Below are 72,089 nucleotides of genomic sequence, written 5' to 3'. Positions count from 1 at the left end.
GAACCTTCCACTGTATCTCTCTTTACCCAGGGACAGCGAAAACCTTACTCAATATCTCTCTTTACCCAGGGACAGAGAGAACCTTCCACTGTATCTCTCTTTACCCAGGGACAGCGAAAACCTTACTCAATATCTCTCTTTACCAAGGGACAGAACAAACATCCCTCTTCCCTGTGCCCTCTTCCTTTCCTCCCTCTCCTCCTGTCCCTCTTCCTTTCCTCCCTCTCCACCCCCTCTTCCTCTCCCTCTCCTCCTGTCCCTCCTCTCCCTCTCCTCCCTCTCCAACCCCTCTTCCTCTCCTCCTGTCCCTCTTCTTCCTCTCCTCCCTCTACACCCCCTCTTCCTCTCCTTCCTATTCTCCTGTCCCTCCTCTCCCTCCTACTCTCCCTCTTCTCGCTTACTCATTACCACAATAGTTAGTCTCTCTCTTTCTCTCTCTCTCTCTCTCTCAATCTCTTAATTGGCAATGAGATGGATTCATTGTACGATTTCAGGTGATCGTCATGGTTGATCAGTCTCCATTCCTCACCCGTCTTACCCTGTCATATCTTCCCCTTTCCATATCCCCCTTCTCAGTTCCCCCACCCCCTCTCCCCCTCTCTTCTCCCCCATCTCCCTCTCTTCCTCCCCTCCTAACTCCAGAGTGATTAAGAGAGACAATGCCCCGAGTGGCACATCATCTATCCGTCTGGGACATTAGTCTAGCAGGGAGAGAGGTCAGGGGAGTGTGTGTGTGTGCCTGCATTTACTTGTGTGTGGTGGTGGAGGAGAGAGAGAGAGACAGACAGACAGGGATATTAGTCCTCATAAAGAAGGACCACAAACGCTGATCTCTGGTCAGTTGTATATTTCTCTCCCTGATTGATTTAGGTTACTACTGGCGAATGTCAGCTGATCCTAGTTTTGTGCTTAAAGTTCCAATGATTTGATTTGACAATATAAAATACATCATGAATTTAGGCTTATCTGGTAAGTATTGGTGTACATATCTAACATCGCAGCCTTTTATATCTCAATATCACTTTCTGGGTAACAATACCTTTTCAATTAAAACGGTCAAAATGAAACAAAAATAGCTTCTTAGCAACGAGACATTTCTCAAGTAATAATTTCGCTAGGACTGTCTTGGAGTGGTCTGAGTGGGGAGGGGAAAACTGAAAACTAGCTCTTATTGGCAGAGAGGTTTGGAACTCTTTCTTATTGGTCTATTAACTGTCCCTTGGTAAAGAGAATTTAGCACCTGGTGATGTCACCAGGCAGGTCAAAACTCCATCCCATCAAAACAGGCTGAAATTTCAGGCTTTTCAAACAGCTCTTACACTAAAAGGGCATTAATCATAATTTTCACAATGTCACAGTATTATTCCAAGCTCATAGTGTGGAAATATATATATATATAATATTTTTTTCGGACTGCACTGGACGTTTTAAGGGTAACTTCCACCCATAGTTTGACTCATCTCTCTGATCAGACGAGAAAATGCCAACCCGTGACCCTTCAAGGAGCGGTCAGGGAGAGACATTTACCGTAATACCACTAATAACATTAAACAAGTGCAGCGATAACAGGTGGTAAAGGTGGACTCAGAAAGATGACATCATTATGAACAACAAGGGCAACCTCCTACTCTGACATAAACATGAACTAAATGCACCAAAACTTCCAATTATTGGTTCATTCCGATGTGTTCCATTCTTCGTTGGGGTGTGCACACATTGGGATCGACCAATAATGGTCGCCTCTATAAAGTGTTGGTTACGGCTGACATTGATGATGTTGGGGACCGTATAAAGTGTGTGGACCTTCCTATAAATAGGTAGTCACCCTGTTTTTTTGGTTTTGTTCTGAGGATGTCTCTAAGACTGCTAACATACCTCCTTCTGTCATTACCCTAAGGGTACATCTCAATAGTCACAAGTGGTTTCCTTCCCTGGTCTATTCTTATCCCACTGCATCTCTCTCTCTCTCTCCAAATCAGATCGGATGATGATGAAGACAAGACAAGAGAAGTGAAGAGAAGGTAGATGGATGGATGATTTTATTAGTCACATGCACAGGGGTGACAGATGTAATTGCAGGGTACAGTGACATTCTTGAGCTTTAAGCTCAAACAGCTCAGGTCAAAAATAGAAAAGAAAAATGATAATTCAATAAATAGAGAATATACGGTACCTAGTTTACACCGCTGCCGATAGCATCCAAACACAACATATTTCAGCACAAACCCTGAGATATGTGTTAGCCAACTGAGAACCGATCTACTCATTGACACAACTCTGCTTAGATCGCCAGGTAGTAACTTAACTTTGGTTGTTTTGTCTACTAGTTTAGCGAGCCGGCTAACGCTGCTGCTGCTGCTGGCAACTACTGAGCTAGCCTAGCTAGTTGGCTGTTAATATTAAGTATACATACCTTCTTAATCGGTTAAATAGAATGGCTCGTAGAATTGACAGCCCTTCTCCAATTTGCTTTTCAGCACTGATGTTGTGGTAATTCTGTGGACATGGTTTACGGGGAACTTTGGCATCTAGCTACACTACATGACCATAATTATGTGGATAACTGCTCATCAAACATAATTCCAAAATCATGAGCATTAATATGGAGTTGGTTCCCCCCTTTGCTATAACAGCCTCTACTCTTCTGGGAAGGCTTTCCACTAGATGTTGGAACATTGCTGTGGGGATTTGCATCCATTCAGCCAGAAGAGCATTAGTGAGGTCGGGCACTGAAGTTGGATTAGGCCGGGCTCGCAGTCGGCGTTCCAATTCATCCCAAAGGTGTTCTATGGGGTTGAGGTCAGGTCTCTGTGCATGCCAGTCAAGTTCTTCCACATCGATTTCTCTATGGATCTTGCTTTGTGTATGAGGGCATTGTTATGCTGAAACAGGAAAGGGCCTTTCCCAAACTGTTTTCACAAAGTTAGAAGCACAGAATAATCTAGAATGTCATTGTATGCTGTAGCATTAAGATTTCCCTTCACTGGAACTAAGGGGCCTAGCCCGAACCATGAAAAACAGCCCCAGACCATTATACCTCCTCCACCAAACTTTACAGTTGGAACTATGCATTGGGGCAGGTATCGTTCTCCTGGCATCCACCAAACCCAGATTCGTCCATCGGACTTCCAGATGGTGAAGTGTGATTCATCACTCCAGAGAACGTGTTTCCACTGCTCCAGAGTCCAGTGGCAGCGACCTTTACACCACTCCAGCCGACGCTTGGCATTGCGCATGGTGATCTTAGGCTTGTGTGCGACTGCTCGGCCATGGAAACCCATATCATGTAGCTCTCGCCTAACAGTTATTGTGCTAACGTGGCTTCCAGAGGCTGTTTGGAACTCGGTAGTGAGTGTTGCAACCGAGGACATTTTTACGAGCTTCAGCACTCGGCAGTCCCATTCTGTGAGCTTGTGTGGCCTACCACTTCACAGCTGAGCCATTGTTGCGCCTAGATGTTTCTATTTCAAAATAACAGCACTTACAATTGACTCTAGCAGGGCAGAAACGGGGCAGAAATTTGATAAACTGACTTGTTAGAAAGGTGGCATCCTATGACGGTGCAACATTGAAAATTGCCGAGCTCTTCAGTACCGGCCATTCTACTGCCAATGTGTGTCTATGAAGATTGCATGGCTGTGTGCTAGAATTTGTACACTTGTCAGCAACAGGTGTGTCTGAAATAGCCGGATTCACTATTTTGAAGGTGTAGTGTAAATTGGCAATGATAACTGGCTAGACTAAATCCTAGCTGACGTGGCTAATTGAGTGACTGCTGAATTTAGTAATCGCACCTTGGGTATTCTACTATTATAACTCTCAACAGTGAGTTGAGACCTCGACTGAGTTGCCCCAGAAATTTAAATAATAATTTGGTCGGGGGTCTGTCATGCGAAATAATGTCCCCGTCCAAAAAGTGTCCCCCTCTGCGTCCAAATGGGATTCGATAAACTATTATAGCTTCCAGCTGCTATATCAACAATGTCATAACCCAAGGATTAGAATTTTTGGAGATCATTACAGCCTAAATCACATTCTTTTCATCATCGCTATGCGAACAAGGTTGGCAATTTTACTGTTTAAGATCCCTGTGTGTAATGGTGTCTGGTTCTTCTCCAGTCCGTTAAGATCCCTGGTTCTTCTCCAGTCCATTAAGATCCCTGTGTGTAATGGTGTCTGGTTCTTCTCCAGTCCTAGCATTAAGATCATCACAGATCAGAACATTCTCCTCTTCTGGGATGGAGAAGCTCTTCTCCTTGTAATAAGGGAGATTCTGATTGGTGGATATACACTGAGAATACAAAACATTAAGGACACATGCTCTTTCTATGACATTGACTGACAGGGTGAATCCAGATGAAAGCTCTGATCTCTTATTGATGTCACTTGTTAAATCCACGGATTCGGTGTAGATGAAGGGGAGGAGACAGGTTAAAGAAGGACTTTTAAGCCTTGAGACAATGGAGACATGGATTGTGTATGTGAGCCATTCAGAGGGTGAATGGACAAGACAAAAGATTTAAGTGCCTTTGAATAGAGTGTGGTGGTAGTAGCCAGGCGCACCGGTTTGTGCCAAGAACTGCAACGCTGCTGGGTTTTTTCACGCTCAACAGTTTCCCGTGTTTATCAAGAATGGTCCACCACCCAAAGGACATCCAGCCAACTTGACACAACAGTGGGAAGCATCGGAAGTCAACATGGTCCAGCATCCCTGTGGAAAGATTTCAACACCTTGTGGAGTCCACGCCCTGAGGAACGGAGGCTGTTCTGATGAATCAACCCTGTTTTGATTTGTTCTATTGAATGTATTAGCTGTGTTTTTTTGTATTTTTTTAAACCAAATCAGCATTTCTCCTAAATCCCTCCCGCTGGGTGACTCCTCCTCTCAGTGTGATGGATGGGACCATCATCTTCCTGTGTAGAAAGGATGTTGAATAATAAGAAACATGAATTAATCTAACTCCATTATTATTATGTAAATAAAGGCCCTGTGTGTCTCTGGAGGATCGGGCAAAAACAGCGACTCATAATGAACATGTGTCTGACTTGTACTGTTATGAGACTAGATGCATCCTGGCGACCAATGTTCTAGCATTCATTCATTGTAAGTAAGCAGATCAGGGATGTAAAGTTAAGCATGCGCTATAGTGGATAGTTGTCATTAACTACTATAAACAGACCGACTACATTATAGGCATATAGTCAATCAAAGAGTTACTCTGTAAAACGAGGAATACATTTACTCAATTAAACTAAACATAATATATTAGTCACTAAACAATGGACACTCAAACAATTTCACTGTACATGAAATACATGATACTTTACAGTATAACACAGTAAATTACTATTCACCAACAGGGTTGATTTATTAACGTGGTTACACGTGTTTTAAGAATCACCTCTATGAGAAATAACTTGGTGTGGCCGATACAGGAGCTTGGTAGCAAGTTCTCAAAGTATGAATTCACTGTCCTTTTTTTTTGCCTTTACCTCCCTTTACCTCCCTTATCTCACCTCATTTGCTCACATTGTACATAGACTTATTTTTTCTACTGTATTATTGACTGTATATTTGTTTTACTCCATATGTAACTCTGTGTTGTTGTATGATGTCGAACTGCTTTTGTCACGTCCTGACCATATACTTAGGTATTTTTGTATTATATTTGGTCAGGACGTGGCAGAGTTATGTTTGGTTATGGTATAGTGGGGTTGTGAGTGTTGGTTTAGGTTCTAGGTTAGGTTTTCTATGTGTAGGTTGGGTGCTGGACTCTCAATTGAAGGCAGGTGTGTTGAGTTGCCTTTGATTGGGAGTCCTATATTAGTAGGGTGTGTTTGTGGGTAATTGTATTTTGCACTGTGTTTTGTTTCACCTGTGAAACTGTCACCTATCTCCTTTACGTGTTTATTTTGTTTTGTCGTTTCCATCTATAATAAATATGATGTGGAACAGTCAACCCGCTGCGTATTGGTCATCGAGTGATTTCGACATATCTTCCGATGAGGGTGAATACGAGGAACGTCACAGCTTTGCTTTATCTTGGCCAGGTCGCAATTGTAAATGAGAACTTGTTCTCAACCTGGTGAAATAAAGGTGAAATAAAATAAACATTCAACCAGGAACTCAGCCCCAAGCTGAATGAACATTCACTAGCACTTTGCTAGTGACGACAAAAGGCAGGAACAACACACCCAGATTCTAATCCAATCAAATCAATTTAAATGTTATGAGCAGACAACAGGAATGTGCCTGATAACCAATCAACTCAACATACAATTTCAATCCCAGTCACTTGAAAAAAAATACATCAAACCAGAAAACATACAATAGAATAAGACATTTCAGCTCTTTATCAGCTCTTGAAGCAAACTAAACACAATCATTTTATTCATACAGTCACATTAATTTAGTCAATTCAAGTTTTCATCAATCACACCTCTCCTGGCATCGGTGACCGCAGGACTTCTGTGGGAATGTCTTGTCCTCGATATTACCACAGATAGTCTCAACCCCTATGATAGCCCCCAGGTGGTCTGCCATTCAAACAGTGCCATAAATTGTAATTGAATCCTATTTTATTTATTCAACCTTTTATTTTAACTAGGCAAGTGAGTTAAGAATGACATTGGGACAATTGTGCGCCACCCTATGGGACTCCCAATCACAGGCCGGTTGTGATACAGCCTAGAATTGAACCAGGATCTGTAGTGACGCCTCTAGCACTGAGATGCAGTGCCTCAGACCGCTGCGCCACTCGGGAGCCCGTGGTTCCAAACAAAATAATGGCGATTCTGACACAACCATTAATGAATACATTGTTGTGCCCCTTAGCCTGTAGGAATGGAAAGTTCAATATGTAGCTAGATGTAGTAGGATAATGTTAACTAGCTAACGTTGTCCATGAATTGAAGTTAGGTCAGCGACCATACATTTTAGCCAGGTAGCCAAGAACAACAAAAACTTAAAGCGTGTACTGTGATAGACCGTTTCGTCTACATGAAAGAGAGGAGGATGGCAATGGCATTTCTCTACCAGTGGCATTTCTCTACCAGTGGCATTTCTCTACCAGTGGCATTTCTCTACCAGTGGCATGTCTCTACCAGTGTCATGTCTCTACCAGTGGCATTTCTCTACCAGTGGCATTTCTCTACCAGTATGGTGAGTCAACTTGAGTTTACTTGCACGAATGTGCACAAGCACGCACACACATGCACAGAAATCAGAACCATGGACAGCCACATCCTATTTAGCTTACGGACTAAATCGTTTAAAAAATATATATTTTAGTTGTCACTGTATTGGACTAAAGCATAGGTGATTTGACGATGTTGACATGTTGAAATGGTGCTGGAATAATGGAGGCATTTCCTGTTTTTTTTTTTTTTTTTTTTGCTATTTTCCAGTAACTCTCTGTAGTTTTAAATCAATAGTTGTTTAGTGGTCCAGAAACATTAACTTGATTGACCACGCTGTAGGTCATGTAACTGTTTGTTATATGTAATATGCTTTGTGGACTAAACCTGACAGAGATTGATATCCGGTCTTATTGCCTCGTTGTAACGCTTGTCGTTTGTAGTTGAAGGAGAAGTGGACCAAAACGCAGCGTGGTAAGACTTCATGATATTTATTTTCAAGAAACACTCAAACAAAATAACAAAAGGGAAAAACGAAAATGCACAGTTCCGTCAGGCACATAAGCTAAACAGAAAATAACCTCCCACAAAACACAGGTGGGAAAAGGCTGCCTAAGTATGATTCCCAATCAGAGACAACAATAGACAGCTGCCTCTGATTGGGAACCATACTCGGTCAAAACAAAGAAATATATAACACAGAATGCCCACCCCACATCACACCCTGACCTAACAAATAGAGGAATAAAACGTCTCTTAGGTCAGGGCGTGACACTCGTCCTTTAGGCCTTTAAATCACGGTGTCAAGGCATATGAACTAACAGGTTATAGAGCAAACAACGCAATTGCATTACCCTCACCCCCCTCTGGAACGCTGCTGCTACTCTCTGTTATTGTCTATGCATAGTCACTTTAATAACTCTACCTACATGTACATATTACCTCAATTACCTCGACACCGGTGGCCCCGCACATTGACTCTGTACCGGTATCTACTGTATATAGCCTCCACATTGACTCTGTACCGGTACCCCCTGTATATAGCCTCCACATTGACTCTGTACCGGTACCACCTGTATATAGCCTCCACATTGACTCTGTACCGGTACCACCTGTATATAGCCTCCACATTGACTCTGTACCGGTACCACCAGTATATAGCCTCCACATTGACTCTGTACCGGTACCACCTGTATATAGCCTCCACATTGACTCTGTACCGGTACCACCTGTATATAGCCTCCACATTGACTCTGTACCGGTACCACCTGTATATAGCCTCCACATTGACTCTGTACCGGTACCACCTGTATATAGCCCCGCTATTATTTACTGCTGCTCTTTAATTATTTGTTATTCTTATCTCTTACTTTTTTTTTGTATTTTCTTAAAACTGCATTGTTGGTTAGGGGCTTGTAAGTAAGCATTTCACTGTAAGGTCTTCACCTGTTGTATTCGGCGCATGTGACAAATAACATTTGATTTTTAATTATCCCAAAACACAGGTTGTAATATGGCTTCCCAGTGATTTTACACACTCACCGCTACTGAGAGAGAGAGAGAGAAAGAGAGAGAGACCTGGGGTCTTCCCGCCAGGAAATAATTCACTGTTTCTTTTAGAATAAATTAAAATTGAAAATAACTTTTGGTCTCCACGTTAAATAATTTTCATCATGGCAATACACGTTTTGTTTTTTCTAACATAAGTTTGCAATTTTAATTTAGAAAATAAAGACAAATGGCATTGAAAAAATGACTGGCATGCTGAAGCTCGTACCGCCTTTGGCCAAGCTAACTGCAAATAAATGCTTCTTGTAGCCATCAATGAGCTTGCTGCACTTTTCTACTGGCAATTTGGCCCACTCTTCAGCAGCGAACTGCTCTAATTATTAAATGTTTGAGGGTTGCCCTCGACCAACTGCTCTTTTCCACTCTCGCCATAGGTTATGGATGTGATTCACATCTGGACATTTCACTGGTCACTCAAGGTGAGTACAGCATCTCTTCTTTAACCATTCTAAGGTTCTTTTGATATGTGTTTGGTGTTGTTGTCCTTTCAACAGAGATAGAGACACAGATTTTGGACACTGGGTTCAACATTGTGGATCTATTTTTATTTTTTTTTCTCTCCCGCGGCCCGGTGTAGCGCTTAGCGTTCAGTCTTTTGGCAGATGTCTTCAATACTATTGTGGATAATCATGCACCCTTCATAAAATAGTTTGATTGAAAACCTTGGACACTCCAGAATTATCAGAAGCCATTCATAAAAGAGATGATGCTTGGATCAGGAACACAGGCTCAGGCCCCGGACTGGCAAGCTTTTAAGCAACTGAGGAAGCATTGTGTAAGACAAATGAGAAAAAAGCTCAATCTGATTATTATGTAACATCTCTTTTGGATTGTAAAATGGAAACCCGACTAAATTCTGGGAAACTGTCAAATCCCTGAAGGGTTCTACTTCCTTGTCTCTGCCACAACAAATTGATTCAGACACTGGCCTCATTACGGGGAAGAAAATGCCACCATTGATGCATTTAATCATCATCTCTTTTTAAATAACTTCTAAGCCTATTCACAATGATGTTGGGGCTGGATGCTGATAGGGGGAAACTTGCTGAATGATCAGAGAAATTATAGTCAACACTTTTCTTTTAGTATATTGACAGAAAAAGTCCTGGATGCTTTGCTAGCCACATGAAATCCACAGGGGCCGACCAATTTGGATCCTGGTCTGCTTAAGTGTGCAGCGCCCATCATTGTTGGCTCAATGACACACATTCTTTTACTTTAAAATTGTTATCAGGGAATATTCCAAAAAGTCTGGAAATCAGCTCCTATGCTGCCACTCCATAAGGGACGGGGATGGTGATGATCATAATTATTATAGCTCCAGTTCAAGGCTTCCTGGTCTAGCTCCATTTCAAGGCTTCCTGGTCTAGCTCCATTTCAAGGCTTCCTGGTCTAGCTCCATTTCAAGTTGATACATCCTGTATCACAAGGTTGACTGGACTTCGATAAAGACTTGTAGATCTCTACATTACTCCCTTTTTGTTTACAAGGCCATACTTCATAAAACTGCCGTCTTATCTAACTTTGCTGTTGAAGTATAGACAGCTGAGTTTTCTAACCCGTTAACAGGATTGGTTAACTCTTGAGGTTCCTAGGGTCTACACCGAGCTAGATAAATCTGCTTTTAGATTGGTGGGATAGAGCAGTATTTTATTTATTTTTATTTATTTCATCTTTATTTAACCAGGTAGGCAAGTTGAGAACAAGTTCTCATTTACAATTGCGACCTGGCCAAGATAAAGCAAAGCAGTTTGACACATACAACAACACAGAGTTACACATGGAGTAAAACAAACATACAGTCAATAAAACAGTAGAAAAATAAGTCTTTATACAATGTGAGCAAATGAGGTGAGATAAGGGAGGTAAAGGCAAAAAAAGGCCATGGTTGCGAAGTAAATACAATATAGCAAGTAAAACACTGGAATGGTAGATTTGTAGTGGAAGAAAGTGCAAAGTAGAAATAGAAATAATGGGGTGCAAAGGAGCTAAATAAATAAATAAATACAGTAGGGGAAGGGGTAGTTGTTTGGGCTAAATTATAGATGGGCTATGTACAGGTGCAGTGATCTGTGAGCTGCTCTGACAGCTGGTACTTAAAGCTAGTGAGGGAGATAAGTGTATCCAGTTTCAGTGATTTTTGCAGTTCATTACAGTCATTGACAGCAGAGAACTGGAAGGAGAGGCGACCGAAAGAGGAATTCGCTTTGGGGGTGACCAGAGAGATATACCTGCTGGAGCGCGTGCTACAGGTGGGTGCTGCTATGGTGACCCGAGAGCTGAGATAAGGGGGGACTTTACCTAGCAGGGTCTTGTAGATGACCTGGAGCCAGTGGGTTTGGCGACGAGTATGAAGCGAGGGCCAGCCAACGAGAGCGTACAGGTCGCAGTGGTGGGTAGTATATGGGGCTTTGGTGACAAAACGGATGGCACTGTGATAGACTGAATCCAATTTATTGAGTAGGGTATTGGAGGCTATTTTGTAAATGACATCGTCGAGGATCGATAGGATGGTCAGTTTTACGAGGGTATGTTTGGCAGCATGAGTAAAGGATGCTTTGTTGTATGAAGGTGGGATAGAGCAGTATGAAGGCAGGCTAGAGCAGTATGAAGGTGGGATAGAGCAGTATGAAGTGCAATTGAGATTGCGTTGTCCATGGATCTATTGGGGCGTTATGCAAGTTGGAGAGGATCCAGGATATCTGGGATGATGACGATGTGGGCCATGACCAGTCTTTCCAGACACTTCAGGATGACAGATGTGTGTGCTGTCGTGACGTGACTACCATTAATGTGATGACTGTTATTTTCTCAAATCAATTAACTATGTTTAGTTATTTTGTGATTAAATTAATCACGTAACAATTAACTCATTAGCAATCTTGGGGCACCACGGGTAAAGTTATTTAACGAGTTACTATCTCCCGACTGAATATATTAATATCTCTTAAATCAATAACAGTAAATGTGTCACGTCATACTTGGACTGGCTAATAGGTGGAATCAAGTGCAGGAGACAGAGGTGCTGGAGGTGAGTGTCTTTTAATAATTCTTACTCACACACGCCGAAAAGCACAGGGCGCTATACACAGTTCCAGTATTTGATAACTGCGCCCGTACAGCACAAAATATAATTCCTAAGGCAAGGAGCGCAGCCCAGTAAATCCTTCCACAAAAAAACCTGTCGATCACACAACGTGGACAATAAACAATCCCGTACAAAATCCCAACTGAAAACACACATTAAATAAGTCCCCACTAATGACATACACAAAACAGGTGCGGAACAGACAGACAAAACTAAACGACACAGAAACAACGATCGGTGGCAGCTAATAGGCCAGCAACGACGACCGCCGAGCGCCGCCCGACCAAGGAGGGGCGCCACTTTCGTTGTATCCTGTGACAGTACCCCTCCCCTGACGGCCTCGGGGCCTCGGGGACGGCCCGGAGGGCAAGGCGCCGGCCGATCCGGTCGGCGACGGTGGAAGTCCAGCAGCATAGAGGGGTCCAGAACGTCCACCGCCGGAACCCAGCACCTCTCCTCCGGACCATACCCCTCCCAGTCCACGAGGTACTGCAGGCCCCCTACCCGACGTCGGGAGTCCAGGATGGCTCGGACTGTGTACGCCGGGCTCCCCCCGATGTCCAGGGAGGGCGGGGGGGCCTCCAGCACCTCACTGTCCTGCAGCGGACCAGCTACCACCGGCCTGAGGAGAGACACATGAAACGAGGGGTTAATACGGTAATACGAAGGAAGTTGTAACCTGTAACACACCTCGTCTATCCTCCTCAGGACTTTAAACGGCCCCACAAACCGCGGACCCAGCTTCCGGCAGGGCAGGCGGAGAGGCAGGTTCCGGGTCGAGAGCCAGACTCTATCCCCCGGGTTAAACACGGGGGCGTCACTGCGGTGGCGGTCAGCGCTCTCCTTGTGCCGTTCGCTCGCCCTCCTTAAACATTCCTGGACCGCGTTCCAGGTCTCCTGAGAGCGCTTGACCCATGCCTCCACCGCAGGAGCCTCTGTCTGGCTCTGTTGCCATGGCACCAGGACCGGCTGATACCACAGCACCACCTGGAAGGGTGACAGATTAGTGGAGGAGTGGCGCTGAGAGTTCTGGGCCATCTCGGCCCATGGCAAGAACTGCGCCCACTCCCCTGGCCGGTCCTGGCAATACGACCGCAGGAACCTGCCCACATCCTGGTTGATGCGCTCTACCTGCCCATTACTCTCGGGGTGGAACCGAGGTCAGGCTGACCGAGACCCCCAGCCTCTCCATAAACGATTTCCATACCCTGGACGTAAACTGGGGACCCCGATCAGATACGATGTTCTCGGGCACCCCATAGTGCCGGAAGACGTGAGTGAACAGGGCCTCCGCGGTCTACAGGGCCGTAGGAAGACCGGGCAAAGGGAGCAGACGGCAGGACTTAGAGAACCTGTCCACAACGACCAGGATCGCCGTGTTCCCCTGAGACGGCGGGAGATCCGTAAGGAAATCCACCAAAAGGTGAGTCCAGGGCCGCTGTGAAACAGGGAGGGGCTGTAATTTCCCTCGAGGTAGGTGCCTAGGAGCCTTACACTGAGCGCATACTGAACAGGACGAGACATAACGCCGGACATCCTCAGCCAAGGTGGGCCACCAGTACCTCCCCTTCAGGCCCCGCAATGTCCGTTCCACCCCAGGATGACCAGAGGGGGGTAGAGTATGGGACCATCGGATCAGGCAATCGCGAACACCAAGCAGAACGTATTTCAGGCCCACGGGGCACTGCGGTGGAGTGGGTTCTGACCGACCCGCCCGCTCGATGTCCGCATCCACCTCCCATACCACCGGTGCCACCAGACAGGAGGCGGGGAGTATGGGAGTGGGATCGATGGTCCGCTCCTCGGTGTCGTAGAGACGCGACAGTGCGTCAGCCTTCCAGTTCCGGGAACCTGGAATGTACGAGAGAGTGAAGTTAAACCTCGTAAAAAACATGGCCCACCTCGCCTGACGGGGATTAAGCCTCCTCGCTGCCCGAATATACTCCAGGTTCCGGTGGTCGGTCCAGATGAGAAAAGGGTGACGTGCCCCCTCAAGCCAACGTCTCCACACCATCAAAGCCCTGACCACGGCTAACAGCTCCCGGTCCCCCACATCATAATTGCGCTCCGCCGGGCTCAGCTTCTTAGAAAAGAACGCGCATGGGCGGAGCTTCGGAGGAACGCCCGAACGCTGCGACAGCACAGCTCCTACCCCAGCCTCGGACGCTTCCACCTCCACTATGAATGGCAAAGAGGGGTCTGGATGTGCCAGGACAGGTGCATTGGTAAACAGAACCTTCAGACGATGGAAGGCTCTGTCCGCCTCTGCTGACCATCGTAGCCGCACCGGCCCCCCCTTCATCAGTGAGGTAATGGGAGCTGCTACCTGGCCAAAACCCCGGATAAACCTCCGATAATAATTAGCGAACCCCAAGAACCGCTGCACCTCCTTCACAATGGCTGGGGTTGGCCAATTACGCACAGCCGTCACGCGGTCACACTCCACCTCCACCCCCGAGGTGGAAATGCGATATCCTACAAATGAGACGGCTCTTTTGAAGAACTCACATTTCTCAGCCTTGACGTATAGGTTATGCTCCAGCAGCCGCCCAAGCACTTTACGCACCAGGGACACATGCTCGGCGCGTGTGGCGGAGCAGATCAGGATGTCATCGATGTACACCACCACACCCTGCCCGAGCATGTCCCTAAGGACCTCGTCCACAAAGGATTGGAAGACAGCGGGAGCATTCTTTAACCCACACGGCATGACGAGGTACTCATAATGGCCCGATGTGGTACTAAATGCGGTTTTCCACTCGTCTCCATCTCGGATACGCACCAAGTTATACGCACTCCTGAGATCCAATTTCGTGAAGAAGCGCGCCTCGTGAAATGACTCCACTGCCGTAGCAATGAGAGGTAGCGGGTAACTGAAACCCACTGTGATAGCATTTAGACCTCTATAGTCAATGCACGGGCGCAGACCTCCCTCCTTCTTCTTCACGAAAAAGAAGCTCGAGGAGACGGGGGATTTAGAGGGCCGAATGTATCCCTGTCTCAAGGACTCAGCGACGTATGTATCCATAGCCACTGTCTCCTCCTGAGACAGAGGATACACGTGACTCCTAGGAAGAACCGCGTCAGCCTGGAGGTTTATCGCACAATCCCCTCGTCGATGGGGTGGTAATAGAGTCGCCTTCGTCTTACTGAAAGCGATAGCCAAATCGGCATACTCTGAGGGAATGTGCACGGTGGAGACTTGGTCTGGACTCTCCACCGTAGTCGCACCGATGGAAACTCCTATGCACCAACCTGAGCACTCCCTCGACCACCCCGTTAGAGCCCTCTGCCCCCACGAAATCTGGGGGTTGTGTGTGGCTAGCCTGGGGATTCCCAGTACCACTGGGAACGCTGGGGAGTCAATGATGAACAGGCTGATACGCTCCACATGACCCCCCCCACGTCTGCATAACCAATGGCACGGTGACCTCCCCTACTTGGCCTGACCCTAGCGGTCGACTATCTAGGGCGTGCACAGGGAAGGGGTGGTCCAGCTGAACCCGGGGAATCCCTAACCTCTTAGCTAACCCATGGTCCATAAAACTCCCAGCTGCACCTGAATCGACTAGCGCCTTATACTGGAAGTGAGGGGAAAAATTAGGAAAACAAACGGAGGTGTACAAGTGGTCGACAGGGGGCTCTGGGTGTGGCTTGTGCGGACTCATCTGGGGGGCCGAAGCAGTGCTCTGCCTGCCCTCCGAACTCCCGGAGGGACCTCTCCAGCACCGGTCCACAGTGTGTCCTCTGCGTCCACATCGGGTGCAGGAGAGACCCCCCCCCTCCGGTCCTCCTCGGTGCAGCCCCCCCTATCTCCATGGGCTGTGGGGCGGGAGGACTGGTAGGCGGAATGAACAGGCCCCGACTGGAACGTCCCCGGGCAGCCAGCAGGTTGTCCAATCTAATGGACAAATCCACCAGTTGGTCCAGAGTGGAGGTGTTGTCCCTACATGCCAGCTCCCGGCGGACATCCTCGCGAAGGCTGCACCTATAGTGGTCTATCAGGGCCCGCTCGTTCCACCCCAATCCCCATCCTGAGCGGTCCTCGTCTCCTGTCTCAAATGGAATAGTAGCTCACCCGCCGCCCTGCCCTCCGGGGGATGATCGAAAACCGCCCGGAAGCGGGTGAACTCAGGGTAGTCACCCCGGGCCGAGTCTGGACCATCCCAGACCGCATTGGCCCATTCCAGGGCTCGACCCGTGAGACACGAGACGAGGACGCTCACCCTCTCTTCGTCGGAGGGAGGGGGGCGGACGGTCGCCAGGTACAGTTCCAGTTGGAGGAGGAACCCCTTGCACCCAGCGGCCGTCCCATCGAACTCCCTGGGAGGTGAAATCCGGATCCCGCTGGCACCCGCTTCAGTGGATGTGGGTAGGGGCGCAGGGTGAGGGACGGAGCTGTTCCTGCTGGGGAGGCACTTCTCTCCCATCTCTCCAACCGGGCCAACACCTGATCCATGGCCGAGCCTAGGTGGTGGAGGAGGCCGGCATGCTGGGAGACCTGCTCAGCCATGGATGGCGCTTCTGCTCCTGCTGACTCCATCAGTTCTGGTGCGGGATTCTGTCACGTCGGACTTGGACTGGCTAATAGGTGAAATCAAGTGCAGGAGACAGAGGTGCTGGAGGTGAGTGTCTTTTAATAATTCTTACTCACACACGCCGAAAGCACAGGGCGCTATACACAGTTCCAGTATTTGATAACTGCGCCCGTACAGCACAAAATATAATTCCTAAGGCAAGGAGCGCAGCCCGGTAAATCCTTCCACAAAAAAAACTGTCGATCACACAACGTGGACAATAAACAATCCCGCACAAAATCCCAACTGAAAACACAAAATCCCAACTGAAAACACACATTAAATAAGTCCCCACTAATGACATACACAAAACAGGTGCGGAACAGACAGACAAAACTAAACGACACAGAAACAACGATCGGTGGCAGCTAATAGGCCGGCGACGACGACCGCCGAGCGCCGCCCGACCGAGGAGGGGCGCCACTTTCGTTGGATCCTGTGACAAAATGATTAATTATTACCTCATATCAGTCTCATTCTGAATGTCGTTGACTTCATAAATCTGCACGAACCCTAGTCTAAATGATGATTCAGCGATACACAAATTGGCTTAAATATTTATTTATTAACTAACTAAATAATCTCACAGAAATACATAAACACACACAATTAGGTTGAATTGATTACTAACATGATGAAATGAAAAGTCCCTAGTGGACTAACCCGATATGACGGCTTGTTATACAATGAAAGGGGTGGGGAAAGAAAAAAGCGGGAGAAGGAGACACAAAGGAATTGAACTATCATACATACAGTTGAATAATACGCTCACCGTAAATATGGATATTTAGCACCCTAACAACCGCTCATTCGGATTTAGAAATGCAACATATATTTACGCTTAGATGTCATTGTCTGTCGTCTCTGTTGAAACCACTCGATCCGTCTGTTACGAATAGTTTGAGAGAAAGTCTCTGGTTGTGTAAGTCTCTGGTTGTCCACCAGAGGTCACAATTTCCTCAGTTGTAGTAGGCTTCATTGTCTCTGAGTGTTCGTTAGACTGGATACATCAAACATACCGCATGGTGTTGACAGGGAAATGTTCTTCTTTTCTTTCCTCATCTTCGGTTGAGTTTCCTAGACTACGTTACATGCCGAGCTTCAGGCATGTCTTAGTCTAGTCTTCTTCTTCTCTGTTGAGTTTCAGAGGATCACGCTCCCTGGTGGGACGGAGGGGGCTCTCTTTTATCCTCACCCAGGAGGGAAAACCATGACAGTGCTACAGGATAATAATCATTTAGAAAGGTTGCCTTTGATTGGGAATAGGAACAATGGTGGTTAGCTTGTAACATGTTGGGATCACAGCCTGGGACAAGGAGAGGTTGAATATGTCCATGAAGACCCTTGCCAGATGGTCTGCTCATGCTCTCCGGACATGACTGGGGATTCCGTTTGGTCCCGCGGCTTTGCAAGTATTAACCCCTTTTAAAAGACTTACCGGTACTCACATCAGCCATGGAAAATGAGATCCCACAGTCATCCGGAACAGCTGGTCACCCGGATCACACGCAGAAGCAGCAGCAGCAACAGCGAGAGAGAGAGAGAGAACAGCAGGATATTGTACTAAACCCCCCAAAAACTGCAAGACAGTGCAAAGAGTTTTGAGTGGAGAGAAGTGTATGAGTATCTATGTATGTGTGTGGCATAGAGTATCTCTGTTACCATCTGGTAAGCCATCAGGTTCTGAGACGGCTTCTTCCACCAGCCCATCAGACTGCTGAACATCTAACCCTAGCTGTCTCCTTGCACAGACCTGCACCTTAATGACTATTTACACAACAAGCTCTCACAGTCTGACGTCAGAATTAAAACGTTCATCCATGTTCATCGAAGTTGAGCCAAACGTCAAATTTCTAAGTGTCTAATACGTTTACACACTGCTTTACTCAGCCAGGAGCAGCAGCCTCCAGTATTTATGCTGCAGTAGTTTATGTGTCGGGGGGCTAGGGTCAGTCTGTTACATCTGGAGTATTTCTCTTGTCTTATCCGGTGTCCTGTGTGAATTTAAATATGCTCTCTCTAATTCTCTCTTTCTCTCTTTCTGTCTTTCTCTCTGAGGACCTGAGCCCTAGGACCATGCCTCAGGACTACCTGGTATGACTCCTCCTTGCTGTCCCCAGTCCACCTGGCCGTGCTGCTGCTCCAGTTTCAACTGTTCTGCCTGCGGCTATGGAACCCTGACCTGTTCACCGGACGTGCTTGTTGCACCCTCGACAACTACTATGATTATTATTATTTGACCATGCTGGTCATTTATGAACATTTTAACATCTTGACCATGTTCTGTTATAACATCCACCCTGCACAGCCAGAAGAGGACTGGCCACCCCTCATAGCCTGGTTCCTCTCTAGGTTTCTTCCTAGGTTTTTGGCCTTTCTAGGGAGTTTTTCCTAGGGAGTTTTTCCTAGCCACCGTGCTTCTTTCACATGCTTTGCTTGCTGTTTGGGGTTTTAGGCTGGGTTTCTGTACAGCACTTTGAGATATCAGCTGATGTACGAAGGGCTATATAAAAATAAATTTGATTTGATGTCAGGTAGTCCTGAGGCATGGTCCTAGGGCTCAGGTCCTCCGAGAGAGAGAAAGAATGAAAGAGAGAATTAGAGAGACCATACTTAAATTCACACAGGACACCGGATAAGACAGGAGAAATACTCCAGATATAACAGACTGACCCTAGCCCTGTGGCCCCATCTGACGATACCCCCGGACAGGGCCAAACAGGAAGGATGTAACCCCACCCACTTTTCCAAAGCACAGCCCCCACACCACTAGAGGGATATCTTCAACCACTAACTTACCATCCTGAGACAAGGCCGAGTATAGCCCACAAAGATTTCCGCCACGGCACAACCCAAGGGGGGGCGCCAACCCAGACAGGAAGACCACGTCAGTGACTCAACCCACTCAAGTGACGCACCCCTCCTAGGGACGGCACGGAAGAACACCAATAAGCCAGTGACTCAGCCCCTGTAATAGGGTTAGAGGCAGAGAATCCCAGTGGAGAGAGGGGAACCGGCCAGGCAGAGACAGCAAGGGCGGTTCATTGCTCCAGAGCATTTCGGTTCACCTTCACACTCCTGGGCCAGACTACACTCAATCATAGGACCCACTGAACAGATGAGTCTTCAGTAAAGACTTAAAGGTTAAGACCGAGTCTGCATCTCTCACATGGGTAGGCAGACCATTCCATAAAAATGGAGCTCTATAGGAGAAAGCCCTGCCTCCAGCTGTTTGCTTAGAAATTCTAGGGACAATTAGGAGGCCTGCGTCTTGTGACTGTAGCGTACGTGTAGGTATGTACGGCAGTTCCAAATCGGAAAGATGGGTAGGAGCAAGCCCATGTAATGCTTTGTAGGTTAGCAGTAAAACCTTGAAATCAGCCCTTGCCTTAACAGGAAGCCAGTGTATGGAGGCTAGCACTGGAGTAATATGATGAAATTTTTTGCTTCTAGTCAGGATTCTAGTAGCCGTATTTAGCACTAACTGAAGTTTATTTAGTGCTTTATCCAGGTAGCCGGAAAGTAGAGCATTGCAGTAGTCCAACCTAGAAGTAACAAAAGCATGGATTCATTTTTCTGCATCATTTGTGGACAGAAAGTTTCTGATTTTTGCAATGTTACGTAGATGGAAAAAAGCTTTCCTTGAAACAGTCTTGATATGTTCTTCAAAAGAGAGATCAGGGTCTAGAGTAACGCCGAGGTCCTTCACAGTTTTTTTTGAGACGACTGTACAACCATCAAGATTAATTGTCAGATTTAACAGAAGATCTCTTTGTTTCTTGGTACCTAGAACAAGCATCTCTGTTTTGTCCGAGTTTAAAAGTAGAAAGTTTGCAGCCATCCACTTCCTTATGTCTGAAACACAGGCTTCTAGCGAGGGCAATTTTGGGGCTTCACCATGTTTCATTGAAATGTACAGCTGTGTGTCGTCCGCATAGCAGTGAAATTTAACATTATGTTTTCGAATGACATCCCCAAGAGGTAAAATTTATAGTGAAAACAATAGTTGTCCTAAAACGGTAATGCAATATGAGAGAGGTATTGGGTTTGCAGAACTCTAGTGACTAGCGACCATAACGCCCGTTGGTCACGTGACCCTCTCAAACTTAAAGTGACTAGTGTTCCATTAATAAAGTGTTCAGTGATTTAAGTATATGTATGTAGGGCAGCAGCCTCTCAGGTGCAGAGTTGAGTAACCGGGTGGAAGCCGGCTAGTGATGGCTATTTAACTGTCTGATGGTCTTATGAAAAAAGCTGTTTTTCAGTCTCTCGGTCCCAGCTTGATGCATCTGTACTGACCTCGCCTTCTGAATGATAGCGGGGTGAACAGGCCGTGGCTCTGATAGTGGATGTCCTTGATGATCTTTTTGGCCTTCCTGTGACATCAGGTGCTGTAGGTGTCCTGGAGGACAGGCAGTGTGCCCCCGGTGATGCATTGGGCAGACCACACCAACCTCTGGAGAGCCCTGCGGTTGAGGGCGGTGTAGTTGCCGTACCAGGCGGTGATACAGCCTGACAGAAATGCTCCCAAATGTGCATCTGAAAAAAATTGAGGGTTTTAGGTGCCAATACAAATTTCTTCAGCCTCCTGGTACGACAGGGGTTTTTCTCCCTGACTACAGTGCGCACACCTCCCAATGCTGCAAAGCCTTCAACGAGGTCCGGAACAAACTCAGACTGAGGGACATCCAGTCATTCCTTGTCTGTCCAGCAACGCTCCGGGCCACACACAGGGGAGAGCACCTGCCATTCACCACAGCACAAGACGCTAAGAAGTTTGTGGTATTATCACTGGGAGAGGACAACCACAAGCACCATAGTGAGCACCAAGCCGCTGGTCCTGTTGTGAGGATGAAGAGTCAACAACGGGGCCATGCAAGCACCAGGGAACCTATGGAATAAGTGAACTGGTCAAGAGGATTTATCCACAACTTCAAGGAGTTTTGAGGAACATTTTATCTAATTGCTTGTGATAATTATGAACTTTGACAACGGAGCACCAGCAAGCTAGCTAGCTAGCTAGCTAGCGAACTGGCTTTCCAGCTACCTGGGTGATTGGGACAGTAGCGTTACAGCTAAGGTAACGTTAGCAGCTAGCTAAGTAAGTCATTATCACAACTGTTAGTGGTCTAACTGATTATCTCTTCAGTAGTATTCAGTATAACCTACAGTACAAATCAAGGGTTTGGACACACCTACTCATTCAAGTGGTTTTCTTTATTTTTACTATTTTCTACATTGTATAATAATAGTGAATTACATGTAGTAACCAAAAAAAGTGTTAAGCAAATTAAAATATATTTTATATTTCACATTCTTCAAAGTAGCCACCCATTAACTCGATGACAGCTTTGCACACTCTTGGCATACTTTCAACCAGCTTCATGAGGTAGTTACCTGGAATGCATTTCAATTTAGAGGTGTGCCTTGTTAAAAGTTCATTTGTGCAATTTCTTTCCATCCTAATGTGTTTGAGCCAGTCAGTTGTGTTGTGACAAGGTAGGGGTGGTACACAGAAGATTTGGTAAAAGACCAAGTCCATATTATGTCAAGAAAAGCTCAAATAAGCAAAGAGAAATGACAGTCCATCATTACTTTAAGACATGAAGGTCAGTCAATGCGGAAAATATCAAGAACTTTGAAAGTTTCTTCAAGTGCAGTGGCAAAAACCCATCAAGCTCTATGATGAAACTGAGGACCGCCACAGGAAAGAAAGAACCAGAGTTACCTCTGCTGCAGAGGATAAGTTCATTAGAGTTACCAGCCTCTTGGGTATGGTTCTCAATCAGGGACAGCTGTCTATCGTTGTCTCTGATTGGGAACCATACTTAGGTAGCCCTTTTCCCTCCTTGTGTTGTGGGAGGTTGACTTTGTTTATGGCACATAGCCTTTAGCTTCACGGTTTGTTGGGTAGTGTTTATTGTTTTGTTTGGTGTCTTTTCTAATAAAAATAATATGTACGCTCACCACGCTGCACCTTGGTCCTCTCCTTTCAACTGACGTGACAGAACCTCCCACCACCAACGGACCAAGCAGCGTGGTAAAAAGGACTCCTGGACACGGGAGGATATCCTGGACGGCAAGGGATCACCTCCCATGGGAACAAGTGGAGGCAGCCAGGAGAGCGGAGGCAGCAGGAGAGGGGAGCCAACGTTATGTGAGAACACAGCTGGCAAGGAAGCCCGAGAGGCACACAGGGAGATTGGCGGAGTCAGGTGATAGACCTGAGCCAACTCCCCGTGCTTACCGGAAGCAGCGTGGTACTGGTCAGGCACCGTGTTATGCGGTGAAGCGCAAGGTGTCTCCAGTACACGCTCACAGCCCGGAGCGCTATATGCCAGCCCCCCGCAAGTGCCATGCGAGAGTGCGCATCCAGCCAGGGCGGATTGTGCCAGCTCAGCGCGTCTGGTCTCCAGTGCGACGTTTCAGCCCAGGGTATCCTGCGCTGGCTCTGCTTACTGTGTCTCCGGGGCGCTGGGAGGGCTCAGTTCGTCCTATGCCTGCACTCCGCCCGTGCCGGGCGAAAGTGGGCATTGAGCCTGGAAGATTGGTGTCAAGCCTACGCACCAGATCTCCAGTGCTCCCCCACAGCCCGGTCTATCCTGTGCCTCCTCCACAGACCAGGTCTCCAGTAGGACTCCCCAGCCTGGGGAGTCCTGTGCCTGCTCCCAGAGCCAGGCCTCCTGCATGTCTCCCCAGCCTGGTGAGTCCTGTTCCTGCTCCTCGCACTAGCCCTGTGGTACGTGTTACTAGTCTGGTGCCTCCAAAGCCAATCCCACGCATCAGGCCTCCAGTGCGCCTGCCCAGTCCAGTACGTCCTGTTCCTGCTCCTCGCACTAGCCCTGTGGTACGTGTTACTAGTCTGGCGCCTCGAAAGCCAGCCCCACGCATCAGGCCTCCAGTGCGCATTCCCCGTCCAGAGCTTCCGGCGACAGTTCCCCGTCCAGAGCTTCCGGCGACAGTTCCCCGTCCGGAGCTTCCGGCGACAGTTTACTGTCCGGAGCCGCCAGAGTCGCCCTCCAGTCCGGAGCCGCCAGAGACGCCCTCCAGTCCGGAGCCGCCAGAGTCGCCCTCCAGTCCGGAGCCGCCAGAGTCGCCCTCCAGTCCGGAGCCGCCAGAGTCGCCCTCCAGCCCGGAGCCGCCAGATCGGCAGTGAAGGTCCCCGCTCCAGAGGCACCACCTAAGTGGGCCGTGCCAGAGGTGGAGCGGGGTCTGCGTCCCTCACCGGAGCCGCCACCATGGAGAAAAGCCCACCCAGACCCTCCCCTCTAGGTTCAGGTTTTGCGGCCAGAGTCCGCACCTTTGGGGGGGGGGTACTGTCACGCCGTGGCCATAGAGGTTTTTTATTCTCTATTTTGGGTAGGCCAGGGTGTGACTAGGGTGGGCATTCTATGTTCCTTTTTCTATGTTCTTTATTTTCTATGTTTTGGCTGGGTAAGGTTCTCAATCAGGGACAGCTGTCTATCGTTGTCTCTGATTGGGAACCATACTTAGGTAGCTCTTTTCCCTCCTTGTGTTGTGGGAGGTTGACTTTGTTTATGGCACATAGACTTTAGCTTCACGGTTTGTTGGGTAGTGTTTATTGTTTTGTTCAGTGTATTTTCTAATAAAAAGAATATGTACTCTCACCACGCTGCACCTTGGTCCTCTCCTTTCAACCGACGTGACAACCTCAGAAATTGCAGCCCAAATAAATGCTTTCAACAGTTCAAGTAACAGACATATCTCAACATCAACTGTTCAGAGGAGACTGTGTGAATCAGGCCTTCAGGGTCAAATTGCTGCAAAGAAACCACTACTAAAGGACACCAATAAGAAGACGAGACTTACTTAGGCCAAGAAACACGAGCCATGGACGTTAGACCGGTAGATATATATGTCCTTCGGTCTGATGAGTCCAAATTTGAGGTTTTTGGTTCCATCCACCGTTATTTCATAGTTTTGATCTCTTAATTAACTATTATTCTACAATGTAGAAAATAGTCAAAATAAAGAAAAACCCTTGAATGAGTAGGTGTTCTAAAATTATTTACCGGTAGTGAAAATCGACAAGACAATGAACATGTACCTGTGCGAACGAGAAGCTTTGATAGAGTAGCAGAGGAACAGTGTGAGCTTGATAAACATATCAAGCATTTCATGGGTTTACCAGTTTCATGGGCTTAGTGGTTTCAAGGGATTAGTAGTTTTATGGGTTTAGTCATTTCATGGGTTTAGTAGTTTCAAGGGTTTAGTGGTTTCATGGGTTTAGTAGTTTCATGGGTTTAGTGGTTTAATGGGTTAAGTGGCTTAATGGGCTTACGAGTTACATGGTTATAGTAGTTTCATGGGCTTAGTAGTTTCATGGGTTTAGTAGTTTCATGGGTTTAGTGGATTCATGGGTTTAGAAGTTTCATGGGTTTAATAGTTTCATGGGTTTAGTAGTTTCATGGGTTTAGTGGTTTAATGGGCTTAGTAGTTTCATGGGCTTAGTAGTTTCATGGGTTTAGTGGATTATTGGGCATAGTAGTTTCATGGGCATAGTTGTTTCATGGGCTTAGTAGTGTCATGGGTTAACAGTTTCATTGGTTTAGTGGTTTAGTGGGTTTAGTGGTTTAACGGGCTGATGAGTTACATGGGCTTAGTAGTTTCATGGGCTTAGTAGTTTAATGGGTTTAGTGGTTTCATGGGTTTAGTAGTTTTATGGGTTTAGTAGTTTCAAGGGTTTAGTAGTTTCATGGGCTTAGTCGTTTGAAATGGAGAGAATTTACCTAGTGTGTGTGTGTGTGTGTGTGTGTGTAGAGCGTCTCTGTGTGCAGTGAAGCGTCTCTGTGTGCGGTAGAGCGTCTCTGTGTGCGGTGGAGCGTCTCTGTGCACGGTAGAGCGTCTCTGTGCGCGGTAGAGCGTCTCTGTGCGCGGTAGAGCGTCTCTGTGCGCGGTAGAGCGTCTCTATGCGAGGTAGAGCGTCTCTGTGCGCGGTAGAGCGTCTCTGTGTGCGATGAAGCGTGTCTGTGTGCAGTAGAGCGTCTCTGTGTGCGGTAGAGCATCTCTGTGTGCGGTAGAGCGTCTCTGTGTGCGGTAGAGCATCTCTGTGTGGAGTAGAGCGTCTCTGTGTGCGGTAGAGCGTCTCTGTGTGGAGTAGAGCGTCTCTGTGTGGAGTAGAGCGTGTCTGTGTGCGGTAGAGAGTCTCTATGCAGTGAAGCGTGTCTGTGTGCAGTGAAGCGTCTCTGTGTGCGGTGAAGCGTCTCTGTGTGCGGTAGAGCGTCTCTGTGTGCGGTAGAGCGTCTCTGTGTGCGGTAGAGCGTCTCTGTGTGCGGTAGAGCGTCTCTGTGTGGGGTAGAGCGTCTCTGTGTGCAGTAGAGCGTGTCTGTGTGCAGTAGAGCGTCTCTGTGTGCAGTGAAGCGTCTCTGTGTGCGGTAGAGCGTGTCTGTGTGCAGTAGAGCGTCTCTGTGTGCAGTAAAGCGTCTCTGTGTGGAGTAGAGTGTGTATGTGCCGGATGCTTACCTTGGACGGAAGGTCATTTCTCAGCCAGGGGCCTGAGTAACCTTCACCGCAGTTCCCCTTTTCCCTTTTCTCACACAGGAACATTACCACTACACCACTACACTACGGTCCTCTGATCCTGATGTACACACATAGGAACAGGCGTATGCACACATGCACACAAACACACGCACACACGCACACACACACGCACACACACACAGTAATTTGAATGAGTGTAAAACCTGGAGATAGTAATTATTGATGAGAGGTCAACACAATCTCTACATGCAAATTTGCTTCCCACCCTCAGTTACAAAATACAAACATTAACCTTCTCCCTGTGCTGCTGGTGTGCTCACTCACTCACTCACTCACTCACTCTCGCTCTCTCTCAATTCAATTTAAGAGGCTTTATTGGCATGGGAAATATATGTTAACATTGCCAAAGTAACTGAAATAGATAATAAACAAAAGTGAAATAAACAATACAAATTAACAGTAAACATTACACTCACAGATGATCCAAAAGAATAAAAGACATTTCAAATGTCATATTACGTCTATATAGGCGTACAGTGTTCTAATGCAAATAGTTCTCTCTCTTCTCTCTGTGTGTCTCTGGTCGGCAGGGCTACAGACGCTACGCGCTGGCAGACTTTGCTGTTTTGATTGACAAGGCAGATCATCCAATTACATCGTCCAGAATTATTATTTGAGACTCGCCCCCCAATCAGTGCGGGCATGAGGCGGTCCTTAGGCAAATGTGTTGACGAAGAGGACGCGTGCATTCATTCATTTTCACTGAACGGAACGGAACGTAGAGAGCGAGCGACAGAGTGAGGCAACGGGGAAACTTGCTGATTTGGAGTAGACTTCACTTGTTTCAGAGCTTTTGAGAGATAATTGTAAGAGCATCGTAATATAATTGATTTGTCCTTAAGGTTCTGAAGAATCGAGTGTTCTACATATTTCAAGGTAAGAAAAGAGAAACTGTCATTGTTTTACGAATAGAGTCTAGACAACTAAATAGTACTTTCTTGCGCAACGATGTTAAATGTGTAGTGGCATAGCAGTCAAACCGTGTTATAGGCGGATTATTATACCCAAGTCAAAGGAAGGACATAGTGACACACACACACACACACACACACACACACACACACACACACACACACACACACACACACACACACACACACACAATAACAAGGGCATGGGCAGCATGAGCGTTTGAAGCTTTCTTTTGCGCGCATAATATCTATCTGTGTATATCTCTCTGTCTCACACACTCATTCCCTCTCTCGGCTTCAATTCAACAAATGCTTTATTGCCACTGTTGCCAAAGCAATGTATATGACGTATCACATCAATCACATCAATTAGCGATATTTTTTTTATTTGAAATGTATCAGGATGAAATCTCTTAAAATGCACCCTCTCGTTTTCAAGAATGTAAAATATATATATATATATATGTTTGAGCAACAAAATTAATAGATTTCAACAAAAAAACTATCATACGTGGAAAATAATTCACTCAAAAGAAAATCAACAATTGAGAAATTAAATCTACAAGGTTTCATGTACGTGACATGGTGGGATCTACTTTCTTATATTATGATAGGCCAGGACATAATCTACAGATACATCTACTGTCTATGTTGTCCCCTTACAAAATGCAGATTCTCTTCTCAACAGCTCTCTCTCTCTCTCTCTCTCTCTCTCTCTCTCTCTCTCTCTCTCTCTCTCTCCCTCTCTTTCAATTCAATTCTCTCTCCCTCCCTCTTTCAATTCAACTCTCTTTCTCTCTCTCCCTCTCTTTCAATTCAACTCTCTCTCTCTCTCTCTCTCCCTCTTACAATTCAACTCTCTCTGTATAACGGGAACGCGGTAACAGGTGCCTCTGATGGATTGCCATGGTGACAATACGTTAGCTCGCCCTTCCATGCGCACTTACAGGAACATGAGCAGACATGTCGCCACTCGTTATGTATGAGATGTTGTTAGATGTATGTCAGTCTGCTCCAGAGTTAAGGACACAGAAGACGGACATAGAAGACGGACATGAGAAATAGACTGCGGAAATCCTGTTGAAATGAGACACGCTCCAGTGCTTCGATGTCCTTCATGCTTTAATGAACATTCAGAAAATAGCCATATCTATGGATATATCCCAAAGGGAACCATGTTCCCTATGTAGTGCATAACTTTTTACTAGAGCTCTATGTGCCCTGGTCAAAACTAGTGCACTATAAAGGGAATAGAGTGTCATTTGGGATGCAGTCTATAATGTCAATCTGGAACACTAGAAGCTGATAGTATAGGTTGTAAGGGTAAATTAAGACAGCGAGATACATTATCCTACTTGGTAGATGGAGAGAGACATTTTCCTACTTGGTAGATGGAGAGAGACATTTTCCTACTTGGTAGATGGAGAGAGACATTATCCTACTTGGTAGATGGAGAGAGACATTATCCTACTTGGTAGATGGAGAGAGACATTATCCTACTTGGTAGATGGAGAGAGACATTGTCCTACTTGGTAGATGGAGAGAGACATTATCCTACTTGGTAGATAGACAATATTCTACTTGGTAGATAGAGAATGACAATATTCTACTTGGTAGATAGAGAATGACAATATTCTACTTGGTAGATAGAGAGAGACATTATCCTACTTGGTAGATAGACCATATTCTACTTGGTAGATAGAGAATGACAATATTCTACTTGGTAGATAGAGAGAAACATTATTCTACTTCGTAGATAGAGAGAAACATTATCCTACTTGGTAGATAGAGAGAGATATTATCATAATTTGTAGATCGAGAGAGACATAATTCTACTTGGTAGACAGAGAATGACAATAATCTACTAGGTAGAGAGATACCTTATCCCACTTATCCCAGAGATACAGCATGATACTTGGTAGATAGAGAGAGACATAGAGGTGCTACCAGCCCCATCCAACCAGAGTAGAGGTGCTACCAGCCCCATCCAACCAGAGTAGAGGTGCTACCAGCATCATCCAACCAGAGTAGAGATGCTACCAGCATCATCCAACCAGAGTAGAGATGCTACCAGCATCATCCAACCAGAGTAGAGGTGCTACCAGCATCATCCAACCAGAGTAGAGGTGCTACCAGCACCATCCAACCAGAGTAGAGGTGCAACCAGCATCATCCAACCAGAGTAGAGGTGCTACCAGCCCCATTCAACCAACTGAGAAAGTCAACCACTCAAATGTAAATGTTCTTTGTCGCTTTGAGACAGGTCAGAAGACTGATGCAACTGAACCAATCATAAGTCCAGTAGTCTGGTGACATCACAGTACAGTAGACCTATGGGATCGATAGGTCAACTGCTATGGATCAGACAGTGTCAGTGTGTCTGTCGATGTCATTGACCGTTCTCATGTGACAGGCCAAAGCTTATCACGTTTATGTCAGAGAAATTGGCTGCGTGTGTGTGTGTGTTGGCATATTTCATTCACCGTATTGATAATGCACTATTGTAGATACACGTATACGAATGTACACAATACTTGCTACCGGTCACTGGGTTGAGTTTACATTGCAGACTCGTTCCAGTTCTCCTTGATAGGTGTTTTAAACATATCAGTTAACCACATCATATGCCAAGTCAATGACGTGGCACAAAACCATTGGTTGACGCAATGCAACGTCTGCAATGAAGTCGAGCAGGAACACAAACAAATGATCCATTGGCACATTTAAAGAGCATTAATTAGAACACTGTATCTGTAACGAAGGCTGTTATTGGCTGAGCAGGAAGAGGCCAGTAGCCCACCATGGAGTCTCAGGGCAGTGGTTTGGGAGTTAAGAGTGGGTTCTCGGTAGTGGGTTACTGTTGGGAGTGGGTACTCAGTAGTGGGTTGGGAGTGGGTACTCAGTAGTGGGTTGGGAGTGGGTTCTCGGTAGTGGGTTACTGTTGGGAGTGGGTACTCAGTAGTGGGTTGGGAGTGGGTACTCAGTAGTGGGTTGGGAGTGGGTACTCAGTAGTGGGTTGGGAGTGGGTTCTCGGTAGTGGGTTACTGTTGGGAGTGGGTACTCAGTAGTGGGTTACTGTTGGGAGTGGGTTCTCGGTAGTGGGTTACTGTTGGGAGTGGGTACTCAGTAGTGGGTTGGGAGTGGTTACTCAGTAGTGGGTTGGGAGTGGGTACTCAGTAGTGGGTTACTGTTGGGAGTGGATACTCAGTAGTGGGTTGGGAGTGGGTACTCAGTACTGGGTTGGGAGTGGGTTCTCGGTAGTGGGTTACTGTTGGGAGTGGGTACTCGGTAGTGGGTTGGGAGTGGGTACTCAGTAGTGGGTTGGGAGTGGGTACTCGGTAGTGGGTTGGGAGTGGGTACTCAGTAGTGGGTTGGGAGTGGGTACTCAGTAGTGGGTTACTGTTGGGAGTGGATACTCGGTAGTGGGTTGGGAGTGGGTACTCAGTAGTGGGTTGGGAGTGGGTTCTCGGTAGTGGGTTACTGTTGGGAGTGGGTACTCAGTAGTGGGTTACTGTTGGGAGTGGATACTCGGTAGTGGGTTGGGAGTGGGTACTCAGTAGTGGGTTGGGAGTGGGTTCTCGGTAGTGGGTTACTGTTGGGAGTGGGTACTCAGTAGTGGGTTACTGTTGGGAGTGGGTTCTCGGTAGTGGGTTACTGTTGGGAGTGGGTACTCAGTAGTGGGTTGGGAGTGGGTACTCAGTAGTGGGTTGGGAGTGGGTACTCAGTAGTGGGTTACTGTTGGGAGTGGATACTCAGTAGTGGGTTACTGTTGGGAGTGGGTACTCAGTAGTGGGTTATTGTTGGGAGTGGGTACTCAGTAGTGTGTTGGGAGTGGGTACTCAGTATTGGGTTACTGTTGGGAGTGGGTTCTCGGTAGTGGGTTGGGAGTGGGTACTCAGTAGCGGGTTACTGTTGGGAGTGGGTATTCGGTAGTGGGTTACTGTTGGGAGTGGGTACTCGGTAGTGGGTTACTGTTGGGAGTGGGTACTCGGTAGTGGGTTACTGTTGGGAGTGGGTACTCAGTAGTGGGTTGGGAGTGGGTACTCAGTAGTGGGTTACTGTTGGGAGTGGGTACTCAGTAGTGGGTTATGGTTGGGAGTGGGTACTCAGTAGTGGGTTATTGTTGGGAGTGGGTACTCAGTAGTGGGTTACTGTTGGGAGTGGGTACTCAGTAGTGGGTTGGGAGTGGGTACTCAGTAGTGGGTTATTGTTGGGAGTGGGTACTCAGTAGTGGGTTGGGAGTGGGTACTCAGTAGTGTGTTATTGTTGGGAGTGGGTACTCGGTAGTGGGTTACTGTTGGGAGTGGGTACTCGGTAGTGGGTTGGGAGTGGGTACTCAGTAGTGGGTTGGGAGTGGGTACTCGGTAGTGGGTTGGGAGTGGGTACTCAGTAGTGGGTTGGGAGTGGGTACTCAGTAGTGGGTTACTGTTGGGAGTGGATCCTCGGTAGTGGGTTGGGAGTGGGTACTCAGTAGTGGGTTACTGTTGGGAGTGGGTACTCGGTAGTGGGTTACTGTTGGGAGTGGGTACTCAGTAGTGGGTTGGGAGTGGGTACGAAGTAGTGGGTTATTGTTGGGAGTGGGTACGAAGTAGTGGGTTGGGAGTGCGTACTCAGTAGTGGGTTACTGTTGGGAGTGGGTACTCAGTAGTGGGTTACTGTTGGGAGTGGGTACTCAGTGGTGGGTTACTGTTGGGAGTGGGTACTCAGTGGTGGGTTACTGTTGGGAGTGGGTACTCGGTAGTGGGCTACTGTTGGGAGTGGGTACTCAGCAGTGGGTTGGGAGTGGGTACTCAGTAGTGGGTTGGGAGTGGGTACTCAGTTGTGGGTTACTGTTGGGAGTGGGTACTCGGGAGTGGGTACTCAGTAGTGGGTTGCTCTCCTCTCTGTTGGGTCGCAATGAAAGACTGAGTTATCACTAGAAACAATGTTCTCAGGTGGCAGGTGCGATTTGGCTGACCAGAGCCAGAACAGGTCCAAACAGTTGTGCTGTGTTACCCTGCTTAAAGGGAGAGTCTGCAATTGGTATACCCATGAATACGCATGAAAAATATAAAAAATACAGAATTATAGCACTCAATGCAGGCCAGAGAAAAAAATTGGGCAACATTCAGGAAAATAGCATTGTGTCAGCTATGCTGGATGCTGTGAGAGAATTAAGGCTAACTGACAGGCTCACCGTTAAACTCGGTCTCATTCTTCTTGAATCCGGAGGACATAAATCTAGATACAGATGTAGGATCTTAATTTGAGCCGTTTTGTTACAGCAGGAAAATAATCACGCAGCAACAAGAAATGTTACTTATTATGTGTATTATGATTAATGGACATTTTTTTAGGGGTAGATTGCCCCTTTTGTCATGTCCTGACCAGTAAAAGGGGTTATTTGTCATTATAGTTGGTCAGGGCGTGACAGGGGGGTGTTTTGTTTTGTGTGTTTGGGTATTGTGGGTTTAGGTTCTAGTTTTCCTATTTCTATGTTTAATCTAGCTTTTCTATTTCTATGTGAGTTTTGGCAATGACCTCCAATTAGAGGCAGCTGGTGGTTGTTGTCTCTAATTGGAGGTCATATTTAGTTGAGGTTTGTTTTCACTTGTGTTTTGTGGGTGGTTGTTTCTAGTATAGTCTGTGCACCTTACTGGACTGTTTTTGTCGTTTGTTCATTTTGATTAAGTGTTTTATCTTTAATAAAATTAAGAAGATGAGCACTTTATCCGCTGCGTTTTGGTCCCCATTCAATGACGCGTGTGACACCTTTAAGTTTTTTAGGCGTGCTTAAACAACATACCTCTCATTCACTTACAGCAATCAATAATGGGACCTAGACTGGTCCCAGACCTGTTTGTTCTGTCTTGCGACCTAATAAGGTCATTGTCACGCCCTATATAGGAGTGGCAAGACAACACTATATATACACACTATATATACACTATATTTACACTACATCTACACACTATATATACTATATATACACTATATATGCACACTATATATACACTACATCTACACACTATATATACACTACATCTATATATACACACTATATATACACTACATCTACACACTATATATACTATATATGCACACTATATATACACTACATCTACACACTATATGTACACTACATCTATAAACTATATATACACACTATGTGTATATATATATATATATAGTGTATATATATATATATATATATATATATATATATATATATATATATATACACTATCTACACACTATATATACACTACATGTACACACTATATATACTATATATACACACTATATATATAAACTATATATACACTAAATATAAACTATATATGCACTATATACACACTAAATATAAACTATATATACAGTATATACACACTATATACGCACTATATATATATACACTATATATACACTAAATATAAACTATATATACACTATAAACACACTAAATATAAACTATATATGCACTATATACACACTATATATGCACTATATACACACTAAATATAAACTATATATGCACTATATACACACTATATACACACTATATATATACACTATATATACACTAAATATAAACTATATATACACTATATACACACTAAATATAAACTCTACACACTAAATATAAACTATATATACACTATATACACACTAAATATAAACTATATATACACTATATACACACTATATATATACACTATATACACACTAAATATAAACTATATATGCACTATATACACACTATATATGCACTATATACACACTATATACACAATATATATATACACTATATACACACTATATATATAAACTATATATACACTAAATATAAACTATATATGCACTATATACACACTAAATATAAACTATATATACACTATATACACACTATATATATACACTATATACACACTAAATATAAACTCTACACACTAAATATAAACTATATATACACTATATACACACTAAATATAAACTATATATACACTATATACACACTATATATATACACTATATACACACTAAATATAAACTATATATGCACTATATACACACTATATATGCACTATATACACACTATATACACACTATATATATACACTATATACACACTAAATATAAACTATATATGCACTATATACACACTATATACACACTATATATGCACTATATACACACTAAATATAAACTATATATGCACTATATATACACTATATACACACTATATACGCACTATATACACACTATATACACACTATATATATATACACTATATAAAAAATATATACACATAATATACAAGCTATATACGCACCATATACACTATATACACACTAAATATACAAAGTATATATACACTATATATATACACAATATATAAACACGATATATACACTCTATATACATACTTTATACACACTATATACACACTATATATACACTATACATATATACTATATATATACACACTATATATACACTATATACGCACTATATGCACAATATATACACTATATACACACTATAAATACACTATATACAAAGTATATATAAACTATATATGCACTATATATACCCTGCATACACACTATATAGAAACGAAATATACACTATATACGCACTATATACACACAATATACACACTAAACATACTCTATATAGACATTATATGCACACTATATACACACTATATATACATTATATACACACTATATATTCACTATATACACACAATATACACTATATATAAACTATATACACACAATATACACACTATATTTGCATAATATACACATTATATACACACTATATACACACTATATATACACTTTATATACACCACATATACCCTATATACACACTATATACACTCTATATATATATACATATTTGTACACTATATATATATATATATATATATAAATATATATGTGTGTGCACTATATACACACTATATACACACAATCTACTCACTTTATATACACTATATATACACCAAATATGCAATATATATACACCATATATGCACCATATATACACTATATACACCCTATATACACACTATATACATACACTATGTATACACTATATATATATATATATATATATATATATATATATATATACTATATATATACTCACGATATAGACACACTATATAAACACACTATATATATATGCACACTATATACACACGCTATATATACACTATATACTCACTATATATACACACCCTATATACACTCTATATATATATACATATTTGTACACTATATATATATATATATATATACACACACTATATACACACTATATGCGCACTATATACACACTATAAACACACAATCTACACACTTTATATACACTATATATACACCAAATATGCAATATATATACACCATATATGCACCATATATACACTATATACACCCTATATACACACTATGTACACACACATACTATATATATACTCACGATATAGACACACTATATAAACACACTATATATATATGCACACTATATACACACACTATATATACACTATATACTCACTATATATACACACTGTATATACACACTATTTATATATATATACACTATATATACTATATATACACTATATATACACTATATATATATACACTATGTATACACACTATATATGCACACTATATTTACACTCTCTATATATACACTATATTTATATATACAATTATACACACTATACCTATATATATATATATATATATAATATACACTATATATACACGCTATATATATACACTATATATAGTATGTATACACACACAAACTATATATACACTATACATACAAACTATATATGCACACTCTATATAGACACTATATATATATATATTCACTATATATACACACTATATATACACTATATATATACTGTATACACACTATTTATATATACTATATATACAAACTATATATAGTATATATTCACACTATATATATATACCCACTATATATGTACACTATATATTCACTATATATTCACACTATATATGCACACTTTAAATACACTATATATATATACACTGTATATACACACTATATATACTATACATATATATACACTATATATACACACATATATATATATATATATATATATATATATATATATATAGTGTGTATATATAGTGTGTATATATATTTATATATATTACACTGTATATACAGTCATGGCCAAAAGTTTTTAGAATGACACAAATATTAATTTCAACAAAGTTTGCTGCTTGTCAGATGTTACTATGGAATACTGAAGTATAATTACAAGCATTTCATAAGTGTCAAAGGCTTTTATTGACAATTACATGAAGTTCTTTTTCAAGACCTCTGCAATCCGACCTGGCATGCTGTCAATTAACTTCTGGGCCACATCTTGACTGATGGCAGCCCATTCTTGCATAATTAATGCTTGGAGTTTTTCAGAATTTGTTTGTCCACCCGTCTCTTGAGGATTGACCACAAGTTCTCAATGGGATTAAGGTCCGGGGAGTTTCCTGGCTACGGTCCCAAAATATCGATGTTTTCTTCCCCGAGCCACTTAGTTATCACTTTTGCCTTAAGGCATGGTGCTCCATCATGCTTGAAAAGGCATTGTTCGTCACCAAACTGTTCCTGGATGGTTGGGAGAAGTTGCTCTCGGAGGATGTGTTGGTACCATTCTTTATTCATGGCTGTGTTCATAGGCAAAATTGTGAGTGAGCCCACTCCCTTGGCTGAGAAGCAACCCCACACATGAATGGTCTCAGGATGCTTTACTGTTGGCATGACACAGGACTGATGGTAGCGCTCACCTTGTCTTCTCCGGGCAAGCTTTTTTCCGGATGTCCAAACAATCGGAAAGGGGATTCATCAGAGAAAATGACTTTACCCCAGTCCTCAGCAGCCCAATCCCTGTACCTTTTGCAGAATATCAGTCTGGCCCTGATGTTTTTCCTGGAGAGAAGAGGCTTCTTTTTTGCCCTTCTTGACACCAGGCCATCCTCCAAAAGCCTTCACCTCACTGTGCATGCAGATACACTCACACCTGCCTGCTGCCATTCCAAAGCAATCTCTGTACTGGTGGTGCCCCGATCCCGCAGCTGAATCAACTTTGGGAGACGGACCTGGCGCTTGCTGGACTTTCTTGGGCGCCCTGAAGCCTTCTTCACAACAAATCAACCGCTATCCTTGAAGTTCTTGATGATCCGATAAATGGTTGATTTAGGTGCAATCTTACTGGCAGCAATATCCTTGCCTGTGAAGCCCTTTTTATGCAAAGCAATGATGACGGCACGTGTTTCCTTGCAGGTAACCATGGTTGACAGAGGAAGAACAATAATTCCAAGCACCACCCTCCTTTTGAAGCTTCCAGTCTGTTATTCGAACTCAATCAGCATGACAGAGTGATCTCCAGCCTTGTCCTCATCAACACTCACACCTGTGTTAACGAGAGAATCACTGACATGATGTCAGCTGGTCCTTGTGTGGCAGGGCTGAAATGCAGTGGAATTGTTTTTGGGGGATTCAGTTCATTTGCATGGCAAAGAGGGACTTTGCAATTAATTGCAATTCTTCCGATCACTCTTCATAACATTCTGGAGTATATGCAAATTGCCATCATACAAACTATATATATGCACACTATATATACACACTATATATACACACTATGTATACACACTATATATGCACACTATATATACATACTATATATATATATATATATATATATATATATATATATATATATATATATATATATATATACACTACGTATACACACTATATGTATACACTATATATACACACTATATATATACACTACATATACACACTGTGTATATATACACACTATATATACACTATATATACACACTACATGTACACACTATATATACACTATATATATACACTATATATACACACTATATATATACACTATATATACACACTATCTATATGTACAGTACCAGTCAAAAGTTTTAGAACACCTATTCATTCAAGGGTTTTTCTTCATTTTTACTATTTTCTACATTGTAGAATAATAGTGAAGACATCAAAACCAGGAAATAACAGATATGGAATCATGTAGTAACCAAAAAAGTGTTAAACAAATCAAGACATTTTAGATTTTAGATTCTTCAAATTAGCCACCCTTTGCCTTGATGACAGCATTGAATAACGGTATGGGGCTGTTTTTCATGGTTCAGGCTGGGCCCCTTAGTTCCAGTGGCGGGAAATCAACTCTACAGCATACGATGACATTCTAGATGTGTGTGTGTGTGTGTGTGTGTGTGTGTGTGTGTGTGTGTGTGTGTGTGTGTGTGTGTGTGTGTGTGTGTGTGTGTGTGTGTGTGTGTGTGTGTGTGTTTGCGGGTGCTGTGTTTGTGGCTGATTGATTCACTCTTGCCACATGGTTTATTTCACAGAAAGACGTGTGTTTGGGTCTGTACGTGCCCATGGTACGTGTGTTCTGTCTGCTCGTGCCCATGGTACGTGTGTGTGTGTTCGTGCGTGCCCATGCTATGTGTGTGTCTGTGCGTGCCCATGCTATGTGTGTGTGTGTGTGTGTGTGTGTGTGTGTGTGTGTGTGTGTGTGTGTGTGTGTGTGTGTGTGTGTGTGTGTGTGTGTGTGTGTGTGTGTGTGTCCGTAAGTGCCCATGCTATGTGTGTGTGCTGTGTCTATGAGTGTTGAAGTAACAGAGTTCAGTGTCATCATGGGAGCACTTTCCAGGTGTGTTTAGTTGCCAGGTGTGTTTGGTTGCCAGGTAAGTTTAGTTGCCAGGTGTATTTAGTTGCCAGGTGTGTTTAGTTGCCTGGTGTGTTTAGTTGCCTGGTGTGTTTAGTTGCCAGGTGTATTTAGTTGCCAGGTGTGTTTAGTTGCCAGGTGTATTTAGTTGCCAGGTGTGTTTAGTTGTCTGGTGTGTTTAGTTGCCAGGTAGTTTAGTTGTCTGGTGTGTGTTTAGTTTCCAGGTGTGTTTAGTTGCCAGGTGTGTTTAGTTGCCAGGTGTATTTAGTTGCCAGGGATGTTTAGTTGCCAGGTATGTTTAGTTGCCTGGTGTGTGTTTAGTTTCCAGGTGTGTTTAGTTGCCAGGAATATTTAGTTGCCAGGTGTGTTTAGTTGCCTGGTGTATTTAGTTGCCTGGTGTGTGTTTAGTTGCCAGGTGTATTTAGTTGCCAGGTGTGTTTAGTTGTCTGGTGTGTGTTTAGTTGTCTGGTGTGTGTTTAGTTGCCAGGTAGGTTTAGTTGTCTGGTGTGTGTTTAGTTGCCAGGTATGTTTAGTTGCCAGGTAGTTTAGTTGCCAGGTCTCTTTAGTTGCCAGGTAGTTTAGTTGCCAGATAGTTTAGTTGTCTGGTGTGTGTTTAGTTTCCAGGTGTGTTTAGTTTCCAGGTATATTTAGTTGCCAGGGGTGTTTAGTTGCCAGGTATGTTTAGTTGCCTGGTGTATGTTTAGTTGCCTGGTGTGTTTAGTTGTCTGGTGTGTGTTTAGTTGTCTGGTGTGTGTTTAGTTGCCAGCTGTATTTAGTTGCCAGGTAAGTTTAGTTGCCAGGTGTGTTTAGTTGCCAGGTGTGTTTAGTTGCCTGGTGTGTTTAGTTGCCAGGTGTGTTTAGTTGCCAGGTAGGTTTAGTTGCCTGGTGTGTTTAGTTGCCAGCTGTATTTAGTTGCCAGGTGTATTTAGTTGCAAGGTGTGTTTAGTTGCCATGTGTGTTTAGTTGCCAGGTGTGTTTAGTTGCCTGGTGTGTTTAGTTGCCAGGTATAATAGTTGCCATGTGTGTTTAGTTGCCAGCTGTATTTAGTTGCCAGGTGTTTTTAGTTGCCAGCTGTATTTAGTTGCCAGGTGTGTTTAGTTGCCAGGTGTATTTAGTTGCCAGGTGTATTTCGTTGCCAGGTCTGTTTAGTTGTCTGGTGTGTTTAGTTGCCAGGTAAGTTTAGTTGACAGGTATGTTTAGTTGCCAGGTGTGTTTAGTTGCCAGGTGTGTTTAGTTGCCAGGTGTATTTAGTTGCCAGGTGTATTTAGTTGCCAGGTGTCTTTAGTTGCCAGGTGTGTTTAGTTGTCTGGTGTATTTAGTTGCCAGGTGTTTTTAGTTGCCAGCTGTATTTAGTTGCCAGGTGTGTTTAGTTGCCAGGTGTATTTAGTTGCCAGGTGTATTTCGTTGCCAGGTCTGTTTAGTTGTCTGGTGTGTTTAGTTGCCAGGTAAGTTTAGTTGACAGGTGTGTTTAGTTGCCAGGTGTGTTTGGTTGCCAGGTAAGTTTAGTTGCCAGGTAATTTTAGTTGCCAGGTGTATTTAGTTGCCTGGTGTGTTTAGTTGCCAGGTGGGGTTTAGTTGCCAGCTGTATTTAGTTGCCAGGTGGGTTTAGTTGCCAGGTATGTTTAGTTGCCAGGCATGTTTAGTTGCCAGGTGTGTTTAGTTGCCAGGTGTATTTAGTTGCCAGGTAAATAGCTGCCAGGTGTGTTTAGTTGCCAGGTGTATTTAGTTGCCAGGTGTATTTAGTTGCCAGCTGTATTTAGTTGCCAGGTCTGTTTAGTTGCCAGGTGTCTTTAGTTGCCAGGTGTGTTTAGTTGCCAGGTCTGTTTAGTTGTCTGGTGTGTGTTTAGTTGTCCGGTGTGTTTAGTTGCCAGGTGGGTTTAGTTGACAGGTAGGTTTAGTTGACAGGTGGGTTTAGTTGACAGGTGGGTTTAGTTGACAGGTGAATTTAGTTGACAGGAGGGTTTAGTTGACAGGTGGGTTTAGTTGACAGGTCGGTTTAGTTGCCAGGTGTCTTTAGTTGCCAGGTGTCTTTAGTTGCCAGGTGTCTTTAGTTGCCAGGTGTGTTTAGTTGCCAGGTGTGTTTGGTTGCCAGGTGTGTTTGGTTGCCAGGTGTGTTTGGTTGCAAGGTATGTTTATTTTGCCAGGTGGGTGTTCAGTTGCCAGGTGTATTTAGTTGCCAGGTATATTTAGTTGCCAGGTGTGTGTTTAGTTGCCAGGTGTATTTAGTTGCCAGGTGGGTTTAGTTTCCAGGTGAGTTTAGTTGCCAGGTGTGTTTAGTTGCCAGGTGTGTGATGCTGGCTGGTGTGTGTTTAGTTCCCAGGTGTGTGATGCTGGCTGGTGTGTGTTTAGTTCCCTGTTGTGTGATGCTGTCTGGTGTGTGTTTAGTTGTCAGGTGTGTGATGCTGGCTGGTGTGTGTTTAGTTGCCAGGAGTGTGATGCTGGCTGTGGTGCCACTTGACAAAATAGGCATAGTTCCAAATGTTAACCCTGGCCCTTGACTTTTTCCTCGTGTTGTTACGTTACAGCCTTATTCTAAAATGAATGGAATTAACAGAATCCTCATCGATCTACACACACTACCCCATAATGACATCACAATACCCCATAATGACATCACAATACCCCATAATGACATCACAATACCCCATAATGACAAAGCAAGGTTTTTATTTTTTTTAAATGAAAATGTATTACAATTAATTAAAAAAACGGAAATATAATATTTACGTAAGTATTCAGACCCTTTGCTATGAAACTCTAAATTGAGCTCAGGTGCATCCTGTTTCCGTTGATCATCCTTGAGGAGTTTCTACAACTTGATTGGAGTCCACCTTTGGTAAATTCAAGTGATTAGACATGATTTGGAAAGGAACACAGCTGGCTAGTTAACTAGGGGGAACTGCTGTTTATAAGACAGTGATATAGTGTGGGGTGCTTTTCGGGCAAATGTAGTTCTCTGATAACGAGTTGTTAGCATGAGTGTTTTACTTTAATTATGAGTGTTTTACTTTAATTATGAGTGTTTTACTATAATTATGATTGTTTTACTATAATGGCTATAATTACATGGCATCTCTGAAACACTCTCCGGCGAATTAGTGGACATAAGGGTTTTGTCCCAAATGGGACCCTCTTCCCTATATACTGCACTACTACACATAGGGCTCTGGTCGTAAGTAGTGCTCTATATAGGGAATAGGGTGCCGTTTGGGACACACACAAAATAAGTCATAATTAAAAACATAAATAATATGAAACAATTGTATGGACAGATAAATTGTTGTGAGATGTTAGCCACCCTTAGCTACCATAGAGCAACCTGTGGAGACATATCTCAGACAGAGAGACACACACACACACACACACACACACACCCTCCCTGCGCTGTCCGTCCCCTGTGTATGTCCTCAGGCTCTACATGCAGGGTGATCTTAAATTAGATTGTTTGAACCGTCGCTGAGGTGGGCTCTGTTTCTATAGCGATGCATACTTCCTCTCTCTCTCTCTCTCTCTCTCTCTCTCTCTGAAAGAGGAGGAAGGAGAATAAACACTTACATCAGCCTGGTGGGAGAGAGAGACCTGTTCTAACAGAGAGAGAGAGAGACCTGTTCTAACAGAGAGAGAGAGACCTGTTCTAACAGAGAGAGAGAGACCTGTTCTAACAGAGAGAGACCTGTTCTAACAGAGAGAGAGACCTGTTCTAACAACAGAGAGAGAGACCAGTTCTAACAGAGAGAGACCTGTTCTAACAGAGAGAGAGACCTGGTCTAACAACAGAGAGAGAGACCTGTTCTAACAGAGAGAGAGACCTGTTCTAACAACAGAGAGAGAGACCTGTTCTAACAACAGAGAGAGAGAGAGACCTGTTCTAACAGAGAGAGAGAGACCTGTTCTAACAGAGAGAGAGACCTGTTCTAACAGAGAGAGACCTGTTCTAACAGAGAGAGAGAGACCTGTTCTAACAGAGAGAGAGACCTGTTCTAACAGAGAGAGAGACCTGTTCTAACAACAGAGAGAGAGACCAGTTCTAACAGAGAGAGAGACCTGTTCTAACAGAGAGAGAGACCTGTTCTAACAACAGAGAGAGACCTGTTCTAACAACAGAGAGAGACCTGTTCTAACAGAGAGAGACCTGTTCTAACAACAGAGAGAGAGAGACCTGTTCTAACAACAGAGAGAGAGAGACCTGTTCTAACAGAGAGAGACCTGTTCTAACAACAGAGAGAGAGACCTGTTCTAACAGAGAGAGAGACCTGTCTCTTGTCATGGGTTATACACTACCGGTCTAAAGTTTTAGAACACCTACTCATTCAAGGGTTGACCTTTGTTTGTACTATTTTCCACGTTGTATAATAAATAGTAGGGAATACATCAAATCTATGAAATACACATATGGAATCATACAGTTACCATAAAAGTGTTAAACAAATATTTGAGATTCTTCAAATAGCCATGGTTTGCTTTGATGACAGCTTTGCACACTCTTGGCATTCTCTCAACCAACTTCATGATGTAGTCACCTGGAATTCATTTCATTTAACAGGTGTGCCTTCTTGAAAGTTAATTTGTTCAATGTCTTTCCTTCTTAATGTGTTTGAGCCAATCCGTTGTGTTGTGACAAGGTAAAGGTGGTATACAGAAGATAGCCCTATTTGGTAAAAGACCAAGTCCATATTGTGGCAAGAACAGTTCAAATAAGCAAAGAGAAACGACAGTCCATCAGTACTTTAAGACATGATGGTCAGTCAATATTGAACATTTCAATAACTTTTCAAGTTTCAGTCCCAATAACCATCAAGCGCTATGATGAAACTGTCTCTCATGAGGATCGCCACAGGAATGGAAGACCCAGAGTTACCTCTGTTGCAGAGGATAAGTTCATTAGAGTTAACAGCCTCAGATATTGCACCCCAAATAAATGCTTCTCAGAGCTCAAGTAACAGACACATCTCAACATCAACTGTTCAGAAGAGACTGTGTGAATCAGGCCTTCATGGTCGAATTGCTGCAAAGAAACCACTACTAAAGGACACCAATAATAATAAGAAGAGACTTGGTCATGGGTTATTGGTTTTTGGTTCCCTACTTCCCTAGTCATGGGTGATTTTATTATTAGTTTCTGTCACGTCCTGACCTGAGAGAGACGGTTTATTTCTCTATTTTGTTAGGTCAGGGTGTGGGGTGGGCATTCTATGTTTTGTATTTCTTTGTTTTGGGCCAAGTATGGTTCCTAATCAGAGGCAGCTGTCTATCGTTGTCTCTGATTAGGAATCATACTTAGGCAGCCTTTTCCCACCTGTGTTTGTGGGTAGTTGTTTTCTGTTTTGTTTTCTGTACCTGACAGAACTGTTGGCTTGTTTTCGTTTTTGTTCTTTTGTTCAAGTGTTTCATAGTGGAATAAAATCATGAGCACTCAACACGCTGCACCTTGGTCCCCTCATTACGACAGCCGTTACAGTTTCCTAGTTCCCTAGTCATGGGTTATTAGTTCCCTAGTCCTGGGTTACTGATTCCCTAGTTCCCTAGTCAGGGATTATTGATTCCCTAGTGTAGTCATGGGTTATTTGTTATTAATTCCCTAGTGTAGTCATGGGTTATTTGTTATTGATTCCCTAGTGTAGTCATGGGTTATTTGTTATTGATTCCCTAGTGTAGTCATGGGTTATTTGTTATTGATTCCCTAGTGTAGTCATGGGTTATTTGTTATTGATTCCCTTGTGTAGTCATGGGTTATTTGTTATTGATTCCCTAGTGTAGTCATGGGTTATTTGTTATTAATTCCCTAGTGTAGTCATGGGTTATTTGTTATTGATTCCCTTGTGTAGTCATGGGTTATTTGTTATTGATTCCCTAGTGTAGTCATGGGTTATTTGTTATTGATTCCCTAGTGTAGTCATGGGTTATTTGTTATTGATTCCCTTGTGTAGTCATGGGTTATTTGTTATTGATTCCCTAGTGTAGTCATGGGTTATTTGTTATTGATTCCCTAGTGTAGTCATGGGTTATTTGTTATTAATTCCCTAGTGTAGTCATGGGTTATTTGTTATTGATTCCCTTGTGTAGTCATGGGTTATTTGTTATTGATTCCCTAGTGTAGTCATGGGTTATTTGTTATTGATTCCCTAGTGTAGTCATGGGTTATTTGTTATTGATTCCCTTGTGTAGTCATGGGTTATTTGTTATTGATTCCCTAGTGTAGTCATGGGTTATTTGTTATTGATTCCCTAGTGTAGTCATGGGTTATTTGTTATTGATTCCCTTGTGTAGTCATGGGTTATTTGTTATTGATTCCCTAGTGTAGTCATGGGTTATTTGTTATTGATTCCCTAGTGTAGTTATTTGTTATTGATTCCCTAGTGTAGTCATGGGTTATTTGTTATTGATTCCCTAGTGTAGTCATGGGTTATTTGTTATTGATTCCCTAGTGTAGTCATGGGTTATTTGTTATTGATTCCCTAGTGTAGTCATGGGTTATTTGTTATTAATTCCCTTGTGTAGTCATGGGTTATTTGTTATTGATTCCCTAGTGTAGTCATGGGTTATTTGTTATTAATTCCCTTGTGTAGTCATGGGTTATTTGTTGCTGGTTCTCTTGTTCCGTGTTCATGTGTTATTGTTTATACAAAGAAGAAACTCCAGCACACCAGTAATCTTTAGGTTTCTGTTTTTTTTCCCAGTCTTGATGTTGATGGATCTCATCTAAGTTGTTGTATCAGTCAAGGTATTTTGGGGGTTTTACATAACTACACTACATGGCCATAAGTATGTGGACACCTTCTCGCCGAACATCTCATTCCAAAATCATGGGTATTAATATGGATTTGGTCCCCCCTTTGCTGCTATAACAGCCTCCACTCTTCTGGGAAGGCTTTCCACTAGATGTTGGTACATTGCTGCGGGGACTTGCTTCCATTCAGCCACAAGAACATTAGTTAGGTCGGGCACTGATGTTGGGCGATTAGGCTTGGCTCGCAGTCAGCATTCCAATTCATCCTAAAGCTGTTTGATGGGGTTTAGGTCAGGGATCTGTGCAGGCCAGTCAAGTTCTTCCACACCGATGTCAACCAACCATTTCTGTATGTGTAACTCGCTTTGTGCACGGGGGATTGTCATACTGAAACAGGAAAGGACCTTCCTCAAACTCTTGCCACAAAGTTGGAAGCACAGAATAATCTAGAATGTCATTGTATGCTGTAGCGTTAATATTTCCCATCACTGGAACTAAGGGGCCTAGCCCAAACAATGAAAAACCGACCCCAGACCATTATTCCTCCTCCACCAAACTTTACAGTTGGCACTATGCATTGGGGCAGGTAGCGTTCTCCTGACACCTGCCAAACTCAGATTTGTCCGTCTGACTGCCAGATGGTTAAGCGTGATTCATCATTCCAAAGAAGGCTTTTCCACTGCTCCAGAGTCGAATGGCGGCGAGCTTTACACCACTCCAGGCGACGCTTGACATTGTGCATCATAATTTTAGGCTTGTGAGCGGCTGCTCGACCATGGAAACCAATTTCATGAAGCTCCCGACGAATAGTTATTGTGCTGTCATTGCTTCCAGAGGCAGTTTGGAACTTGGTAGTGAGTGTTGCAACCGAGGACTGATGATTATTACACGCTTCAGCACTCGGCGGTCCCGTTCTGTGAACTTGTGTGGCCTACCACTTCACGGCTGAGCCATTGTTGCTCCTAGACATTTCCACTTCACAATAACAGCACTTACAGTTGACCGGGGGCAGCTTTAGCAGGGCAGACGAAATTACTTGTTGGAAAGGTGGCATCCTATGACGGTGCCACACTGAATGTCACTGAGCTCTTCAGTAAGACATTTCTACTGCCATTGTTTGTCTATGGAGATTGCATGGCTGTGTTCTCGATTGTATACACCCGTCAGCAACGGTTGTGGCCGAAATAGCCGAATCCACAAATTTGAAGGGGTGTCTGTCACGCCCTGACCTTAGACATCCTTTTAATGTCTCTATTTTGGTTGGTCAGGGCGTGAGTTGGGGTGGGCATTCTATGTCCCTTTTTCTATGTTTGGTATTTCTTTGTTTCGGCCTGGTATGGCTCTCAATCAGGGACAGCTGTATATCGTTGTCGCTGATTGGGAGCCATACTTAGGCAGCCTGTTTTCCTTTCTGGTTTTGTGGGTAGTTATTTTCTGTTTAGTGTTTTGCACCTGACGGAACTGTTCGGTTGTTCTTTTGTTTTGCTTGTCGCATTAGTGTTCAGTTTTAACATTAAAATGACGAACACTTACCACGCTGCATTTTGGTCTGATTTCTCTTCCCCTTCATCCGAGGACGACGAAGACCGTTACAGTGTCCACATACTTTTGAGTACATAGTGTAGCTACCGGCCGTTACATTGGCACTGCTGTTATTGTACTTGTCAAAGTGTTGTTGTTGGAACTCTGGGATATGGTCTTGGTAAAGGTTTGGGTGGCCTTGTTGCTGGTTGCCTATAACAACTAATTATCATGATCACTTGTGACAGTGTTATCGATCTATATATGTGTTTGTCTGTTGGTCTGTATTGGACTGGTATATTGATTGATCTGTTGTGCCCACTGTAGGTTTTGCATTCTGATACTGTCTTTGTATCTCTCTCTGTGTGTCTCTCTCTGTGTCTCTCTCTCTGTGTCTCTGTCTCTCTCTGTGTGTCTCTCTGTGTCTCTCTCTCTCTCGCTCTCTCTGTGTCTCTCTCTCTGTGTCTCTCTCGCTCTCTCTGTGTCTCTCTCTGTGTCTCTCTCGCTCTCTGTATCTCTCTCTGTGTCTCTCTCTCTCGCTCTCTGTGTCTCTCTCTGTGTCTCTCTCGCTCTCTGTCTCTCTCTCTCTCTTGCTCTCTGTGTCTCTCTCTCGCTCTCTCTGTGTGTCTCTCTCTGTGTCTCTCTGTGTGTCTCTCTCTCGCTCTCTGTGTCTCTCTCTCTCGCTCTCTCTGTGTGTCTCTCTCTCGCTCTCTGTATCTCTCTCTCGCTCTCTGTATCTCTCTCTCGCTCTCTGTATCTCTCTCTCGCTCTCTGTATCTCTCTCTCGCTCTCTGTATCTCTCTCGCTCTCTGTATCTCTCTCGCTCTCTGTGTCTCTCTCTCGCTCTCTCTGTGTCTCTCTCTCGCTCTCTCTGTGTCTCTCTGTGACTCTCTCTCTCGCTCTCTGTGTCTCTCTCTCGCTCTCTGTGTGTCTCTCTCTCGCTCTCTCTGTGTGTCTCTCTCTCGCTCTCTCTGTGTGTCTCTCTCGCTCTCTCTGTGTGTCTCTCTCTCGCTCTCTCTGTGTCTCTCTCTCGCTCTCTCTGTGTGTCTCTCTCTCGCTCTCTCTGTGTGTCTCTCTCTCGCTCTCTCTGTGTGTCTCTCTCTCGCTCTCTCTGTCTCTCTGTCTCTCGCTCTCTCTGTCTCTCTGTCTCTCGCTCTCTGTGTCTCTCTGTCTCTCGCTCTCGCTCTCGCTCTCGCTCTCTCTCTCGCTCTCTCTGTGTCTCTCTCTCGCTCTCTGTGTCTCTCTCTCGCTCTCTCTGTGTCTCTCTCTCGCTCTCTCTGTGTCTCTCTCTCGCTCTCTCTGTGTCTCGCTCTCGCTCTCTCTGTGTCTCTCTCTCGCTCTCTGTGTCTCTCTCTCGCTCTCTGTGTCTCTCTCTCTCTCTCTCTTGCTCTCTGTGTCTCTCTCGCTCTCTGTGTCTCTCTCTCGCTCTCTGTGTGTCTCTCTCGCTCTCTGTGTCTCTCTCTCTCGCTCTCTGTGTCTCTCTCTCTCGCTCTCTGTGTCTCTCTCTCTCGCTCTCTGTGTCTCTCTCTCGCTCTCTGTATCTCTCTATCGCTCTCTGTGTCTCTCTCTCGCTCTCTGTGTGTCTCTCTCTCTCTCTCTCTCTGTCCATTGAAAAGAGAACAGCATGTGTAATTGACGATTTGCTGTGTAGAAGAGATGCTCTGCCTCAGTCTCAGTAGAGAGAATTCAGTTTCACTAGTCCATAATGTCTGGATGACTGTCTGGATGATTCTATGCTTTCTGTCTGGATGACTGACTGGATGATTCCATGCTGTCTGGATGACTGAATGGATGATTCCATGCTTTCTGTCTGGATGACTGACTGAATAATTCCATGCTGTCTGGATGACTGAATGGATGATTCCATGCTTTCTGTCTGGATGACTGGATGGATGATTCCATGCTTTCTGACTGGATGACTGAATGGATGATTCCATGCTTTCTGTCTGGATGACTGACTGGATGATTCCATGCTTTCTGTCTGGATGACTGACTGGATGATTCCATGCTTTCTTTCTGGATGACTATCTGGATGATTCCATGCTTTCTGTCTGGATGACTGACTGGATGATTCCTTGCTGTCTGTCTGAATGACTGACTGGATGATTCTATGCTTTCAGTCTGGATGACTGACTGGATGATTCCATGCTGTCTGGATGATTCCATGCTTTCTGTCTGGATGACTGTCTGGATGATTCCATGCTTTCTGGATGATTCCATGCTTTCTGTCTGGATGACTGTCTGGATGATTCCATGCTTTCTGACTGGATGATTCCATGCTTTCTGTCTGGATGACTGTCTGGATGATTCCATGCTTTCTGTCTGGATGACTGACTGGATGATTCCATGCTTTCTGTCTGGATGACTGACTGGATGATTCCATGCTGTCTGTCTGGATGACTGACTGGATGATTCCATGCTGTCTGAATGACTGTCTGGATGATTCCATGCTGTCTGTCTGTAGGACTGACTGGATGATTCCATGCTGTCTGTCTGTAGGACTGACTGGATGATTCCATGCTGTCTGTCTGTAGGACTGTCTGGATGATTCCATGCTGTCTGTCTGGATTACTGTCTGGATGATTCCATGCTTTCTGTCTGGATTACTGTCTGGATGATTCCATGCTGTCTGTCTGTAGGACTGACTGGATGATTCCATGCTGTCTGTCTGTAGGACTGACTGGATGAGTCCTCCAGTTAGAGAGAGAGAGAGCCCTGCCTTGCCAGCACGAGTTCTGTGTTTATTTACTTTGTCAGACACTCCTCATCTGTTTGTGTGTTTATAATGCAACACATACACGCTGGCTCGCCTCCGCGCAGTTCCTCAGGAAATACAATTATCTGCAACATTCAGCCCCGCTGCAAACACATATATCTAACTACACAGGGGAGTGCAGATGCATCACTATGCAGAGAGGGTGTGTGTGTGTGTGTGGGTGGGTGGGTGTGTGAGGGATGTTAACAATTGGCCATTAACAGAGACATTAACATTTGGACATAACAACATCTTCAGTTCCTGTAGGAGGTCATCCATGCCACAGCCTCTGACCTCCTTATATGTTGGAAGCAGTGAGAATGAAAGGGGAGAGGGAGGGAGAAGAGGGATGGAGGGGGTAGGGACAGAGAATGTGGGATCAAGAATGAGGGGGAGGGATGGAAAAGAAGTGTGCAATAGACAAACACAGACTGAAACAGAGCGAGACAGAGTGAGAGAAAGAGTGAGAGTCAGAGAGAGAGACATAGAGCGTCTGCTAAATGACTTAAATGTAAATGTAAATGTAAAGAGAGAGAGACTGAGAGATCAAGACAGTTAGAGAGACAGAGAGATTGAGACAGAAAAAAGGCAAAGTGGATACCTTGTCAGTTGCACAACTGAAATGTGTCTTCTGCACTTAATCCAACCCCCCTGAATCAGAGAGGTGCGAGAGGTTGCCTAATCGACATCCACGTCATCGGCACCCGGGGAGCAGTTGCTGTTGGGGGTAAACTGCCGTGATCAAAGGCAGAATCCCCCACCTTGCCGGCTCGAGGATTCAAACTTTAACCGCTACAAAGAGAGTCAGAGATCAAGAGAGAGAGAGAGAGAGAGAGAGAGAGACAGGGATCGAGAGAGAGAGAGAGAGACAGGGATCGAGATCGAGAGAGGGATCGAGAAAGAGAGAGAGAGAGAGATCGAGAGAGAGAGCGATATAATGAGAGAGAGAGATATAATGAGATAAACCGATATAATGACAGATACCGATAGAGATGGACAAAAGAAAGATACAAACTGAGAGAAAGAGAGAGACAGTTAGAGAGAGAGACAGTTAGAGAGAGAGACAGTTAGAGAGAGAGAGAGACAATTAGTTAGAGGGACAGTTAGATTGAGGGACAGCTAGAGAGAGAGAGAGCTAGAGACGAGAGACTCTTGGTGTAAGTGTCATGGCTATCATAATGGGGTAGTCAGTCTGGGACTGTATACTAGGACATTCACTACAGGTACGGACTAGACCATATAAAGAGATGGTTGCAGACCTCCCTACAGACTAGACTAGCCAATACCAGATAATGAGATGGTTGCAGACCTCCCTACAGACTTAGACTAGCCAATACCAGATAAAGAGATGGTTGTAGTCCTCCCTACAGACTAGACTAGCCAATACCAGATAAAGAGATGGTTGTAGTCCTCCCTACAGACTAGACTAGCCAATACCAGATAATGAGATGGTTGCAGTCCTCCCTACAGACTAGACTAGCCAATACCAGATAATGAGATGGTTGTAGTCCTCCCTACAGACTAGACTAGCTAATACCAGATAAAGAGATGGTTGCAGACTCGTTGAGAAATTTGACTTTGATTATTTAGTTACATAAAAGCATCAGATGTCCATATCTTAATGGCTAATTAAATTACACATATTTAACACACATTTAACGAAGGCTTGAAGTTAAGAACAACAAACACCAAAAAATTTAAAAAAACTGAAACACACAGTACCAGTCAAAAGTTTTAGAACACCTACTCATTCCAGGGTTTTTCTTTATTTTTACTATTTTCTACATTCTAGAATAATAGTGAAGACATCAAAACTATGAAATAACACATATGGAATCATGTAGTAACCAAAAAAGTGTTAAATAAATTAAAATATATTTTATTATTCAGAGTCTTCAGAGTAGCCACCCTTTGCCTTGATGAAAGCTTTGCATACTCTTGGCGTTCTCCCAACCAGCTTCACCTGATTCCATAGGTGTTATTTCATCGTTTTGATGTCTTCACTATTATTCTACAGTATAGAAAATAGTACAAATAAAGAAAATGCCTTGATGTGTGTGTGTGTGTCCAACCTTTGACTGGTACTGTATAGACTGGTACTGTATAGACTGGGCACTGTATAGACTGGTACTGTATAGACTGGTACTGTATAGACTGGGAGGGCAAAGGGACAGGTGCTCTGTACAGGAAGAGCCCTATCTGGGGGTAGGTGCTCTGTACAGGAAGTGCCCTATCTAGGCACATGCCTGCCTCCCAATAGTCATTCTATTCCTTTGACTTGAGCTGATTATTTGAATGGGTTCATTTCCATTTGATCGAATATCTGATTTGTAATTTGATTGTATCTTGATTGTTTGTGTGTGTTCCAGAGGCGATTGCATGCTCGCTTAATTGATCAATTGATCGACCAATCAACTGATTGCGTGCATAGCCCCCAAAAAATCTCTGTTGATTGTGTAACACTTTCTTTTAAGAGGGTCCTTATTACATGTGTAATTACATGTGTAATTACACTGTAACATGTATTGTAGTTAACTGTAACGACTCGTAGTTACAATGTCATCATAACGTACCTGGTAGTAATTGCGGTCTGTAATTACAGAAGTGTAACAGTAAATGCTTGTTACAAATGGGCAGGTTTCCACTAAATACAACAACTTATTGTTTCGCTTCATCTCAGCTGCATCCGATTCATTAACAACTGTGACAAAGGTTCTTACACAGGATTTGGCTAGTTCATTTTATCTTAAAGGGGTTCTTAATTAATGTGTACTTATACAATACATTACCCATCCTGACAACCCAATTGGCATACTTAAGTAAAAGTAAACATACCTTAATAGAAAATGACTCCGGTAAAAGTGAAAGTCACCCAGTAAAATACTACTTGAGTAAAAGTCTAAACGTTTTTGGTTTTAAATATACTGAAGTATGAAAAGTTAAAATATAAATCATTTTTCATTCCTTATATGAACCAGACGGCACAATAAATATATATATATATATATAAACCATCATGTTTGTTTATGTAGATTGCATGACTGTGTTCTCAATTAAGTCGCTCTGGATAAGAGCGTCTGCTAAATGACTTAAATGTAAATGTAAAATACTCCTGTCAGCAACTGGTTTGGCTGAAATAGCCAAATCCACTCATTTGAAGGGGTGTCCACATACATTTGTGTATATATAGTGTAGTTAGAAAATGTTAGCTGGCACTTTTGTTAGCCCTACCAACTATGCTAGCTAGTTAGCTAACTAGTTAATTAACTAGTTACCATAGCATGTTCTATAGACTTTCCATGCAATCTTTTGAGTTTTGTTTGTATTAGCTAGCAAGCTAGTTAGTTAGTTTTCTCACCTTGACTAGCTAGCTAGCTAAGTTACCTAAACTAAAGCTGGAAAATAGCTATGCTATGGTTGCTACTCGCTAACTAACTAGCTAGCTAGCTGGGCTCACCTTTGGTGAAGCTAGCCACAAAAACGATTAGCCACAACAATGTAATTTACAGTTCACCTTCATAATAAAAGTCCCTCATTGCAGGTGATGCAAATAGAGCACCCATCATGTTAGCGTTAGCTAGCTACATGTGTCAACACACACTCTGAGGAATATTAGATCCTTTTCAATTGAGTTAAACACTAACTAACTCATTAGTATTAGCACACATAGGCCCAGATATTTCCACGGAAGTGTAAATGAGAAGCATCAGGTTGGAGTTTCCGCCAAATATGGTGGGGAGAGGAAGGTCAGTGTCCGGCAGTGGGATGGTATGGAGCGAGATGGAACTTGCAAATGCGCACTTCAGACTAGGTGTTGCCTAACATAAATATGCAAATACATGCTAGAACGTGCCAATAGCATCCTGCTAGCTCATGCTTGGCTCTGCCCATTTGACTCGCTAGCTTCCCTTTGGAAATAACAAGGGGTGGTCTATATTGGGGTAGTTATAAAAATCTTTGCTGTTAGCATGCACTTTTATAGCTAGCTGGATAACACAAGAACTAACTAGGTAGCTAGCTAGGCCTAACCTATAGAAAGCAACATGATGATGACAACCAGTATAGGGTAACTTAGTGTCTAAATTGTCATACATTATTTTTACCACAAGGTCTCAGACTCCAACATGGAAGAAAGAAATATGTGAAGACAGAGAAACTACAGAACTATAGAACTATAGACAGAGAAACTACAGAACTATAGAACTATAGACAGAGAAACGATAGAACTATAGAACTATAGACAGAGAAACTACAGAACTATAGAACTATAGACAGAGAAACTACAGAACTATAGAACTATAGACAGAGAAACTACAGAACTATAGAACTATAGACAGAGAAACTACAGAACTATAGAACTATAGACAGAGAAACTATAGAACTACAGAACTGTAGACAGAGAAACTATAGAACTATAGAACTATAGACAGAGAAACTATAGAACTATAGAACTATAGACAGAGAAACTATAGAACTATAGAACTATAGACAGAGAAACTATAGAACTATAGAACTATAGACAGAGAAACTACGGAACTATAGAACTATAGACAGAGAAACTATAGAACTATAGAACTATAGACAGAGAAACTATAGAACTATAGAACTATAGACAGAGAAACTATAGAACTATAGACAGAGAAACTATAGAACTATAGACAGAGAAACTATAGAACTATAGACAGAGAAACTATAGAACTATAGACAGAGAAACTATAGAACTATAGAACTATAGACAGAGAAACTATAGAACTATAGACAGAGAAACTATAGAACTATAGACAGAGACAGAGCTGTTGATTTCTATTGTAACTTGAAATAGACAATCCCATTTTTCTAAATTAGCTATCTAGGCTACTCACTAGTCTATACTATCTATGCTACTCACCATGTTAAACTGTCTATGCTACTTACCATGCTATACTATCTATGCTACTCACCATGCTATACTATCTAGGCTACTCACTAGTCTATACTATCTATGCTACTCACTAGTCTATACTATCTAGGCTACTCACCATGCTATACTGTCTATGCTACTCACTAGTCTATACTATCTATGCTACTCACTAATCTATACTATCTAGGCTACTCACCATGCTATACTGTCTATGCTACTCACTAGTCTATACTATCTAGGCTACTCACTAGTCTATACTATCTATGCTACTCACTAGTCTATACTATCTATGCTACTCACTAGTCTATACTATCTATGCTACTCACTAGTCTATACTATCTATGCTACTCAGTAGTCTATACTATCTATGCTACTCACCATGCTATACTATCTATGCTACTCACTAGTCTATACTATCTAGGCTACTCACTAGTCTATACTATCTAGCCTACTCACCATGCTATACTATCTATGCTACTCACTAGTCTATACTATCTATGCTACTCACTAATCTATACTATCTAGGCTACTCACCATGCTATACTGTCTATGCTACTCACTAGTCTATACTATCTAGGCTACTCACCATGCTATACTATCTAGGCTACTCACCATGCTATACTGTCTATGCTACTCACTAGTCTATACTATCTATGCTACTCACCATGCTATACTATCTATGCTACTCACCATGCTATACTATCTATGCTACTCACCATTCTATAGGCTACAGATTTGAGTCACCAGTAGAATACTTATTTGTATTTTATATCTATATTAAATATTTCATGAACCGGCTCAAAGTTTGTAACAAAAGGGAGACAACATGGAGATAAAGAATAACAAAATATATTTATTTAACTGAAGTAAAGTAAATACAATTAACAATGGTGTGTGTAGTCAGTAGTGTAAGTGAGTGGTTGCGTTACATTTGATAATGAGGGGTGTTGAAAGGTGCCAACGCAAACAAACAAAACAGCCACAAAAACGCCACAACCAAAATCTAATCTAATTATCAATCTAACAATAAAAATCCTAATTATTTTGTAATAATTGTAAAGTATTTTTTCATGTTGCAAATAAAGTTGACTAAAGTCGAAGCTCATCTATTGTCTGTAGGTATTGTCTCTTGGTAATGAGCAGTAGGTCGAAGTAATTATATAGAAGTTGCTATATCCTTTGTAACAGCTAGTAATTACGTTTTATTTCTGCAGATATTACATGTCCTCTTTGGTGTACTAGTGCGTTTATTTATCACTTGCTAGCCACATTTCACTGTCAGATAGGACACAACTCAAAACTGCTGAGAACAACAAATTCTTCTTCTTCTTCTTCTCTGGTATAATGGCGGTTCGCAAACAGACGTTAAAGATGCATGCCGCCACCTACTGTACGGGTAACTACATTGTACTTAGGGAAACATTACATGTCCTCTGTGGTATACTAGTGTGTTTATTTATCACTTGCATGGTGCTTTCAGAAGCTGTGCTATGCTTTGAAATAGTGCATTTCTCGTATTAGATCTGTTTTTCGTAAAGCTCAACCAAGTTAACCCAGACGGTACGCTTTATTTTTGGGGGGCAACAATGTTGACCGGAGATATATTTTGAACAGTGCACGTTAATGGTTAAGTAATTAGAGTCTATTCAGCATAATCTCTCAGACACACAGCGTATCCACAAGGGATCCCAACCTTTGTCACAGTTGTTAATGAATCGGATGCAATAAGCTGGTGAATTTAGTGGAAACCTGCCCATTTGTATTTAAAGCACGATAACAAGCATTCGTTGTTAAACTTCTGTAATTACAGACCGCATTTACTACCAATTACATGGTATTATTACACTGTTAGTGGTTACAGTTTAACTCCAATACTTGTTAAGTGTAATGACTTACGCAATAAGGATCCTCTAAAAGGAAGCATTAACGTTGATTGTTTAATCATTGCTTGAGTCCTTGTGTCTCTTGTTTCTTCCTCCAGAAAGGAGGAGACTTTGTGATGGGGAAAGGAAACAGTAAGCTGGCACCAGAGGTTCTGGATGACCTCACCAAGAGTACTGAGTTCAACGAGGCTGAGCTCAAGCAGTGGTACAAAGGCTTCCTCAAAGACTGTCCCACTGGTATACTAAATCTAGAGGAGTTCCAACAACTATATGTGAAGGTGAGGGAGGGAGGGAGGCAGGGAGGGAGGCAGGGAGGCAGGGAGGCAGGGAGGGAGGCAGGGAGGGAGGCAGGGAGGCAGGGAGGCAGGGAGGCAGGGAGGGAGGGAGGGACTTAAAGATTTTCCCACTAGCATTCTGAATCTAGAGTTCCAACCACTATATATATCAAGGTGAGGAAGAGAGGGAGGAGAGTGAGGGAGGGATGAGGAAGGAAACAGATGGTGATTATTCGTAGGGAGAGAGGGGGACAAGTGGGTTGAAGAGGAAATAGCAGTAAATTGGGGGGGGGGGGGGACAAGAGAAGGATGGAGGACAGTGGTACATGGCCTTCCTAAAGCGTTCCCGCTGTCATACTCAAAGCAAACTATCTAAAGGAAGAAAATAATTTGGAGTAGAGGGATTTTTGGGGGTTTAGAATGTGCAACATCATCCATTCATAGCTGCGTTCCAAATGGCCCTCTATTACCTATGTAGTACACTATCTTTGCCCACGCACGGCCCATAGGGTGCCATTTGGGACTCTGTCGGTAATGTTCTCAGTAACCCTACTGCTCAATCTATTTGAATAGCCTTCCAGTGACCAACAGTATGTTACATTTCTTTTTTTTTTAAAGTTCTTTCCGTATGGCGACGCGTCTAAGTTCGCCCAGCACGCCTTCCGGACCTTCGATAAGAACGGTGACGGGACCATCGACTTCCGGGAGTTTATCTGTGCTCTGTCAATCACCTCGAGGTACGCTTCATAACACAGGTGATGTCAGGTGTGACGGTGTGCACACACGCACTCACTCGCTCACTCAGTCACGCACACGCAAACACACCTGTATATTTCTATTTGACAGTTCTTTCCATCAACCTCTAGGGGGAGCTTTGAGCAGAAACTCAACTGGGCCTTCAACATGTATGACTTAGACGGAGACGGCAAGATCACACGCATGGAGATGCTGGAGATCATAGAGGTCTGTGTGTTTCTGTGTGTTTCTGTGTGTTTCTGTGTGTTTCTGTGTGTTTCTGTGTGTATCTGTGTGTTTCTGTGTGTTTCTGTGTGTTTCTGTGTGTTTCTGTGTGTTTCTGTGTGTATCTGTGTGTTTCTGTGTGTTTCTGTGTGTATCTGTGTGTTTCTGTGTGTTTCTGTGTGTTTCTGTGTGTTTATGCGTGTTTCTGTGTGTTTCTGTGTGCCTTTGAGTGTGCTTGTCTGCATACTTGTGTGTATGCTTGTGTGTGTGTCCATTTGTGTGTGTGTGCGTGTGTGTGCATTTACTGTGTGTGTGTGTGTGTCTATATGATAACTCACTGTGTGTGCATATTGCTCCAGCGAATCCCCCATTCCATCTTTACCTCTCTCTCTCTCTCTCTCTCTCTCTCTCTGTTTCCTAGGCAATCTACAAGATGGTTGGCACTGTGATAATGATGCGTATGAACGAGGACGGGCTGACTCCCCAGCAGCGTGTGGACAAGATCTTCTCCAAGATGGATAAAGATCACAACGATGAGATCACACTGGAAGAGTTCAAAGAGGCAGCCAAGAGTGATCCCTCCATCGTCCTATTGCTGCAGTGTGACATGCAGAAATAGAGGAGGGAGGAGGTGAGGGAGGGAGGGAGGAGGTGAGGGAGGGAGGAAGGGAGGGAGGGAGGGAGGAGGTGAGGGGGGAGGGAGGAAGATGGAGGAGGTGAGGGATCGAGGGAGGGAGGGAGGGAGGGAGGAGGGAGATGGCAAGTTTCACCTCTCATTGTACTATTGTTGAGGGGGGGAGTGGAGAGTCTCTTCTTCTGCTCTAGGATCTGCAGACGTATGGATGGAGAGACTGGTAGGGTGAGGGAGTAGAGATGGAGGAGAGCAGGGTAGGGAGCGATGGAGAGACTGGTAGAGTGAGGGAGTAGAGATGGAGGAGAGCAGGGTAGGGAGGGATGGAGAGACTGGTAGAGTGAGGAGGTAGGGAGGGATGGATAGACTGGTAGAGTGAGGAGGTAGGGAGGGATGGAGAGACTGGTAGAGTGAGGAGGTAGGGAGGGATGGAGAGACTGGTAGAGTGAGGGAGTAGGGAGGGATGGAGAGACTGGTACAGTGAGGAGGTAGGGAGGCATGGAGAGACTGGTAGAGCGAGGGAGTAGGGAGGGATGGAGAGACTGGTAGAGTGAGGGGGTAGAGAGAGATGGCGAGGGGTAGGTTGTGGGACCAGACATTGTGACGTAATAGAGACACTCTTGGAGGGGAGATGAGAGGAGGGAAAAGTGTGAGACCGACAGAGAGTATGAAAGAGAGGGAGGGAGATATAGAGATAGAGGGGGGAGAATGAGAGAGAGAATCAAACTGTATATGTCACATGCGCCGAATACAACAGGTGTAGAACTTACCGTTAAATTCTTACTTACAAGTCCTTAATCAAGTTAATAAAATAGTTACTAAATCAAATAAAGTTAAAACAAACGAATGAATCAAATGGTAACACAATAAATGTACAATGTAAATATTCAGCGTGGCCATTTGATTAGTTTAGTTGTTCAGCAGTCTTATGGCTTGGGGGTAGAAGCTGTTAAGGAGCCTCTTGGTCCTAGACTTGGCGCTCCGGTACTGCTTGCCGTGCGGTAGTAGAGAGAACAGTCTGTGACTTGGGTGACTGGAGTCTTAGACAGTTTTTGGGGCCTTCCTCTGACTGGTATAGAGGTCCTGGATGTTAGGAAGCTTGGCCCCAGTGATGTACTGGGCCGTACGCACTACCCTCTGTACCAGGCGGTAATGCAACCAGTCAGAATGCTCTCAATGGTGCAGCTGTAGAACTTTTTGAGGATCTCCTGAGGGAGAAAAGGTGTTGTCGTGCCCTCTTCACAACTGTCTTGGTGTGTTTGGACCATGACAGTTTGTTGGTGATGTGGACACCAAGGAACTTGAAACCGCTCCACTTCAGTCCTGTCAATGTTAATGGCCCGCCTTTTCCTGTTGTCCACGATCAGCTCCTTTTTCTTGATCACGTTGAGGGAGAGGTTGTTGTCCTGGCACCACATGACCAGGTCTCTGACCTCCTCCATATAGGCTGTCTCATTGTTGTCGGTGATCTGGCCTACCACTGTTGTGTCATCAGCAAACTTAATGATGGTCTTGGAGTCGTGCTTGGCCACTGAGTCGTGGGTGAACAGGGAGTACAGGAGGGGACTAAGCACGCACCCCTGAGGGTCCCCAGGGTTGAGGATCAGCGTGTCAGATGTGTTGTTGCCTACCCTTACCACCTGGGGGCGTCAGAAAGTCCAGGATCCAGTTGCAGAGGGAGGTGTTTTGTCTCAGGGTCCTTAGCTTAGTGATGAGCTTTGAAGGCACTATGGTGTTGAACGCTGAGCTGTAGTCAATTAACAGCATTCTCACATAAGTGTTCCTTTTGTCCAGGTGGGAAAGGGCAGTGTGGAGTGCGATTGAGATTGCGTCATCTGTGGATCTGTTGGTGCGGTATGCAAATTGGAGTGGATCTAGGGTTTCCGGCATGATGGTGTTGATGTGAGCCATGACCAGCCTTTCAAAGCACTTCATGGCTACCTATGTGAGTGCTATGGGGTGGTAATCATTTAGGCATGTTACCTTCACTATCTGTGGCACAGGGACTATGGTGGTCTGTTTGAAACATGTAGGTATTACAGACTCGGCCAAGGAGAGGTTGAAAATGTCAGTGAAGACATGCTTTGAGTACATGTCCTGGTAATCTGTCTGGCCCCGCGGCTTTGTGAATGTTGACCTGTTTGAAGGTCTTGCTCACATCGACTATGGAGAGCGTGATCACACAGTTGTCCGGAACAGTATTTAGCTCATCTGGTAGGTTCGCTGTGCAGCTCCCGGCTGGTTTTCCCCATGTAATCCGTAATAGTTTTAAAGCCCGGCCACATCTGACGGGCATCAGAGCCGGTGTAGTAGGATTCAATCTTAATCCTGTATTGACACTTGCCTGTTTGATGGTTTGTCTGAGGCCACAGCGGGATTTCTTATAAGTGTCCGGATTAGTCTCCTTGAAAGTGGAAGCTCTAGCCTTTAGCTCAGGGTGGATGCAATCCATGGCTTCCATCACCTGCAATCCATGGCTTCTGGTTGGGAAATGTACGTACGGTCACTGTTGGGATGAGGTCGTCGATGCACTTATTGATGAAGCCGGTGACTGAGGTGGTATGCTTCTCAAACATATTCCAGTCTGTGCTAGCAAAACAGTCCTGTTGCGTAGCGTCCGTGTCATCTGACCACTTCCGTATTGAGCGAGTCACTGGTACTTCCTGCTTTAGTTTTTGCTTGTAAGCAGGAATCAGGAGGATAGAATTATGGTCAGATTTGCCAAATGGAGGGCGAGGGAGAGCTTTGTACGTGTCTCTGTGTGTGGAGTAAAGGTGGTCTACAGTTTTTTTTTTCATCTGGTTACACATGTGACATACTGGTAGAAATGAGGTAAAACTGATTTACGTTTGCCTGCATTAAAGTCCCCGGCCACTAGGAGCACCTCTTTTGGATGAGCATTTCTTGTTTGCTTATGGCCTTATACAGCTTGTTGAGTGCGGTCTTAGTGCCAGCATCGGTCTGTGGAGGTATGTAGACACATACAGATGAAAACTCTCTTGGTAGATAGTGTGGACAACAGCTTATCGTGAGATACTCTACCTCAGGCGAGCAAAACCTCTAGACTTCCTTAGATATTGTGCACCAGCTGTTGTTTACAAACATACAAAGGCCGCCACCCCGTGTCTTACCAGAGGCTGCTGTTCTGTCCTGCCGATGGGAGTGTATAACCCGCCGCATGTTATTCATGTCGATGTTACAGTTTTTAATGTCCCGTTGGTAGGATAGTCTTTCTCGTAGATTGTCCAGTTTGTTTTCCAATGATTGCATGTTGGCCAATAATACGGAGGGTAGTGTTGGTTTACTCACTCTCCGAAGAATTCTCACAAGGCACACAGACCTCTGCCCAGACCTCAGAGAGAGAGAGAGAGAGCGACAGAGACAGAGACAGAGATATACCTTTATCCCCCCAGCTGTCAGGGAGATAATAGAGCGTTCACCGGGTCTGAAACGACATACTGATCAAATCAGAGTGTGCAGGGTTGCTTGCGTCCGTCCGTGTGTGTGCTCAAAGTCTAAACAAAAAATGACTCTCTTAGACATTCTGACATTATAATGGTGGAGGATAGTAATGGTGATGATGGTAATGGTGATGATGGTGATGATAGTAATGGTGATGATAGTAATGGTGATGATGGTGATGATGGTAATGGTGATGATAGTAATGGTGATGATAGTGATGGTGATGATGGTAATGGTGATGATGGTAATGATGATGATGGTAATGGTGATGATAGTAATGGTGATGATAGTAATGGTGATGATAGTAATGGTGATGATGGTAATGGTGATGATAGTAATGGTGATGATAGTAATGGTGATAATGGTAATGGTGATGATGGTAATGGTGATGATAGTGATGGTGATGATAGTAATGGTGATGATAGTAATGGTGATGATAGTAATAGTGATGATGGTAATGGTGATGATAGTAATGGTGATGATGGTAATGGTGATGATAGTAATGGTGATAATGGTAATGGTGATGATGGTAATGGTGATGATGGTAATGGTGATGATAGTAATGGTGATGATAGTAATAGTGATGATGGTAATGGTGATGATGGTAATGGTGATGATAGTAATGGTGATGATAGTAATGGTGATGATGGTGATGATAGTAATGGTGATGATGATGATGGTAATGGTGATAATGGTGATGATGGTAATGGTGATGATGGTGATGATATAATGGTGATGATGGTAATGGTCTCTTCATCTTTTAAAGATAATCCTTGTCCATTTGTCTCTGTCTTTAAATGGCACCATAAAGGTTAAATGCCACAGGGGAACGAAACAAACATTTGGCCATCAACTGACTTCAGTTTATGTTAAGGTTGTTATTCATGGTACAAGTTGCAGGTAGCTACAATACTCATCCACCAAATGACTGTGAAGGTATGAGTCGCAGGGGGAAACGTTTAAACAAAACGTTTAAAAATCAACAGACTTTAATCGTAGTCAATGTTGTTATTGGTGGTAAGTTGTATAGTTAAAATAGTCATTCACAAAATGATTTAACACTTTAAAGCTTTTAGTTCTTGCTTTACACAAAACATTCAGTACGTGAAACAGCTGATGATCAGACGGAACAATAGACCCAATAATAGAGCCAGTATGGTGCCATAGTTTCATGTAGCTCAATGAGAATTACAGGCTGTTTGAAGAAACTGAAATCTGGTGGACCCGCTAAAGGGCAAAGCCTCCATATTTCTCTTATTTCCACTCAAAAAAGCAAAAAAAAAAGCCATTCTGCCTCTTTCCTCTCATCCTCCTCTTCCTCCTCATCCCTCCTCTTCCTCCTGCTCTTCAAAGGTCAGGCAGACAGAGGGATGTGACAGGTGGTTGAGGAGAGGGAGATTGTTGAACTCCTCTCAGATCAAAAATCAATCGAGAAAAGAGCAAGAGGTATGTGTGTGTGTGTGTGTGTGTGTGTGTGTGTTTATGTGTGTGTGTGTGTGTGTGTGTGTGTGTGTGTGTGTGTGTGTGTGTGTGTGTGTGTTTATGTGTGTGTGTGTGTGTTCGTGCCTGTGTGCTATGTTTCCAGTCCAATAGCTAGACACCAGAGATCTGAATGTCCTGTAGATAGAGGAGACGAAGAGATGGAACTTCCACAGCCAATGACATTTTTTTCCCCTCATCTTTAACCAATCAGAATGTTCCCTCCCTCAAAGAGAGACAAGCGCTGGCCTGTTTTGTCAAATGTCATAATGAGATGAAATGTACATGACAATAACCGTGTGTATGAATATAAAACGATGTAATAATGTACTTGTAACACTAACCTAGAGCTTCTTTAATGGCAACACAGCTACAGTGGTTTGTGAATAACGTGTGTGTGTGTGTGTGTGTGTGTGTGTGTGTGTGTGTGTGTGTGTGTGTGTGTGTGTGTGTGTGTGTGTGTGTGTGTGTGTGTGTGTGTGTGTGTGTGTGTGTAACAGAGATGCCTCAGCTGTCCAATTTCTACATTCCTTGTGTAGACCAGGGTTTGCCAACAGCCAGCCTAAGGTGTCGAATTTGGCTCCCCAAGTTTTCAAAGCAAAAAAAAAAACTTTAAATATCATATTTGTTCATTTTTTGGGGGGGGGGGGGGGGGGGGAGAATGACTGTAAAAACCGCAGGAAATCAGCTCCACTTGATTTTAATTGATCTCTTCCCAAGTATACCCATGCATAGAGAGAGAGAGACATATGATTGTATACAAATGTAAGCAAGGTTTGAAATGATTATGTTTTAGTCAAACATTATAACTGTTTTGGTTTCTTGCGGTCAATTTGCAGACTACAAATTATTTGTAATTATGCTCCGGCCAACCGACCATCTGCTCCAGAAAAAAAAAAAACGTCCTGCAGCTGAATGTAGTTGATCATCCCTGGTGTCGACCCTCCGTCTCACCTCAGTTACAGGGGTTGGTATGTCATATAAATTACAGTTGGGTTGGTATATCATTATAAATTACAGTTGGGTTGGTATATCATATAAATTACAGTTGGGTTGGTATATCATTTAAATTACAGTTGGGTTGGTATATCATATAAATTACAGTTGGGTTGGTATATCAATATAAATTACAGTTGGGTTGGTATATCATTTAAATTACAGTTGGGTTGGTATATCATTTAAATTACAGTTGGGTTGGTATATCATTTAAATTACAGTTGGGTTGGTATATCATATAAATTACAGTTGGGTTGGTATATCAATATAAATTACAGTTGGGTTGGTATATCAATATAAATTACAGTTGGGTTGGTATATCATTTAAATTACAGTTGGGTTGGTATATCATTTAAATTACAGTTGGGTTGGTATATCATTTAAACTACAGTTGGGTTGGTATATCAATATAAATTACAGTTGGGTTGGTATATCATTTAAACTACAGTTGGGTTGGTATATCAATATAAATTACAGTTGGGTTGGTATATCAATATAAATTACAGTTGGGTTGGTATATCATTTAAATTACAGTTGGGTTGGTATATCATTTAAATTACAGTTGGGTTGGTATATCATTTAAACTACAGTTGGGTTGGTATATCAATATAAATTACAGTTGGGTTGGTATATCAATATAAATTACAGTTGGGTTGGTATATCATTTAAATTACAGTTGGGTTGGTATGTCATTTAAATTACAGTTGGTATATCATTATAAATTACAGTTGGGTTGGTATATCATTTAAATTACAGTTGGTATATCATTATAAATTACAGTTGGGTCGGTATGTAATATAAATTACATAGCAGGGAAAGATGTGAGAATTATATCTGACTTCCTGTTGCTTCTTGTTTGCAGCTATCTGTTGAACGTTACTGTGGTTGGATTGTATTGTAATTTGTATTGATACCCCAGGTGAAATCATAATGGGGGTTTAGGATTTGTTACGCTTCCTTCCTTCGAGATAGTTAGTTGAACTAGTTGGCCCCTGGGAAACAAATGTCATTCCAACGTCATTAATAGGTTATTCACTTAAATCAATGAATATATTATATTTGATAAAGATATGTTTGAATCTGGTTTAATATGGTTGACTGACACTGGTAAAAATACACCGCACCACAGTGGAATGTTGATTAGATAGAGGACCAATCTATTCAGAAATAACACATATGCTGATACAGAAATATAAAAGATAGAAAGAAACCAGTCCCTAATTTTCGTATGAATCTATATAATTCTATTTATGAATACAAATATATTCTACTCTGTGACAGGGGAACCACTTGTGCTCTGTTGTGTAATATAAAACAATTCTGCTGTTGACTTCAACATGTCTGTGCTGTTGAATGTATGTGTGTTTCGTTGATTAATTATGTTGCGTTTTTCTTTTTAATTTTCAATATTGTGCGGCTCTTAGAACAAAGAACAATGTAATTATTTTTGTTACATAGAATGAAAACACTTGGATGTTGAAATGATCTGGATTGGAGTATTTTTTTTTATCTTGTAGGTGCATCGCAGCGAATCGGAAGGACTCTACCACACACAACACACACAAACACACACAAACACACTAGAGTTCAGTGTGTCAAAACGGAGGGCCTGTTGTCCGGACCTCTGGCAGTCTCTATGGGTGTGCCACAGGGTTCAATTCTCGGGCCGACTCTTTTCTCTGTATACATTAATGATGTCGCTCTTGCTGCTGGTGATTCTCTGATCCACATCTACGCAGACGACACCATTCTGTATACTTCTGGCCCTTCTTTGGACACTGTGTTAACAACCCTCCAGACGAGCTTCAGTGCCATACAACTCTCCTTCTGTGGCCTCCAACTGCTCTTTAACGCTTGTAAAACTAAATGCATGCTATTCAACCGATCGCTGCCCGCACCTGCCCGCCCGTCCAGCATCACTACTCTGGATGGTTCTGACTTAGAATATGTGGACAACTACAAATACCTAGGTGTCTGGTTAGACTGTAAACTCTCCTTCCAGACTCACATCAAACATCTCCAATCCAAAATGAAATCCAGAATTGGCTTCCTATTTCGCAAACAAAGCATCCTTCACTCATGCTGCCAAACATGCCCTCGTAAAACTGACTATCCTACTGATCCTCGACTTCGGTGATGTCATCTATAAAATAGCCTCCAACAATCTACTCAACAAACTGGATGCAGTCTATCACAGTGCCATCCGTTTTGTCACCAAAGCCCCATACACTACCCACCATTGCGACCTGTACGATCTCGTTGGCTGGCCCTCGCTACATATTCGTCGCCAAACTCACTGGCTCCAGGTCATCCACAAGTCTCTGCTAGGTAAAGCCCCGCCTTATCTCAGCTCACTGGTCACCATAGCAGCACCCACTCGTAGCACGCGCTCCAGCAGGTATATGTCACTGGTCACCCCCAAAGCCAATTCCTCCTTCGGTCGCCTCTCCTTCCAGTTCTCTGCTGCCAATGACTGGAACGAACTGCAAAAATCTCTGAAGCTGGAGACTCATATCTCCCTCACTAGCTGTAAGCACCAGCTGTCAGAGCAGCTCACAGATCACTGCACCTGTACATAGCCCATCTATAAACAGCCCATCCAACTACCTCATCCCCATACCGTATTTATTTATTTATCTTGCTCCTTTGCACCCCAGTACCTCTACTTGTACATTCATCTTCTGCACATCTACCATTCCAGTGTTTAATTGCTATATCGCATTTACTTTGCCACCGTGGCCTATTTATTGCCTTACCTCTCTTATCCTACCTCATTTGCACATGCTGTATATAGATTTTTCTACTGTATTATTGACTGTATGTTTTGTTTATTCCATGTGTAACTCTGTGTTGTTGTATGTGTCAATCTGCTTTGCTTTATCTTGGCCAGGTCGCAGTTGCAAATGAGAACTTGTTCTCAACTAGCGTACCTGGTTAAATAAAGGTGAAATAAAATAAATAAATAAATAAATAAATAAGCACACCACACACACACACACACACACACACACACACACACACACACACACACACACACACACACACACACACACACACACACACACACACACACACACACACACCACACCACACCCCCCCTCACACTCACACTCACAACAACACAACCCAAAGAGTATGAGTCACTGTCTGGTGATGTCAGAGTAACGCAGTAATGCCATCCTCCATGGCGTTCTCATGGTAACCAGGCTGTGGCCAGAACGCAGGCAGACCTATGGACATACGCATACATCCGTAGTCTAATGACTAAGGAAATGAATTTTGTCCCTCCTATCTGAAAGCTGTCATTTGGTTAACTGGCCAGTAATAGATAAATCACTGAAAATAATGAAATGAGACACAAGGAGAGGAGAAGGTAAATCCGTTTTTCTTGTTCCTCCTCCTTGTACAGGATTGTCAGCTAGGTCAAAACCACGGCAGTATTAGACGTTCATCCAGGTCTCCAGGATGTCAGGAGATCCCTTCGATAACGTCCAGTAAGGGCAACGTGAGCGTCCCGACTTGCTAGGGCGTTGTGGACGAGGATAGAGGAAGGGCTTGAATCGCTAGCTACGACTCCTAGTATCATGGTTTCTATCCCAAGCCTTAACCCTTACCTTAACCAGTCAGAATGAATGCCTAAACTTAACCCTTACCTTAACCAGTCAGAATAAATGCCTAAACTTAACCCTTACCTTAACCAGTCAGAATAAATGCCTAAACGTAACCCTTACCTTAACCAGTCAGAATAAATGCCTAAACTTAACCCTTACCTTAACCAGTCAGAATAAATGCCTAAACTTAACCCTTACCTTAACCAGTCAGAATAAATGCCTAAATTTAACCCTTACCTTAACCAGTCAGAATAAATGCCTAAACTTAACCCTTACCTTAACCAGTCAGAATAAATGCCTAAACTTAACCTTTACCTTAACCAGTCAGAATCAATGCCTAAACCAGTCAGAATCAATGCCTAAACTTAACCCTTACCTTAACCAGTCAGAATAAATGCCTAAATTTAACCCTTACCTTAACCAGTCAGAATCAATGCCTAAACTTAACCCTTACCTTAACCAGTCAGAATCAATGCCTAAACTTAACCCTTACCTTAACCAGTCAGAATTAATAACTAAGCTTTACAATCAAGTTGTTTCTGTTTGAACCATATGTCAACCCTTACCTTAAGTCTTACCAGTTGTTTTGAAAACAACATTGATTATTATATTATATTCGGAAGGCTCATAAGACATAAGAGAGTCATTTCACTCTTTAAAAAAAAAAAAGATTATTAGACTAATGCAGAGAAAATTGTCAGCCAATTTACCGCAGAGAAACATGTTATATTTGTAGTGTATTATTCTTGGCCTCAGCAGTTTGAGTGAGGGAGAAAAAGAGACAGTGAGATTGAGAAGAGAAAGTGAGAGAGAGAAAAGGGGTTGGATGGGAGATTAGAATGGATTGAAAGAGAAATTATGGGAGACTAGAATGGAGAGAAAGAGAGAAAGATAAAGGATGGGAGATTAGAATGGTGAGAAAGAGAGACAGAGAGAGAATGGGAGATTATAATGGATAGAAAGAGAGATGGTGTGAGATTAGAATGGAGAGAAAGAGAGAGGTTAGGAGATTATAATGGAGAGAAAGAGAGAGGATAGGAGATTAGAATGGAGAGAAAGAGAGAGGTTAGGAGATTATAATGGAGAGAAAGAGAGAGGATGGGAGATTATAATGGAGAGAAAGAGAGAGGTTAGGAGATTATAATGGAGAGAAAGAGAGATTATGGGAGACTAGAATGGAGGGATAGAGAGAAAGATAAAGGATGGGAGATTAGAATGGAGAGAAAAAGAGAGGATAGATTAGAATCGAGGGATAGAAAGAAAGAGAGAAGATGGGAGATTAGAATCGAGGGATAGAAAGAAAGAGAGAAGATGGGACATTAGAATCGAGGGATAGAAAGAAAGAGAGAGAATGGGAGAGGATAGGATATTAGATTGGAGAGAAAGAGAGAGAATGGTAGATTAGAATGGAGAGTAAGAGAGACAGAGAGAGAATGGGAGGTTAGAATGGAGAGAAAAAGAGAGGCTGGAGATTAGAATTGAGAGAAAGAGAGAGGATAGGAGATTAAAATGGACAGAAAGAGAGAGAATGGGAGATTAGAATGGAGAGAAAGAGAGAAAGGGAGAGGATAGGAGATTAGATTGGAGAGAAAGAGAGAGGATGGGAGATTAGAATTCATCCCCAAAACCAACACTTCCTTTGGCCGCTTTTCCTTCCAGTTCTCTGCTGCCAATGACTGGAACGAATTGCAAAAATCACTGAACCTGTAGTCTTATAGCTCCCTCTTTAACTTTAAGCATCAGCTGTCAGAGCAGTTTACTGATCACCGTACCTGTACACAGCCCATCTGTAAATAGCCCACCCAACTACCTCATCCCCATATTATTACTTACCCTCTTGCTCTTTTGCACCCCAGTATCTCTACTTGCACATCATCATCTGCACATCTATCACTCCAGTGTTAATGTTAAATCGTAATTATTTAGCCTTTATGGCCTATTTATTGCCTTACCTCCATACTCTTCTACATTTGCACACACTGTATATAGATTTTTCTGTTGTGTTATTGACTGTACGTGTGTTAATGTGTAACTCTGTGTTGTTGTTTTTGTCGCACTGCTTTGCTTTATCTTGGCCAGGTCGCAGTTGTAAATGAGAACTTGTTCTCAACTGGCCTACCTGGTTAAATAAAGGTGAAATAAATAAATACAAATTAAAAAAAATGGAGAGGATGGGAGATTAGAATGGAGAGAAAGAGAGAGGATAGGAGATTAGTATGGAGAGAAACAGAGAGGGTAGGAGATAGAATGGAGAGAAAGAGAGAGAGTAGGAGATTAGAATGATAGATGCAGAATTTAGAGTGATACCTTGTCTTAATGACCGTGTGTAGGAAAATTAGCTTTCTATCCATCCCTCAATATGCTTGAGGAGAGTGGAGGAATAGGCCCCTCGGGAATGTCATAATGCAAACATATCATAGCGCATAACCTCAGTGGACACAAACTCATTAACACCACACTGAACCTTAGACATCTCCAGTAGCTAATTCACCATCTTGGCCACAATAAATGTTCACATATGGCATTCATTCCTGCACTTTATGACATACTTAAGTATTCATTTCCTCCAATTAATGATTGAATATTCACTATTCAATATTCTCCTAATCTACACTTTTTCCTAAATCATTATGGATGACAGTATCTACCTTCAGTGTAACCACCTTCAATGGTAGACAGCGTCAGTGTATCTACCTTCAATGGTAGAAACCTTCAGTGTATCTACCTTCAATGGTAGACAACGTCTGTGTAACCACCTTCAATGTATCCGCCTTCAGTGTATCCATCTTCAATGTATCCATCTTCAATGTATCCACCTTCAATGTAACCACCTTCTATATATCCACCTTCAATGTAACCACCTTCTATATATCCACCTTCAATGTAACCACCTTCAATGTATCCACCTTCAATGTAACCACCTTCTATATATCCACCTTCAATGTAACCACCTTCAATGTAACCACCTTCAATGTATCCACCTTCAATGTATCCACCTTCTATATATCCACCTTCTATATATCCACCTTCAATGTATCCACCTTCAATGTAACCACCTTCAATGTATCCACCTTCAATGTATCCACCTTCTATATATCCACCTTCTATATATCCACCTTCAATGTATCCACCTTCTATATATCCACCTTCTATATATCCACCTTCAATGTAACCACCTTCTATATATCCACCTTCAATGTAACCACCTTCAATGTAACCACCTTCAATGTATCCACCTTCAATGTATCCACCTTCTATATATCCACCTTCTATATATCCACCTTCAATGTATCCACCTTCAATGTAACCACCTTCAATGTATCCACCTTCAATGTATCCACCTTCTATATATCCACCTTCTATATATCCACCTTCAATGTATCCACCTTCTATATATCCACCTTCTATATATCCACCTTCAATGTAACCACCTTCTATATATCCACCTTCAATGTATCCACCTTCAATGTATCCACCTTCAATGTATCCACCTTCTATATATCCACCTTCTATATATCCACCTTCTATATATCCACCTTCTATATATCCACCTTCTATATATCCACCTTCAATGTATCCACCTTCAGTAGTCAAAACTTCCAAACAAAAGCATTCATTCGTTAAAAGGTCCTTGTTCTGAATTGGCCTAGAGGCCAGTTATTCCCACAAACATTTCCTACTGTCACATTAGTGTTAGTTTCCTTACATTTTGCATCATTCCATTACATCGTTAATTGACTTTTCTTGCCTCTATCACATTCGTGTGGCTGTTCCTGAGGAGCGCTAGCAGTAGTGGGTCATGTTACGCTAACGTTTTACCAGTTGTACAATCATTTGGGACGTGTAACCTATTTGAATCATTATATTTACCTATTTGAATGACACATATTTATCAGTTTAAACCTGGAGTTCACGGAAACTGGACCGTAGTCATTACACTTCCATGATTAGGGAGGATTATTAGGGGCAGCAGGGGTGGCAGGTAGCCTTGTGGTCAGAGCATTGGGCCAGTAACCAGAAGGTTGGTTGGATCGAATCCCCGAGCTGACAAGGTAAAACATCTGTCATTCTGCCCCTGAACAAGGCAGTTAACCCATTGTTCCTAGGCTTTCATTGTAAATAAGAATTTGTTCTTTAACAGACTTGCCTAGTTAAATAAATAAATTAGGGTAGATTTACAGGACTGCTGTTCAGCCTCTATTGATCACTTTTCTCAACTTCCAATATTTAATGGACTGAATAATAGAATATGGCAACAGGATGAATCACACCACTG

At 43.2% G+C, this 72,089-nt stretch overlaps 1 protein-coding gene across 1 annotated transcript; it reads left to right on the top strand.

Moving 5' to 3' along the window:
• Window positions 1–26,626: 26,626 nt before the first annotated feature.
• Window positions 26,627–58,253, top strand: LOC106570705 (hippocalcin-like protein 4). The gene is made up of 5 exons (XM_014143179.3): window positions 26,627–26,811; window positions 56,498–56,677; window positions 57,293–57,411; window positions 57,541–57,637; window positions 58,056–58,253. Exons 2-5 carry the CDS (start codon window positions 56,516–56,518, stop codon window positions 58,251–58,253), a joined length of 576 nt encoding a protein of 191 aa, XP_013998654.1. The 5' UTR covers window positions 26,627–26,811; window positions 56,498–56,515.
• The last annotated feature ends 13,836 nt before the right edge of the window (window positions 58,254–72,089 follow it).

Source organism: Salmo salar, chromosome 14, assembly GCF_965601325.2.
Source record: "Salmo salar chromosome 14, fSalSal1, whole genome shotgun sequence".
NCBI lineage: Eukaryota > Metazoa > Chordata > Actinopteri > Salmoniformes > Salmonidae > Salmo > Salmo salar.
Note: the sequence above shows the minus strand (reverse complement) of the source record. Positions and strands in the feature narration are given on the sequence as shown.

Excerpts from the sequence above, each read along its gene's own strand:
- LOC106570705 (XM_014143179.3), top strand. The coding sequence starts at position 56,516 with ATGGGGAAAGGAAACAGTAAGCTGGCACCAGAGGTTCTGGATGACCTC. Across the intron at positions 56,678-57,292 it reads TCCAACAACTATATGTGAAG|TTCTTTCCGTATGGCGACGC; the intron begins GTGAGGGAGGGA and ends TTTTTTTTAAAG. Across the intron at positions 57,412-57,540 it reads GCTCTGTCAATCACCTCGAG|GGGGAGCTTTGAGCAGAAAC; the intron begins GTACGCTTCATA and ends ATCAACCTCTAG.